Source organism: Quercus lobata, chromosome 2, assembly GCF_001633185.2.
Source record: "Quercus lobata isolate SW786 chromosome 2, ValleyOak3.0 Primary Assembly, whole genome shotgun sequence".
Lineage (NCBI taxonomy): Eukaryota > Viridiplantae > Streptophyta > Magnoliopsida > Fagales > Fagaceae > Quercus > Quercus lobata.
Window position 1 is genome coordinate 86576492 of NC_044905.1, and position 72089 is coordinate 86648580.

General features: G+C 33.4%; 4 protein-coding genes across 12 annotated transcripts; 3 read left to right on the plus strand and 1 right to left on the minus strand.

Annotated features, from left to right (window-relative positions):
* Positions 1–16023: 16023 nt before the first annotated feature.
* Positions 16024–18969, plus strand: LOC115976997 (myb family transcription factor EFM). Its single transcript, XM_031098612.1, has 4 exons — positions 16024–16501; positions 17032–17661; positions 17957–18033; positions 18228–18969. The coding sequence occupies exons 1-4, from the start codon at positions 16312–16314 to the stop codon at positions 18723–18725; spliced, it is 1395 nt and encodes a 464-aa protein (XP_030954472.1). The 5' UTR covers positions 16024–16311; the 3' UTR covers positions 18726–18969.
* An 867-nt stretch (positions 18970–19836) lies between these two features.
* Positions 19837–24729, minus strand: LOC115976998 (uncharacterized protein DDB_G0284459). 4 transcript variants are annotated; one of them, XM_031098615.1, is made up of 9 exons: positions 24485–24729; positions 23443–23541; positions 22862–23316; positions 21791–21857; positions 21626–21679; positions 21223–21291; positions 21026–21091; positions 20870–20938; positions 19837–20142 (listed from the first exon to the last, which is right to left on the minus strand). In XM_031098615.1, the coding sequence occupies exons 1-9, from the start codon at positions 24593–24595 to the stop codon at positions 20089–20091; spliced, it is 1044 nt and encodes a 347-aa protein (XP_030954475.1). In that variant the 5' UTR covers positions 24596–24729; the 3' UTR covers positions 19837–20088. The 4 variants fall into 4 exon arrangements, with proteins under 4 accessions (XP_030954475.1, XP_030954476.1, XP_030954474.1 ...); XM_031098616.1 differs by having other exon boundaries at positions 21626–21672; positions 21787–21857; XM_031098614.1 differs by having other exon boundaries at positions 21626–21672; positions 21787–21860.
* Positions 24730–55001: 30272 nt separating this feature from the next.
* LOC115977000 (protein argonaute PNH1-like) lies at positions 55002–69548 on the plus strand. Of its 6 annotated transcripts, none has more exons than XM_031098618.1 (25): positions 55002–55346; positions 55626–55739; positions 56297–56419; positions 62314–62642; positions 62733–62941; positions 63086–63232; positions 63344–63477; positions 63591–63700; positions 64573–64679; positions 64781–64919; positions 64999–65115; positions 65441–65548; positions 65637–65708; positions 65817–65939; positions 66098–66257; positions 66564–66685; positions 66825–66962; positions 67045–67187; positions 67872–67934; positions 68031–68094; positions 68170–68305; positions 68535–68608; positions 68791–68885; positions 68971–69002; positions 69236–69548. In XM_031098618.1, the coding sequence occupies exons 4-25, from the start codon at positions 62325–62327 to the stop codon at positions 69403–69405; spliced, it is 2781 nt and encodes a 926-aa protein (XP_030954478.1). In that variant the 5' UTR covers positions 55002–55346; positions 55626–55739; positions 56297–56419; positions 62314–62324; the 3' UTR covers positions 69406–69548. The 6 variants fall into 6 exon arrangements, with proteins under 6 accessions (XP_030954478.1, XP_030954479.1, XP_030954482.1 ...); XM_031098619.1 differs by having other exon boundaries at positions 56302–56419; XM_031098622.1 differs by lacking the exon at positions 55626–55739 and having other exon boundaries at positions 62299–62642.
* Positions 69549–70637: 1089 nt separating this feature from the next.
* On the plus strand, positions 70638–71884 carry LOC115973233. Its single transcript, XM_031093493.1, has 3 exons — positions 70638–70823; positions 71113–71337; positions 71489–71884. Exons 1-3 carry the CDS (start codon positions 70638–70640, stop codon positions 71882–71884), a joined length of 807 nt encoding a protein of 268 aa, XP_030949353.1.
* The last annotated feature ends 205 nt before the right edge of the window (positions 71885–72089 follow it).

The window sequence follows — 72089 nt, forward strand, 5'->3', positions numbered from 1 at the left end:
TGAATCAATTGGAATTTTGAGCGGAAAATTAGAGCCAAAATACGAAGCAGGTGCAGCATCATTTCAAAATTTGAATGGAGATCAACACCAAATCCGTCCCCAGCTCATTTAAACAGATTATCTCCTCCCTTAGCTTCAGAAGAAAGCTAATAATTTAGCTTTAAAGCTAAGCCATCTCTTCCCCTATAAATAGAGAAGACATCTTCCATTCTCTGGACCCCGAATTCCCTCTAGAGAGCTAGTGAGAAAGCAGAAAAAAAAGCTATTGAGCAACCATTGTTCTTACTTTGGTTGTAGCTGAGTACTTCCTTGCTTTCTCCCTAGCCCTTTAGGTGATCATTTCCCCTTTTAATTTATGCTGGTAAGTAGTTAACTTTTTTTTAATTCTTTATACTTGCTAGAATAAATGCTTACAAATCATTATTCACTTTTTTTTATACTATGCTTGGATGAACATGCCTATGTCTTATTGGTTTTCTCTTACATGCTTAGATGAACACTTCTAGGCCAATACACAATTTTCTTTTGAATGCTTAGATGAGCACTTCTAGGCTAAAACACAACTTTCTCTTTAATACTTAGATGAACATGTCTAGGTAATTGTTTTACATTTTTAAATGCTTGAACAAACATGTCAAAGTATTCTGATTTTGCCTAGATAAACATGTCTAGGGTTTTTCTTTTACTTCTCTTCATAATTGCTTGGATGATCAAATATGCTTAAAGGTTTTATTTTTATTTGCTTCTCTTTGCAATTATGTTGATGTCAAATCACATGACAATTTTGTTTTCCCTCACATGCTTAGATGAACATGTCTAGGCTAGGAATTCTTTATTTATATTGATCTCTTGGATGAACATGCCATTACCTTCATTTTTTTTTGTTATCTAACAAGTTTTATTTTATTTTATTTTCTCTTCATGTCAAATTCCTCTAACATATATTTATTTACACTTCTTGCAAATCACATGTTTATATGACATATTCTTTGTATTTGTTTGACATGACATGACATTGGCCACCTTAACCTAGGAGACCGGTTTTACCGGGCGAGATGGGTGCTTAATCCCTTCCCATCTCGTAAATTAGCCTCCAAACCAAGATCAAGGGTTCTAGACAATTTTTTGTATATACAATTTTACATTTTTTAGAATGTAACTAGGAAATAAAGCAATGTAATTTATTTTTCTTAGATTGTACCTAGGACAAAAAGCATTGTAAATTTTTGTTACAAAATTCGATGTAAATTGTCATATACATTAATACAACAGAAGTATTTTTCATTAAAAGTTTTCTTGTTTTTCCTTTTTAAATTAAATAAGTGGCGACTCCATGTAAAACCCTCGATCCAGGGGAGAGCACATTTTACACCACCTACCCCCAATATCTATCTTCACTCTTTGTTTGACCTTTTGTCTTTCTAGTTATCTCCAGAACATTTCTCCCTTCTCCCTCTCTGTTTTGTTCTCTTTCTCTTACACACACACACACAAATTTCTCTCCCTCAATCTCACACAAACAAACTCTCTTTCAAACACACATAAATCACCGGCAGAGAACAAAGATTAGAGTCCTCCCCACTTCTAAGAACATGCAGCTTAATCACCATATTGGTTAGATCGGCGTTCTACATGGTTTTCTTTTTTTTTTTTCTTTTTTTTTTTGGTTCTGGTTTGATTAGTTTTATTTTATTGTTCAGATTTCATTAGGCTTATCAGAAAGATTGCTTTTGTGTTTCAAATCTTTCGATTGGGTTTTTGTTTTGATTGTGGTATGTTTTAGATTGTAGCCGTTGAGATAGAGAAGCACGAGAGAGTGAAGATTAAAGAACGAAAGAGAAAAGGGATGAGAGAGAAATAATTATTTTTTTATTCAACCGGGTATTATTTTAAGTGTGAATATTCTTTAGATATGCTACAGTGATTGCTACAGTGCTTTCCATTCCTGGAGAGCTACTGTAGCAAATCTAAAAAAAAAAATGGAGATGCCGAGTCTGTTGGAGGAGTGATTTTGCGTGAACAGTGGCTTTTGCTCTCCAAAATTTAGAGAAGGCTAGCCTGTTGGAGATGCTCTTACAACCCAAATGTTCTAGCCCAAAACTTTATTTTTTTTTATTAAAAAAAATACCCTTAAATTGTTCAAATTTTTAAACCCAACTGCAAATATAAACCCAATGAAATTGTTCAAAATTATAGGTCTTTAGTCTTAAACCGTATTCCTAAACAACCCGAAACTCAAATGCCAACCACTTCTACAAAAACTTTACCCAAATCAATTCACCATATATGTTTGGAGTTGCTTGTTATTCCGGGTTGTGCAAAAATTGTTGCCGGAAGTTTATTTTGGAAGTTTGGTGATAGGAAACAGTAATAGTTAACCAAAAAAGTTTTTATCAACCACGCTTATGGGTTGGTCAAGAGAATCGTTTCAAAAATTTTTTTTGGAGAGGAATCGTTTCAAAATTTAAAATATTTAGTTAAGATTATTAACGAAATGACAAATATGTTGATTTCTTTCCAATCTAAATGAGGGAACGTCATTTTTGTTAAGTTTTGGGGGTAGAGTGGAGATTCCTGTAATTTACTCAACAAATTATAACTCATCGCAATCCAAACTAATTTATTTCAATCAACACATCTCTATCATTATTAATATTTTCCCAATATTAACAAAAATATACTAGACTCACAATTAGATAAGATAAAAATTAAAAAAATTAAAAAATTCACAACACTCACATGTTGACTCGATAACAATATTAATTATGTGGGTTTTTGTCAGCTCAACTAATATACCGTTTGCAAATAAAAAATCTAGGTTTGAATTCTCCCTACATAGAATAGAAATTAACCTAATGATAATAAGCAATGATCATAAAGCAGCTGGTTTAAAATCATATCAAGGTCTATAACAAAATCGAGACCCACATGTTTCGACTACATTGTTCACAAGTCCAGGCCAGACCGAAAGTCACCCCAGACCCAGGAATTTGGCTGTGACTCAAGGGACTTTGATAATTGACAGGCACAGGGAGGTTTAAAGGTTTAGGCTTTATGGTTATTTAGAAGAATGACAATACCCTGATGTTTGGGGTTTGGGCTTTCTTCGTTGCCATGATTTTTAATTTTGGATTTATATTGAGCCTGCTCAAGTTGAAGTGGTTGTCTCACTTTTTAGTCTTTTGAGTAGCAATATGCCATTTCTATGGTAGGTCCAACCAAGTGACTTCCTATATATGTAGTACGCATTTTCCGTGGCTTCTTCTGAGCATGGTGTGTCGGTGTGAATGCCTTTACATAATAAGGTTATTTTTTTTATATATATAAAAAAATAAAAAAAAAACCATAAAATTAATGGATTGGCAAAGCCTAAGAAATGAAGCTTCATTTGTGACTTGGTTGATAAATTGCAGATTTCATCAATCTCGATTTATAAACTATCATTGCAAAATGCCATGATAGGTTGGGGGTATAATATATTTTGGCAAAACAGTTTAACATTTCAAACAACTTTTATTTCAATATCAATGTACAAAAGATGGATTGTTACAGCATCTCTTGTTTGATTGATAAAGAGATTCCACACGATATTCCTCCTTCACAACCAAGCATTTTTTTAAGCTAAAAACCAAAGGGGGAGGGGGGAGCGTAGCCGTGTAAGTGCTTTAAGTTCAAACAACTAGTTTATTGAAAAATGAATAAATAAATAAAATAATTAGATATATAATTTTTTTTTATTGGTTAGAAATGATCCTACTACTACTCGAATTTTCTCTCCAATTTTCAACTCTTAAGGAGCTACCTCTTGGACCATGATGTCCAAACTTCCAAGAGATACATGATTAATCATTTTGCCATAATCTCCCATAAAGGAAAAGTGTAGGTAGTAAGACAATTCACTAGGGTTAATTGAGTTAATTCGGAAAAAAAAAAAAAAAATGAAATGTGGTAAAAGAAAGGAAGCTCTAGCTAAAGCTCGATATTACTCGATTCCTACACATATATGGTATGGTATCGCATTGGACAGCTATGTGCACTCTGTAACTCAAATTAGTATAAACAATGAGAGTAATTGAAGAAATGAATTTCATAGGTCTAAATGTGGACCTCTAAGTGAATGGGGAAGGGTTATTTATATCCTCACTGGCACGTGTTGGATCAGGAGTGATCATGACTCTCTATTGCTAACTTTTGGTCAAATGGAACAGTGCTATACCTGGTTTGTTGGCTTGGCTACTCTTTTCAACTGATTAAGAACCTCATTGGGGGATAGGTCACATTGCATTCAATGCTAAGGTGAAAGCCCTAATGAGGATTAGTAGAGCAATTAATGTGATCTTGACTGATGTGGCTTGTGATGTAGCTTTTGGACAACAGTAAGCTAGATGCATTGTTGTTGTGGCTAGGGGTGTGCAGAAAGCCCATCGACCCACCAGACCCGACCTGACCCAACTCGACCCGCTGGGTTGGGTCGGTTTTTAAGACTTGGTGGGTTGGGTTGGGTTACAAAACAATTTTTTATAGCGGATCGGGTTGGGTTTGGGTCATAAAATTACAAGCCCGTCGAACTTGACCCAACCCACTCATATTTAATATATATTTAAAATATATTATATATTTAATAATTAAAAAAAAAACCAGCTGTAGAGCAATATTTCCTCGGTTCCTTCTACTAATATTAATTTAATATATATATATATATATAATATTATATAATTATTAATTTTTTTTAAATAACCAGTTCTTCCTATCCTATATAAAAGCCAATTAGTTCATACAAATCCTAATAAATTATTATTGTTGTTTAGTCATTAGTGTTGTTTGTCTTTAAGGAGTTACATTGATACTAATCTTTAGGTTTTTTTAATATATTAATATTTATATTTTTTTTCTACTCAATTTAATAATAATAATAACAAAAATTTGTCAAACCCATGGATTCAACCTGCCATGTGGGTTGGGTTGAATTTTTTTTGACCCACCATGGTGGGTTGGGTCAAAAAATTCCCTCAACTCGACCCAACCCAACCCATGCACACCCTTAATTGTGGTCGATAATCCTCATAGTACGGAGAAAAATGGAAATTAACCTTAAATTTCAAACATTATAATTAGTAGTTTAAGTTTTCAAACTATATTTTTTACTAGCATCTCGAGTTTAAGAGACTTGATTTAGGGTCTATAAATCGAGTTTTTAGGACTCGATTTTCATAGGTTGTTCAAGTTTGATGTGACACTTTTTCCACATGGCATTTACCTGGAAATCGAGTCTCTAAGAGACTCGACTTACATCTAAAAAGAAAACAAAGAAATCCACAACGACAACAGTAAAAGAAAACCACAACGACAATAACAATATCTGAAAATATATGTTCATCAAAGAAGAATATGTGTTCATCAAAAAAAAAATAAAAAATAAAGGTTGCAGTGAGAGAGGCCTGGGTCGCGCGGCGACCTGGATGAAGTTTGAAATTTAAGATTAATTTCCATTTTTTTCCTCATAGTACCAATCCTGCTGGATGAAGTTACTATAACACCCTTTCCTCTTTACCAACAGCCCCCACTAAGCACATATGAAACAAAGCATTGCACAATAACACTAAGGCACATGGATCTGAACAAATTATGCACATGCAGAGCATGGCTAAGTATATAACCATAAAGATAAACATTTTTCCATACTCAGACTCTGATGACACGCCATTTAGACGTAGCAAAACGACAACTACATTATGTGGCTTTCCACCAGAATAGGCATGTCGTTTTTAATGATAATGAGTTAATGACCATGTTAGTGAACAACCAACATAACATGCCAAAATAAAAGAAAAAAACAATAAGTGATGCTGTTGCTACCTACGTAAATTTGAATTGGCAGGTTTTTATTGGTTAATTTTATCATATATATATATATATATATATAGACAACATTTTCACAATATTATTCGTAATATTTAAGTTGGTGGTTTTTTATTAGTTCTCATTTGAGCCCACTATTTAGGTGGTTTCATAATCTCCCATCAACAACAACTTGCATAGCCGGCTCACCAAATTTTAAGGCCTAAGGTGAATATTTTAAATGGAAATTTTTATTTTATAAATAATATTTATTTAATTAAGACTATTTGCATTATTATCAATGGGTTTTTTGTTCATTTGTTATATTTTCACCTAAATTTTTTGTTTTGTCTTGTTTAATATTAATAACAAATTTATCTATAAATGCCTTTTGAAATTCAATTTGTTTTTCTAGTTTTCTCTTCTTCTTCATTTTAAGTTTTTCATATCTAGATGGATATTTTTTAGTAGACATTTATAATAAAAAAAATATTTATAAATAAATGAAAAACACAATTTATAATATAAAATTATAATTTAACCAAAATAAAATTTAAAGTATAGAACAATAGACCTAACTTCACAAAAGTAAGATTGAAACCTTTCTAAATGATGCAGTCACTTTATACCCGAAACTTGCACAATTAAAAATTTATTTATCATACTACTGAATAAATTAGTACTAATATACAAAAAGTAGATTATTTTTAAAAGATAACTAATGAAAATATACTTCAACAATACAAATTAAATAAATTACTTCAAATATTTTTTAAAAATCGCTACCAATAGAAATGGGAAAAATCAAACTAATTAAAATATAAAAAATATTAAATAAAGTAACAAATGGGTTGATGGGTAGTTTTTTTAGTTGAATGTGTGTTGATGTGTAGTTGATGTAACACATCAATCCACGTGATAATGGCTAGAATCTGTAAACTCTTTATCTATTGTTTTAAAAAAGTACATACAATGCATTCAATTAGCTAATAAAAGGCGCCTTAATTATATATATATATATATATATATATATATTAATCAGGGTAAAAGGGTAAATAAAACTTAATTGAAATATAATATAAATACATTATATCATATATTAATTAAAAGAGATGGCCTTTTATTTTTGGGTTGCCTGTATGCTAGAGCTGGTCCTGACAACTTGTCATGCACCTCAATAATTGTGAAATCTTTTACAATTTTTTTTTTTATGTATGTCACTAGAGTTACTAAAAAAGAATATGATAACTCTTAAAATAAACTATCTAATATCTTATATGTTACAAGTCATCTTTTGTTCGTAACGTCGTTTCACATAAACATCACGACAAACAACATGTCGTACGTGGGTCGTGACGCAAAACATTAGCAAACATGCATGCTTTTATTTGGATTTTTTTTTTTCACATTTAACATAACTTTTGGAACCATTAGTTATTAATTGTTAAGTCTCTAAGTTAACTTTTAATTGTTAACTTTTTGAACCATTAGGAATTCAAGTCTCTAAGTCTCGAGTTCCAAACGATGGCATTCTAACATGAAAGAAAAAATCCACGTAATCCATGTGGTTCTTCTTTTTCTTTAGATCGTGGGTCTTCTTCTTCTTTTTCTTTCTTCTGATCGTGCTAGTCTTCTTCTTCTTCTTCTTCTTCAGATCATTTCTTCTTCTTCATATCGTGCTGGGTTGTGGGTTCTTCTTCTTCTTCTTCTTTTACTTAAGATGCTAGTTTGTTAAAATGTTTCAAATTCATGCAACTAACGAAATAGTTGCTAAAATCATGTCAAATGGCCAAATTCCCCGCTTTTATTTTTCCCTTAAACAACATAGTAAAATTGGAAAAAAGATTGAAAATGAAAAGGAGGATAAGTGGAGCACTGGAGCTTAATCCTTGTTGCAACCTTCAGGACAATCACAATGAAAAAAAATACTGAACATTAATACTGTAGTAATTTAATTCCATTGTTAGATTAGAGTAGCACATGTAACGATATATGTATAAATTCCACACAGTCAAAGTTGTAACACATTTATGTGGGGAATTCCTTGATAGCTCATAGTGCACTTTCTGTTGACACTTATGACATCGATTGGTCAATAAAATATAAATTTGACATTTCTTCAATTCTTGTCTTCATTAACACTACTCTAGATGTACCTTTTATTTAGAAGTTCATCTTTTGCTAAGAGGCCGGCCAAAGTGATTCGATTCCATTCTCCACTCTCTCATGCTTCAGATGCTATATCAACTATTCTTCTCTTATCTATGGTCAACCTAATTGATTGACAGAAATTAGGTTCTGGCTAATTATGTTGCTTATACATTTCTTTTAGTTTCACATTTTATTGCCTTTATATCCATAGTCCAACTCCTCTAGTTAATGGAGTGGTTAGGCCAGTTTTGGAGCATATTCATGTTAAATCCTATCAATTAAATATTCAAGTTCAAAAGCAAAACCCATCCCAGAATGATTTTAAAGTGCAAATAGAGAATTCTTCTTCCTAGTGTTAAATTTGAAAACTTCAACATGTAAGCAACCCTAGATTTAGAAGTAGAAAATTAGAAATATCGTATCATTCATGTGCATAGGTCAATGGATGACTTTCTTCTATTGTTTTCACTTCCTCCTTTTGGAGTAATAATACTCCACTCATTATTTGAAGTTAGGACATTAGAAAAACTTGTGCAAAGCACAAACTTTTTATTAAGACAAGCATGAAGCATCCAAAGAATTTTAAAAGAAATAAATAAAAAGCCCTACAGCTAGCAATCATCCACGAAGTTCTGATGCCAAAGTGACGAATCTATATCTTTAATTAATTGATATAGGGAATGTAGTAGAACAATCCATTTCTCATCAAGAATTCCAGTTTAATGATTCTTATGGACAAACTATGTAGCCCGTAAATGCAGCTATCGTAGACTTTTTTTTTTTTTTTTTCTGCAAAGCTTAAGAATATTTCATATAATGCAAACATAAAGGTCATTCTAATTTTTTATTCTTTGAACTAAGTTGAACAGAGCTTTGAAATTCGAATTTTTGATCTTTTTGATAATCAATTCATGAAGAAGTTATTAGTAAATAATTGGATCCAGAAGAATCGAACCCAACATTTCTTATCCTTATTTGAAACTTTATTGGTTCATTTAATTTCTAAGTATCTAAACCTTCCTTGAAGCACACTGTTACATTATCTGTTCATTTTTCTAATGTTAAATTATATTATGTATGTTCTGTTAGTCTTGTATAATAATTTAATAAAACCATAAATTCCTACATGTCACCACCTTCCAGGTGATGCATGGCTACCTAGTTTATGCTCTTTGGTTAAGGAAAACGATTTTTAAATTTTTTTAAATGGCTGTAGTTTTTTTTTTTTTTTTGTTGGGAGATCCAATGGGTGTAGTTGATACATGGCCATTGAAGAAAAAAGGAATGATTTATATATATATTATAAATAAAATAAGATAAATTTAATAAAGAAAAGAGGGTGTAAATGAAGGCCACTAAGGGAGGGTTTAGAATAATGAATTGTAGAAGAGAAATATTGAATGATAGAAATAAATTGAAAACTGTGATTTGATGGAGACAATGGCATTCACAAATAGTAATGGCAGAATAAAAATCCTGTGGCTATTACAAAAATCGTACCTAAGAAGTATTTGAACTTAGCATCTTCTGCCAAAAGCCTTATAGCTGAATTGACACATCTCCATGTACAAAGTGCTTGGAGGTTTAGGAAGGAAATGTTCAAACTGCAGGGTTAGCAGCATGTTGTAATTATCTCTAAAAAATTTAGCATATTCTAAATAAGGTTTTATGCAATTCAGACATATATAGCTCATACTCTCTTATCCTAAATATTATGCCATGTGATTGTGTACAATATATATAAACTTTTATTACTATATATCAATACTATGAATTATTTGACATTTTCTTTAAAATTGACATATTGTTATAGCCTTTGAATCCAGCCTTTTCACATATGCATCATGCATAGACATAGGATGGGATCAATTTAGCTCAGTCTTCGAAGGAAATATCCGTAAAAAAATTGTGGTCCTTACTGGGCTTTTTATAATAAAGTAGGTTCAGGCTTGTAAAAGTAACTATTATATAGACTTCTTTCATATAACACTTTTGGCCAATCTAAACTGCGTGAAGACTAATGGTCCATTTGGATTGAAGGAGAGGGAGGAGAAGTAAAGTAGAGTAGAGTAGATTTAGTACAAAATTAGTTTATTTTTAGTCAATTCTATTTTACACCCCTCCACTCCTTCTCCTTCCCCCCTCCATCTAAACAGGCCATAAGTGTGAGTTTGGATAGCGCGTTTTGCGCTATTCAGTGTGGCTGAGTTTTTTTTAGTGGGTCCATAGGCACTGTTCATGGGACTCATAACTTGGGAAAAATGTAAATTTAACTTTAAAACTGGGTCCTACGGCATTATTTATACGTTTAAAAATTATTTTACTACAGTATTTTCAGTTTTCAGTAATAAGCGCTATCTAAACAGACCCTAACAAAAACTCCTAACCGAATATGAATTCAACAGAAAGAGACCCACATATATATATATAAAGATTTCTGTAAAATTATATTAATGCACCACCCTTTGTTTTATGATGTGAACTTCTCCAGAAAACAATTTTGACCTTTTTTTTTTTTAATAATATTTATGGTGAATTTAAGAACTCTTTCTTATGGATTTAAGGGTTTGCATTTAGCTCAAAGGTGGATCCGGGGTAGTTGCCCCTTGGTCCACCCAAATTTACTTAGATATTTACTTATTTGTCATATTACTTAACGAGTTTGCTACTTAGCTCCAATCATATGCCTACACTAAATAACAAGAATATGAGGAAATAGAGCTCAAGGGTAATTATTATTTTGTGATTTTCAAGTTTTTTGTCCTTTTTTCAATTTGTTCCCTTCCCTCCATATTGCTGGCACATCTTAATTTTTGTATTTCATTTATTTTCTTGTTCTGTTTCATGCATGGATTTGCTTCATGTATTTCTTTTTCATTTATAAAATAATCATTGGACTATTATTATTTTTATATGCAAACTTCATTAAATATAAAAGAAAAATATAATTGTTCATAGTCTATCAATGTGTTTTAAATCTCAAAATATATAAAAAGGAAAAACAAAGATCAAAAAACGAATAAGTAAAGAAGCACAAGTTTTAATTGAAAAGATTGAAAAGAATATTATTATCGCCTTTGAAGTGATAAAAATGATAAAAGAATCACAAATTTCTAATTTTCAAGTGTATATAAGCCCAAAAATTTTTTTTAAAAAAAATTACAATACCATATTCATTTGAATTGTACTCGAGTTGTCCAACTACTAAAATCTTTTATGACAATCGTAAATGGAATTTTTAATGAAAATTTTTTTTATTCATTTGTAAATAAATTCCTAATAGAAAAATACAGTATAACAAATATACTAATGTTATTTTTGTGTCTGTGTTAGTGTGTGTAGGGGCAAAGGCCCCAAATCATGTAATGGGTCTTGGGCCCCATCCGGGACGATTAACAATGTCCGAGGAGAGGAAATGGATGCCAAAAGGATTTCCAACCCAGCTCTCATAGACAGGGGGACATTTGAAGGACGGTCCGAGGAGGAATGCCTCCTCGAACGTGATGAGTATGGCTCAAACATGCACTCTGTCTACTAGAAGGACCCACTCCTACAGACATTAGTAGTAGGGATGCGTCCCACAGACCCGCAGGAAAGAAGGAAACGTAAAATATCCAAGGAGAGGCTGCTGCTACCGCATTAAATGCGTTGCAGCTACTTTTCTGACCGCATTAATGTGGAGAGGACCTGTGAACAGTGCTGCCTTGGCCACCACAACTCACAGAAAGCTGAAAGGAGGTGTCCGATGGGACAAGCACTCAAGTAAGGATCCAGATGTTCAACAAGTGTAAGACTACGATAGTTTCAAGAAGACTATATAAGAAGGGGATCCCCATGAGGAAGGGGACGGAGAAAAAAGAAGAGAGAATACTGTAGCAGTACAAACGACCATAATTTTCAAACAGTGACCGACATATATTCATCTTATCTCTTCAGACTGAGGATCTATGGATACTAAAGTGTTTTACTTGTATTCAACTGTTGTATAGCCCAATACTAACCGATGTCCAATTCGCTAAAACCTAGTTCTACAGCCCACTCTCTACAAATTTATTATTTTTGAGCTTTTTGGACCAAGACCCCATATCTTTTGGGCTTGGGCCCCGAACTGTGACCCTACAGTGTGCATTGCTTATAAATTTTGTTCCCTGAACTTAAATCTTAGCTCTACCATTAGTCTAACTAGAACAAAATCTAAAATATTCACACTTTTCATTGTGTATCAAAAACACATTATTATATTTGAATTTAATTTAGTTAATAATTGAACTCAAACTTTTTTTTTTTTGGAGAAGGTAATTGAACTCAAACTTAAACTTGAAATTTGATGCATTTATAAAATAAAACAAACTAATATAAATAAGATTTTTTTTTCTCCGTTTATAATCAATTAATCCTCACAATATGTGGGATCCACGTGCTGTGTCTGTATGGGAGCAGCTTCTCTGCAATTGACCATAGTAACGTGAGGTCCCCCACCCAATATTGTTAGCGTAGATTAATAAGGAGCACAACGATATATGGTTCATGTTAGCAAAGTGAAGTACATATAGCTATCTTATACTTGCAAGGTTTTCAGCAACACGCGCACTTACCTCGTTTTCGGTTCTTCGCAATTTTGGTCTTAACCAAAAACAATAACTCTTCAATGTAAGAGAATAGAAGATAAATTTAAAAAAAAAAAAAAAAAAAAAAAAAAAAAAAAGAGAGAGAGAGATGGGTGGAGAATATTCTTATGATTTTTAGACCAGACAAAAGGGATATTCAGAAGGACAGATATGGGAGAATATCATGGCACGTGTCACGAGGAGAATCTCTTTCATTTTTTCCTTTACTGCTTTTATTTTTTTCTTTTCATTCACAACAAAAACATACAAAGAGAGAATCTACACAAAAGGTGTGGGTTGGAGGCTTGTACGAGAAGACTGGTTTTAGAAAGTGACCAACCATCATTATTGCATTATCTTTCTTTCTCTCTCTCTCTCTCTGCTCAGGGAATTCGATGCAGTTTCTCGGACTTGCACCTTTAACTTTCATGAAAAAGGTGTTTCTTACTGCTAAGATATACTCCATCAACTGGCTGCAAATGGGTCGGACCAAGCTGCCCTGTTCATGCACCAAATTTCTTGTTACCTCAAGGAAAGCATGGTACAGAGGAAAAGTGATTCTCTCTACTTCAAATTTTGATCTCCATCTCTAGTTTATTTTATAGTTAAAAGATTAAATTTATAAATCTAAAAATATAGAGTTATGATCAAATAACGTGCATATTTTATGGGTTCAATTAATGTGAGTCTTGAGAGCATTCATTAATTATTTATTTGAAAAAATTTTATGAAAAAAAACTGAAAAAGCTATAATAAAAAAATCAATTTTTTTTTTTCATTTTTTCATAAAAAATTTTCTAAAAATTTATTAAAATTCATATTTTTATTATAGTTAATGTTTGTTGGAAATTATGTGTTCATGAAAACAAGATTTCAGTTATAATTTTGAAAAAGTGAAATCATATCTTGAAAAAATGATTTTACAATTTAACTAAAATCGTGTTTTAAACACACAATTTCAGTTGATGTAGTGTACACACATCGTACACATAAGTGTATAATTAACGGCGCTTTTTTATTATAGAATATTTGTGCCGTGGACTTTATTTTTATTAACGTATTGATAAATATGATTGAATTTCAATATATAATGTCTGTTTTATGGTAATTGATTATTCTTTATCATCTGACAAATGTACCAATTGATTTTTAATTTAGTCGGAGTCCAAACTTCAAATCTCTAATTCGATGACAAGATACTCTACTTATTAAACTAACTTGATTTAAAAAAATAAGTTAAGTTAGATACCGTTGTAACTAAACTAAATAGACTTGAATAAACAATTTAGTTTCATCCCATCGCTCTTCCAGGAAAACATAAAAGTACTAATTTACCAAATTTTCAAGCAAAAAACAAAAGCTATATAGCTCCAAATTAGATGCTTGTGCTGTTCTAGCATATTATATGCTCAATTATGTGCATATGCATGTTTACTATATTCTAAGTTCGATGCTTTATTTGACATTGTGTTTGCATGGTGCATGCTAAAAATATGACTGATTGGCTAGCAGAAAGAAACCAAAAAGAAAAATTAAAACATTGACTGATGAAATCCATGCCCGTTTCCAAAGATGAACACAATAATCAAGAATTCAATCTAGCTAGCTACCCAACTTTCCCCTTCCCTCCCTCTAATTAAGAAGATATGTTAAGGAATTAGGAGTCCAAATTTTTAGGGCCAGTTCTTGGTTATGTTATGTTTTCACAAATTAATTAACTTGATTCTCAAAAAACAAAAATGTTTTCACCAACTTGTAGAATAAAATCATATTACAGATAGAAACCACTAGTTCTTGGTTATGTCTTCCTCTGATTTCAAAGTGAAAATTGCTTAAGTTCCCATCAATTTAATTTAAAATAAATAAATTAGCTGGAAAAAGAACAGAGATGTCTCAGCTTTTCTATATACTATAAAATAAAACGAAGATAAACATGCTCGCATTACAGTGACCCGAATCCGAATTGTCACGGAGGTTCAAAACTCCATAAAAGTTGCTCTAAGTTAAGAGAGAATCTTCTTACCTTCCTACCCACTTCATTAAAGTTAGTAGCAGAAGGAGATTCCTCTCTTAGGCTCCTTTATCATTCTTTTGGAGGGTGGTTTTTCCGCTTTAAGCTTTGCTGGTTGCGTTCTCTTAATTTAGAGTCGCAGAATTGGAACTTAGATATTCCTTCCTTATAGAAAAATATTATATTCTTTATAGTGAATGTCTCATTTTAGATTAGATATTCCTTCTTCTCTCTCAATGCACTCAATTTTAGAGCAATTATGTAACTTTTGAAGCCAAAAAGAAAGTTGCATGGTGGATATATTGATACTAAGCCCCATTTGAATATGTCCTCCCTCTCTCTCTTCAATATACGGTGTGGTAGCTAGCTAGTAAAATTTTATATATATTGATGGTATATGCTCGTGCCAAAGTCTTTTCTATATAACTTAATCATATTAGAATCATTAAGTCTTATATTATAAGGAGGAGATATATACCTTGGTAAGGAAACCTACAAAGTAGTACTTCGCCGTACACGTGTCCAATATCTAATAGCTGTTGGGTGTGGTGGAGGTTTTTCTTGCTTAAACTTTTACATAGTAAATAATAAGTAGATCATGACCATTGAATTGGAATCCAATCACATCTTTTGATCGTTTTATGGGCTGCCATGGTTTATTTTTACACTTCAATACCGGATAGGTACAATAATGCTGTACATACAATAAGCTTCAAAAAACCTTCTTTTTTTTAAAAAAAAAAAAAAAAATCTTATTGAGATGGTAAATTGTCCTTAGTGTAATATCTACAGTATCATTTTTTTCTTGCTAACTTAACGGTTGTAAAAAAATGTTGTATTATTAGACTTATTATATTACATGTTAAAAGAATAGTTGTACCATGCAATTCATTTGATGTGGGTTCCAGGTTCCATTGAAGGTAATTGATATCCATACCGAGCCAAATATAGCTTTGTAATAATAGAATAGAATAAAATAGATGTTGGACACCCGTTGAACAAGATGAAGCTTTATATATAATAAACCCTCCAAGATTATACTGTTAGAGAAGTTTGATTTACAAGTAAAAGAGGAAGTATAGGGTCACACAGCGCTAGGGATAAAGGGAATAAAACTAAAAACAAACGAAAAGAAAAAGAAAACAAAAATAAAGGAGAATAGTAAGAAGGAGAATCATCTTTTGTATTGGTGATTTTGAATTCGTACAAAGGTTCTTAAACCAGGGCCTAAGCACATGACCCTCTAGTGTCAGACTCTCTGATTCCTTCTCTCACAGCACCTCTCTCATTTTTAGCTTTTTTTAGCCTTTGTTCTTTGCAAGAAGTTACTAAATATCCCCTCTGCTTTATCCCTTCCTGCTTTTTCTTTTCGTCTCTCTCTCTCTCTCTCTCTCACACACACACACACACACACACACACACACACACACAAAACCCTGCTTTATTCCCTTTGAACTCAACCCTAAAAAGAGGACGATCCCACTCGATCCTCTTGTGTTCACAAACAACATCCCCTCTCTGTCTCTCTCTGTCTCTCTTCCGCTCTCTCTTTCTCTCTCCCACTTGAACTCAAATCTAAAGAAAGAAAGAAGCCAAACACCCTCTTTTGCCATTGTTTGTTCCCACATATATTATCCTCTGTTCCTATTTGTGCATGAACATTACTAAACAGTTGTTTATTCTTGCTGCTTTTACGTAACGAAAATGGCATCACCTTCTGAACTAAGCCTGGACTGCAAGCCCCATAGCTACTCTACGCTACTCAAATCTTTTGGAGACCAGAATGACCAGACCCAGAAGCTCGAAGACTTCCTTTCTCGTCTTGAGGAAGAACGCCTCAAGATCGATGCTTTCAAGCGAGAGCTCCCCCTTTGCATGCAACTCCTTACCAATGGTACCATATATATATATATATATATACCTGATCATGCACATAATATAATAGCAAGCTTATAAAAGCTTATTCAAGATCTTATGCAATGATAAATTTTTTTCTCGATGGTTATATATATGTAGATATGCATAGAATCATGCATATATAGATATGAAGATATTATATATTTTACTATCTACTAATGGTGGATATTCATTGATGTCTCAGCTTCCATCCTTTTTTCTTTATCTTTTTTCATTTATAGAAGTGAGGGATATAGCTTTCTTTGTGAATAACTTTGATTTTCGAGCTCATCTCTCTTTAACTCCAAAGCAGCCAATCAATCAACACATTTTCTAAAGAAGTAAAGCCAGCATAACATTAATTCTAAACTCAGTAAAAGAAGAAGAAGAATGGAAAGTGACCCTCTTAGTTTTCCAAACATTTTTAAAAAATTAAAAGGATCCATAGCATCAATATGAAACTCTAGCGAGATTTTAAACGATAATTTTTTTCATTGTCTAATGACATAATTACAATTTTTTTTTCAGCTGTGGAGGCTTATAGGCAGCAGCTACAGGCATATAGAGCGAACCTAGGTCCAAGGCCAGTGCTTGAAGAATTCATACCCCTCAAACACTCAACATCTGAAATCTCAGAGAAATCACCAAACAATTCTGATAAGGCAAGTTGGATGGAAACTGCTCAATTATGGAGCCAAGCAAGTGATGGAACCAAACCACAATCCACAATTATATCCCCTAAAGAACCTGATATTGGATTCAATGTTAGTCCAAAACTAGCTTTAGATACCAAGCAGAGAAATGGAGGAGCCTTCCATCCATTCTCAAAAGAAAGGAACCCTTGCCCGAGTCCAACTTTACGGGCTCTTCCTGATCTAGCTCTTGCCTCCTCTGAAAAAGAGATGGAGGATAAGAAGTGCTTGGACACTGAGAATGGAATTTCTTGTCCTAGAAGAGAGAATATTAATGGTAAGGTTAGCAATGGAGGGGTGGTGGTTGAGCAAGGAAAAGGAGCTGGTAATTCATCAGAGGGGCAAACAAATGGTGCAAACAATTCCTCTAACACCAATCAGACTCACAGGAAAGCAAGGAGGTGTTGGTCACCTGACTTGCATAGGAGATTTGTGAATGCTCTTCAGATGCTTGGTGGTTCTCAAGGTACGTAATATAGGGTTTAAATCTTTGATGAATAAGATAATACCATGATCATTTTGATATAGTAAAGCAAAAATAATAACAAATGGATTTTGATTAGTCTTAATCATGATGATGATCAAACTATCATTGTCACCATCAATATCTGCACCCATTATCATTGCTAGTATAATAAGTCTAATTTAACAACAGTTAATATGATAGACTCGTGAAAGTGACGTTGTAATTATTGTGAAAATTGTTATTTATCCCTATCATTACTCATTTATTGTACTGATTTTTTGGGCCATGGAAACAGTGGCCACTCCAAAACAGATCAGGGAGTTGATGAAGGTTGATGGTTTGACCAATGATGAAGTTAAAAGTCACCTGCAGGTATCGATCTCTCTCTCTCTCTCTCTGTGTGTGAGACATGCAGGCAGGGATTAAAGAGCCTTTGTACTATTTTAACCCCCCCTGACAAACGTACCACAGCACAATGCATTTTCTCTGAATAAATGTTGCAGTACAGAGTCACTACAGACTATAATATAACGATTTGTCTTTCCTTTTTCTCTTTTTGTACACAGAAATATAGGCTTCACACCAGACGACCAAGCCCAAGCCCACAAGCAGCTGGAGCACCAACACCCCAGCTTGTAGTCCTAGGTGGCATATGGGTCCCACCAGAGTATGCCACGGCAGCAGCAGCTCATTCAGGAGCCTCAGCACTGTATGGTGCACATCCAGGGTCTCATGCACCACCACACTATTGTGCATCACCAGTACCACAAGACTACTATGGTGCACCACCACCACCTCCTCCAACCCACCACCAATTGCATCACCACAACCTCCACCACCAGCTACACGTCTACAAGACCACGTCCCAGGCCCACAGCTCCCCGGAATCCGACATCCGAGGCACGGGGGACCGGTCAGAGAGTATAGAAGATGGCAAGTCAGACAGCAGCAGCTGGAAGGGTGAGAGTGGTGAGAATAATGGAATGAGGGAGAGAAAAGGGTTGGTTGCACTTAGAGAAGATGGTGAGGAAAGCAATGGAAGTGGGATTACTCTCAAGTTCTAAGGCTAAAAGAGTTTTAGGATTAGAGGATTTAGAAGAGTCTATTGCATGTTTGTAACTTTGTATTGTATCCATGTGTTTATTCTATTTTGTTGTTAACAAAAAAATACATGTTGGTAGCTAGAGGGGGGTAAAAAGGGCATAAGGAAAAAGTGAGTGTTTGTTTTCTTTTCCTTTTATGCTTTGATGTCCTACTAATTGGAAAAGATTGAAGATTGGATTATATGGTTTTTGACGTTTTCAGGTATATTTGCTTTTTGTATTTTGTGCACATGGATAATGACTGCCGGGACTACCTGTGTCCACCGGTGGACATGAAATTTCATGCTCTTTTTTTATGAGCAAAATAAATAAATAAATAATTACATGTTTTCTTAGTTTTTACTCGTCGGCAAAATATTATGGACATAGTTCATGATGCTTTTACAGGGAGTAGGGGACTACCATTCAAACGGGTGGCTATCCTTCTGTCTTTCAAATCCATAACTTTAAAAGTTGGTATCTAGTTCCTTCCTAAAGAAAAAGATAAACATATAAAATGTCCATAGTAGTGAATTTTTTGTGAAGCAAATAATCTGATAGAAACTGCAAAGATTTTACCACACTAGGAGGTAGATTTTAGTCGGTATAGGATTTTAAGTTGAACAATAATTGAGTAAAGACAGTGGTACATACATTGCATAATCAAACTAGCTTTGTCTCAATTATTTGGGGACTTAAAAAATTGGTTTACCAAGAAAGAGGCACCGAAAGTGTTTGCCAGATTTTCTTTCCACCCTGTGTCTCTCTCAGCTTTCTTAAAACATATAAACAGCGTTTTCTTAATTGCCTTTTCATTTTCTTGTTTAAATTAAGCAGCATTTTAATTTTGACATTGCATGGTTAAAGTGTATGTCCCATATTGGCATTCACACTAGTTACAGATCTCAAGATCTTTTTTAAAGACCTAAAGTGTATATACCCGATATTCAAAAGAACATCATAAAAAAGCAATCTTCAGAGAGTTAACGATTGTCTGGCAGTGTTGGCATAACTGCCATGTCACAATCAACTTGTGCCTTGGTGAAAAGAAAAAAAGAATGAAACTAAGCTTTTTCATTAAACAAAGACAATGTAGAAAAAACACAGAAAACTAGAAACCTTGATAATAAGGGAAATTGATAGTCTGAACATCATATGTTAGTACAAGATATCTTCTCCAGTTGATTTGAAATTAACATGTACATAGGCCTAGATAGATCCACACAAATCTATACCAAGTGGCAAAAGCTACATGCTAACCCTAAAAGATAAAAGGTGTCACGGATCTGTGCTGAAACTTAAACAGGACATCATGCATTTCCAATTGCTAGGACCCCATATCCCTTCAGCCAACATCATCACCAACATCATTTTCTAACATTGCCGTATCAACAAGAGTCTGCAAGCAAAATTTTGAGTTAACATTTTTTTCTTTTTTTGGATAAACCAATAGTTGGGGGAGGGATTTGAATACTAATCATCTCTGTTGAAAACACCATGAAGCGTCAGTTGAACTACAAGCTCTTGACAAAAGTTTAACACTAGGTGCCAAAATATATCATCCATCATAAATTCATGATCTAAAATACACTTTTTCATATGGTAGATAACAGGGGAGGGGAATAGAAGGTAAAAAAGGTGGTGCTCAAGCTCATTGGGAGACTTGATCCTATGCATAGACAAATACCACTACAATTCCCCCACCTTACCATGTCCAAAACAAGTATAAAAGGGAAAACCTTTTCACTATTTATTAAGCATATCTTAAACTGAGCAGTTGCATCATGTATCATCTATTGAATGCTGCTACAACTACTGAAATTTGCAATTTAAACTACATTTTGCCCTGCCCATAAATGGTAGGGGTATAGGCTAGAAATGCATCTTATCAACTCCTTATAATTAAAATTTAAATGCTTATCCCATGCTAGTTCCATATGTAACTGCACTTAAATATATATTATACCCTGAAGGCCGAAATGTCCACAGCCTAGAGATGAGATGAATGCTGCTTATAAGAAATGAATTTATACACTGTGTTTAACAAGATTGTGGGCATCATGCAAAAGCACAACATTTTATTGTAATGTTATTTACATAGCCTCCAAGTAGCCAGAGAGACAAACCTGGAGTTCTTCTTCACAGCTTTTAAGTCTGTCAGAGCAATCTTTCACTTGCAGAAAACATTTATAAAGCTGAGAAAATTCACAATAAGCAACCATTAATCCCAAGCAATGTCCAGAGGAGTTTCTTAATAACCGATTGATAACCAAAATGATTACCTTGGTCAACTGCACCTGACGGTATGAAGTGTGCTTCTTTGAAGCAATCAATGCATCCTCCAGTTTCTGCATTTATTTAACATATTTCCAGTGAGAACATGAAGGGGCATTAATGGACTTGGAGAAGTGATAAGAAAATAAAAATGGAAGGGCATATCAGCTAAAAAATAAGTGCAATATATTGGAACAAAAATTACCTTTGATTTTTTCTGTAAATCCAACACAAGATTCTGTTTCTCTACTAACCTCTCTTCGATCTGAGGAATCTGACAAAGAAAATAATTTTAGTTTCTTTTGCCACCAACACCACTGGTGGTAATGATAAAAAATAGAGAGTTTCAGGACAACTTTGGCAGGTCTGTTAAAGACCCTTAGATGGTGTTTCCCAGGCTGAAGTGTATAGCGTGGCAGGGCATGTATGTGTCTGTGTGTGCAAAGCATGCTTTTATGTCCAATACTTTTGGTACATATTTCATAAATCAAATGCATAAGGTTCTGCGAAATAGGCAGCCGATTGGATGCACAACTTTGGTAACATGATCAATTGGTCAAAATATTAGCATGATTCTCTTAATTCAATTCTTAAAAGATATAACTAACCTCCTTTGTAAGTTCATCAAACCTCTGAGTTGATCTCTCCAGTTCTTCTTTTACCTAATAGTGCAAATAGGACAAGCAAGTAAAAGGGCCCCAAAATTAACATAGCAAAAGCCAATGCATGTAGTATACAAGCTTATCAAGAAAATATAAAAAAGCTCAGCTTACCTGATTGTTGTAATCATCACTTGCTTCAGATGAAAGTTGCCTTCCACGTCTGTCATTAATACCAAAACTGCTGGAGAGAGTTTAGGGGGGGAGGATGAAGAAAAGTGTAAGTGAATTGTCATCAATATCATCTAAGAGACTTAAAAACCTCTCAACAGAATCACAGATGAAATTTTAAAACAACGTGCCATGCAAAATTTGTACAGCACACAATACTTAACTTCCAGAAGCATTCAGAGTTACAATAAATACCAAGATGAATAAACTCTAGATGTGAAAATCCCATAGCACCTTGATTATCAGTGCTTTTTAAGGATTGTTTTATTAAAGGGGCTAATTAATGTACTCACATATCAGGGGATAACAACATATTGATTCTCAAAAAGTGTTGGTAATACTTATTCATGATTATTTGCTAACCAAGTGCATGGCAACTTTAAATTCACACAAATTCAAATCTCAATGCCCATCAAAGCCATATAGCACTGCCAGATTTAGAATTCCCATTTTATGCTTTCAAAAAATCTAAACCATACTATTGACTGGGAAAAGAAGTTTTGAAACAATACAAAAAGGGCTAATCTTAAATAAAACCTCAGCTTAAAGATTTCCTGCAAATCATTTTCTGTCACTAACTAACAGCAAAGTTCCACCTTACTAGTACCACTCTCAGAGTTGAGCAAGCACTTGGGGCTACTACTAAGTTTTCATTTATACATATTCTCTAAGGTGTCTTTCAGAGTATCGCATCAATTACTTCATGTCAAAACCAAACACAAGCCCAGACCTTCTATTAATGGAGAGGAAAACATTAGAAGATACATACAAGCAATTGCCTTTTCTTTTCTTTTTTCTTTTTTCTTTTTTTCTCTTTTTCCTGAATAAGTAATATGTGCACAAGTTAATTGACCATAAAATGGATGAAAGCTTCTGTTGCTCATTCATAAAGCATAAAATATGTTCTGATATCAAAACACCAAAAAATGCCAAGACTTGACCAATGAAAATCATGTACATATAAAAAATGTAAATTATAAACTAGAATCATTCACACACTAAAAAAGATTTTACCCGTTCTGTCTCTTTGGCTGTTGATCTCTATCATTGTCAACACTTTTATCATGACCATTTGTCCTGTCCCACTCCCTCCCTTGTCCCAAATCCAAATCATGGTCTCTTTCCCACCCCAGGTCGTGGTTCCTGCTGTGTTCGTTATCTACCATATCTCTATCTTGATCTCGATCCCTTGAAAGGAACAGGTCTCTAGCTCGATCATGACCATGTGAATGGTCATGTCCTCTTTCTCTCTCCAGCTCACGGTCACGAGATCTATCACGCTCTCTAGACCAATCACCATTTCGATCCTGATACCGATCCCTATCATGATCATGACCCCTTTCTCGATCTCTACCTCTATCCAAGTCAGTGCCCCTCTCAACATTATGTCGAAAGTTTTCTCTACCAAAGTTGGATCTTCCACCTCTAGTCCTTACTCCATTCACTCTAACAACTCGCCCATCAATAGTCTAATATAAAGCTTTATAATGTCAAAGGTCTAAAAATCTCAAACCAACAATAAAAAGAAAATTTTTAATGTTTTATTTATGGAAAATAATTCATCAAAGCAAATAAGAAATGGAAAATTCACATACCCTGCCATTCATGTCATTGATGGCATCATTTGCTGCTCGAGGATTTACGAAAGTAACAAAACCATAGCATTTTCCTTTAGTACTATGATCATTAATAATCTGCAGGCAAAATGGGTCAATAAACTTGTTCATTATCCATCCTTAGCAATCAACCAATGTGTTAAGCAACAGGTAAAAAAACCTACATACAACCGAAATTTGCTTGCTAGCAAGTAGCAACGAGAGTTAACCAAATGGGCCACGCCATGAATTTGAAGAAAGATCATTCTACATCCATCATTCCACACAAGATTTGATGTTAAAAGCAATTAGTTACGGACTCAGCTGTCTCCGACCCCAAAACATACTAACCCACTAATTAATGGCCTGTTTGGATAAAGGGGGGAAGGAGGAGGAGTGGAGGGGAGTAGAGTAGAGTTAGCTAAAAATAAGCTAACTTTGTGCTAAATGACTAAATCTACTCTACTTTACTCCCCCTCCATCTCCCTCAATCCAAACAGACCATAAATTCAATCCAATTAATTCACATAGTCAACATTCAAAGATGCAAAATTTGATCAAGAATTCCCCACCTATTACGCCCACGTGCCCCAACGCAGATCACTTAAAATTTCTTCAAAAACACTTGCCATTCAGTTAGGTTCGGTACACAAAAATTAGTTCACATGGGCAATCTTGTTTTCCCATAAAATGTTTTCCCAGGAAATTATTACAGCTAAAACACCTCCAAAAATATATAAATTGAAAATGGAAAAAAATTCGTACCCCAAATGCCAAACAATACATGGGTCAGTGAATCTTTGCTATAAACTATCTACCACTAAGAAATAAAACACAGCCCACTGTAATAACGAATAAAACAAAGCAAGAGAGGCATCAACTAAAGGAGCAGATAAACCGTGACATAAACCCTAAATACGAGAAAGAATGAAAACGACAATCAGAAGCAAAATCAAACTCACAATAGAGTGTGTGTGTGTGTGTGTTACAGAGAGAGAGAGAGAGAGAGAGAGAGAGAGATATGTATATATCTATGTTTGACCTTAACGTCAAGGATGGCACCGTAAAGCTCGAAGACTCTGTGGATGCTGTCCTTGGTGGCATCGTAGGGGAGTCCTCCCACGTATATTGAGCTCTCATCGTCAATCGTCATTTCTATGGCGTTGTTGTTACTTGTTAGCAAATTAAAAAGGTTAAATTTCTCAGGTTTGATGAGTCACAAGCAAAATTTTAGAAAATTTTGGAATTTGGACTAAACATTTTGTTTTGCTTTGTTTGTTTTTTTTTTTTTTTTTTTAAATGGATAACATTGGATTACTGGACTAATGTCATGTTCTTTCTTTTCTTTTTTTAATTTAACTTTTTTTTTTCCTATGATTTTTTTTTTTTTTGGCATAGAACTTATACTTAGATTAATAATCATAAAGATTACATACCATTTGTTTTGTTCTTATGTAAGGGTTTCTTTGGATTGAGAGAGGAGGGAGGAAGAGTGAAGGAGAGTAAAATAGGGTTGGTTGGAAAAAATTAATTTTAGGTCAATTCTACTTTACTCTACTTTTTCTCAATCTAAATGGACCATAAATATTAGACATGCTCCAAATGAGAAAGTATATAGACAAATAATTTGACAAAAAAAAAATGACACTTGCTAATGTGGCAAATTATGAGTGGTAAGTAAAAAACGATGTCAGTGGTGTACCTAAATGAGAATAAGTGAAAATTTGTCAACTTAATAAGTGTGAAAAAAATTGGCAAATATTTTGTGTACGTATTACTCTATACTTAAAGCACTACAAAGTACAAACACACTTTATAGTTTATACATACATACACAAAGTCATAAAATACAAGCACTTTATCTTCTTCGGGGTAAAACCCATCCTATCCCAAAAAAAAAGTAGTAATAAAAGAGGTGTGGCAAATATTGTATAGCACTTCTCACTCGGATTGAGAAGGTAAGAGGATTATTTTTAATATCAGTCATTGGATCAAAGATTGAAAAAGGTAAAAAATTTAAAAGTGAGAAGATGAAAAAAGTATTTATGAGTAAATGAAGGCTATTGCACGATTCAAATTCATTCTCACTACACTTGTTTACACCCATTTTTCTACTAATTTGTCTACCATCCTATTCACCTCTAGGTAGACATCATTAAGCAAGGGGGACAGTGTTTCCATCTACATTAGATATCTGTAATCCAAGGTTAAATTAGTTAGTATAGGTAAGTAATCCATATGAGATGTGGTGAGCCATTAGTGACATCGAAATTATTAGAACAATTTTTCACCTTGAGAAATTATTGTGAGATTAGAGCATTAGCATTGGAAAATTCCAATTCTACTCTATTTTACTATTCCAAAAAGTCACTTTATCATTATACCATCCCATTTTACAATACCTCCAGCATCCCAAAACTCTATTTTTATTAAAATATTATTTTTTAATCTTTCTTTAAGATTTCTTTTCAACCGTCACTTTTTTTTCAGACTTAGTTTTCCTGGGCTTTCCAATAGTTATTTTTTTCCTCTCTTTCTTCCTCAACCTCTAGCATCGGTTCAACACATAGAGCCACACACACAAACCGTGTGAAGCACCGATCAACCTATCCAAACCCATCACCACACACATAGAGCCACACACACACACAAACCAATTGGAGCCAACAACGGCCACCACACCCACCACCCAAGCCACCGATCAGCAAACCCGAGCCACCGATTAGAAACCCACGCCACCGATTTGAAACCCACCGGAGCAAACCCATTAAAAAAAAATCATCACCGGAGCCACCATCGGAGCTACCGATGATCAACCTAACCGATCTACCCACCGATCAACAGATCCACCGTTTCAATCCCACCATCAATCGATCCAAACCCAGCTCGCCGATCCACGATAAGAGATGAGAGAGAGGCCGTGTGAAGCTTCGCCGATCCACAACCAACAACTCACTTCAGCCACAACCCAACCACGACCCAAACACCAGACCCAACCACGACCAACGACCCAAACACCGGACCCAACCACGACCCACAACCCCTTTAAGCACCGGTCACAGCCAAAAAAAAAAAAAAACCACAACCACCACAGTGACCCACGCCAAAAACCACAACCACCACTAACCCACGCCAAAAAAGAAAAGCAACCATAGAACCCGCCGGATCGTAACCCACCAGAAAAAATGAGCCATTGTGATGTGTGATGTTGATGTTGGGAGGAGAATGGTGTTTGGGTTTGAAGAGAGGAGAGAGTAGATCGAGAAACAGAGAAGGAAGAGAGAGAAGAGAACTGAAATAATGAGATAGAGGAGAGAGAAATTTCGGGGGAAAAAGTGAATAAAATATTATTATTTTTTTAGAATACTGTTACAGTACAATTCTAACTTTATAATTATATTGTAGCAATATTGCAAAAAAATTTGCAATTGTTGGGTTTACCATTCTCTGATGCAAAGGATTTTAAGGCTTAAAATGCCAAATTGTCCTTAGATTTGGCATTAGCATTCTCTAATGCTGATGCTCTTAGACGTTATTGTTGGTTGGAACAATGTTCAAATTTGATCTGGTGTTGGATGGATTGTTGTGAGATTAGATGTTGATGTTGTGTATTTTTGTGTTCATTATGTTAGATTTTGTGAGAAAATTATATTGTGTAATGGAATTCTTGAGTAATTGTATAACATCCGTGACTTTATGTACCAACCAAATATCAATAAAACTATTTTTGAAGTATTTTCATAAATGAAATTGAACACCCAAAAACAAGTAGTTTTTCTCAAAAAGCTTCCCGTAAAAAAATAGTTTATGTCAGAAAAAAAAAATAGCCTTAGAGCATCAGTATTCGGCATGCTAAAACTCTAAATATGCTAAAATTTAGTATCAAACCCCAAAAATGTTGCATTACCCGCACTTCCAATTTTTTTAAAAAAAAAATTACCATTGAGCTACAATAACATCCTACTTTATGATGGTACTGTAGCAAGATGGTTGTTTTTTTTAAAATAATATTTTTTGGATGTTAGGTTATATTATTTTATTTTGTAAATATATTATTTTAATGTATTGTATGGTAAAATAAAAGTTTGGGATGTTAGATATATTGTAAAATAGTATGGTACAATAGATAAAGTAGCTTTTGAAATGGTAAAATAAGATATTTTTAAGAAACCAAATGCTAATGCTCTAATGGAACAAATGATTTTATTATAAAATTAAATTATTTTAAATTTATTATTTATTGCAAAATCTCATATCTCAATTATACAAGATTAAATATGTCTAAATAAGTAGTAAACAGATCTTTTTCACGTTCATTTTACAAAAAATATTTTTCTATATTCAACGCATACTTCCTTTTTGGTCACAAAAAAAGAAAAAAAGACACAAAAAAGGTTCATACTTCCTTGAGTTCCCTTTAAAAAAATATATCTATGCATGGGATAATTCAATTTCCCTTTTCCTTAATATCCAGCCCACTTGCATGGTTCAGTCCACACCTAAGACCGACACGCAATTACCTACTTGAGCCCACTTGCATGGTTCAGTCCACACCTAAGACCGACACGCAATTACCTACTTGAATGCAAGTACAAAATTAATGGAAATGTTTGCCGTTAAGTAAAAAGAGATAGATCAAATAACCAAAAAAAAAAAAAAAAGAACTATAATCAACTGACCCACTTAAAGTCAATCATAGAAAGAGAAAATAAAAAGACATAATAATGAAATTGATAGACAACCTACCTAATCATTTAAAAGATAAAAAAGACTATTTACTAAAATTATATCTATTGTTTGTATTAAGTGTAGGAAATATGGACTCTATGTTACAGAATGTGGAAAAGAACAAGATGGAGTAAATATAAAACCAGTAACTCTACAAGATTTAATGACAAAGGTAAAAATGTTAAAACAAGAAATTAAAGGGGATAATACTTATACTATTTAATCACTTCCCCTTCGGTAAGAATTGACCACATTCCCTTAATTTTTGTTCGTTACTATTGTGCATTTGTGCTTTTAGAAGGATCGAGTTAGGTGGTGAGTCATGACTGGGGAGGACTGGAGGAGCCTCTACGGCTTTTGTTATATTGGGGGCCCAATATTATACCACTCTTTGTTCTCAATCTTTTCCTTCAATTGGCTTATTATTTCTCATTTAGCCTTTATAGCAAAGATTTTTTCCTTCATTTTGGAGGCTTACTGTTTGAAGAGATTAAGAATGCAACTGTAAGAAGATTTTGAAAGGTGTACCTAGCTAGATGTTGTCTTTGACGTGGTGGATGGAAGAGAGGTTAAGATTAAAGAACTTAAAAAAAAAAAAAATAAAATCCAAAACGAAGGAACAGATATTATGGATCTTCTTCTTGTATTATTTCTATAGAACTACTTGATGTGCATGAAATATAAACAATAAAGTACTTCCATATCTACATATTTAGCCTTACTTTTATGCTATTTTGTGATTGATTATATATTTTCTTTGTGTTGTAGGTAATAAGGACTTTACATGCAAAATGGGGCTAGCTAGGCGTGAATTCAAGAGAAGACCAAAAATTAAAGAATAAGAAGAAACCTGGAGACGTGAAGTGCAAAGAAAGAGAATCAAAGAAAATAAACGAATAAGAAGAGATCTAGGCGTGAAGTCACTTAAGTATAGAAAGCAAAAGAATAAAAAATAAAAGCATAGGAGTGCTTTTGTGGATAAGACATGTACAATGGGCTTGATTGCATGTTTGACGTGGGCCTAATTAATTCTTCACCGAAACACATACCTGGGACTGGGAGTTCTAACAATGGGCCACGTTGGGATCTTAATAATAAGGCTTTAGGTCAGCCGCATGTGATAGATGATAAATGAGCAAAACAAAGCAATACAAATCTGACGGGGATTAGGAGTGGTTTCCTTTATATAAACCTCTAGGTCAGTTTGTAAGAGAGGAAGCCACTGCTAGGGCTGTGGGCTGAATGTATGAAATATTGCGGCTATCTCTTTTATGACAGTTAATTTTAATTATTTTTTTAGCTTAATGTTTAGTATTTTATTTTTGTGTTTTTTTTCAATTACTATGAGTAGTTAAATTTATAATTAAGGTTGAGGATGAATCCTTGTTAAAGATTATCAGTAATATTTATGTAATTTGATTTTTCCCACAATAGTTTTTCTTTAATGATTTAAATTGTTTTTACTTCATATCAATTGACTAAGATGAGATTCTAGATATGAGTTCAATCATTTTTTTCTCATGATTTAGGATTTATCTTAATTAATTGAATACTTGGTTTATTATTTCTTGATCATAAAATTGAATATCTCTTGTGATTTGTTTGTCAATGGTACAATTGATAATTTGATTTTATACTTAAGAAGTGAAGAGGAACATGCTTTTGATTTTTAAAATAAGGATTTTAATGATAATATTTTCCATAATAGCAATATTGATTTCTAGATTATCATGTAGTGAGTTGGGAAAAATTAATGATCATAAATATATGCTTATATAAATTAATAAGGCGGATTCCAAAACCTTAATTCATTTCTTTAGATTGTTTACATCTCTTTACTACTTTATATTATATCTTTGCGTAGTTTAATTATTTGTTTAGTTTATATAATTGCAAACAACCAATTTTTATTAAACTAGATTAGGATTAATTTGGTTAAAGTTTAATTAATTTTCCTACATTCATTCTAGTCCCTATGGGTTTAACCTCGTTCTTGTCAAACTATACATCAGTACGGTTCGTACACTTGCGAGTACTTTAAAATTTCACAACACTACTTTTTTTCTCTACTTCTATCGTTCCTGACTTCTTTTGCACTGTGTGACTATCTTCTTTACTATCTGTTAGAGTTGTTTTTAGTGTCTTTACGTTATTTCTTTCATCAATTGTCTCTATTAGGCTATCTTTTTTACTATTTTTTATATCTGTCATGTTTATAGATATGTCAATACTTACTAAGTTATTCTTTTGTCTATTAGGTTTTTGATAAAGGTGATCTATGATGAGGTTCAAATTCTCTTTCCTTTTCTAACTCTGAATTTAAAGTTTTCATTCTTTCTAGTAAGTCCAAAAAACTATCATTTTTCCTTTCTACTTTAGTGTTTGTTATAGATCTTTTCACAGTTTCTAAGGATTCTAATTTTTTATTAATCTTGTCTAACAAGTTATTATTGTGTCTATTAGTCTGTAGATTGATTTTATCTCTTGTTAATGTACTCCAATTATTTGTGCTATTATTATAGTTATAATCATTTATATCACTATTAGAATCAGAATCTGTATCATCATAATCCATATTACTATTTAACCAATTATTGATTAAATATGTCTATACATGTATAAGCAAAAAAATTAGATCTTTTTCACGTTCATTTTACAAAAAATCTTTTTCTATATTCAACGCATACTTCCTTTTGATCACAAAAAAAGAAAAAAGAAACAGAAAAGAAAAAAACAAGAAGAAAAAAAAAAAAAAGAAACAAAAAAGGTTCATACTTCCTTGTGTTCCTTATTAAAAAATATATCTATGTATGGGATAATTCAATTTCCCTTTTCCCTAATATCCAGCCCACTTGCATGGTTCTGGTCCACACCTACGACGGACACGCAATTACCTATTTGAATGCGAGAACAAACAATGGACCCAAATTTCGTCAAGAGAGGCCCGAGTAAATAGCCCTATAGTAAAACAAGAGTCTTCTAACTAGTGCGGTAGTGCCCTCCTCAGCCTGTTGAATGTTAATGCTTATAATGTTTTTATTTTTTATTTTTTTTTTAATTTTTTTTTTATAATTTTTATTTTATTTTTATTTTTTTAATATTATGAAAGATACTTGTAATGTTTAAATATTATTTTGGTGACCGTTTTATATTTATTTATTTATGGACAAAGTTTAGTTACAAAATTGGTTGTAACTTTAAACTACAACTTTACTCAATAACTTTTTATTGGAGGTGAATTTTGACAAATCTATAATTAGATTACATCTTTTTCTTATATTCTCCATACTTGTAAAAATTTTAAAAAATTAAAGATCAATAACTATGTAATCAATAAATTGTATCAATTGTAAGTTTTTGTAATTTAAAATTATACATAAAATATAAGCTTATAGATCATATAGTAAATAATATTTGATTGATACAAAATTTGACATGTGTATTAAAAGTGTAGGGGTAAAATTCCCAAAGTCAACAGTGGGCCTTGGGCCCCGCACGGAGCCCAACCATGACCAAAAGGGAAAGGGGGGACCAAGAGACTTCTGGCCCAATCCTGTTGAGTCCAGTTTGTTTTAAAAAAGACGTCCGAGGAGGAATGTCTCCTCGGACACACAAATATGGGCCTAATGTGCGCCCCCTCCACAATGAAGAACCATCTCAGACAAACTTGGGTAGTAGGATGAGCCTCACACAACAGGAAAGAGGAAAATGTAAGACGTCCAGGGAGAAGCCACAACTGCCGCATTAAATGCAAGGAAGCTACTTTTTCAGCCGCATTAATGTGGAGAAGACAGGCGAACAGTGTTATCTTGGCCAGTGCAACTCATAGAAAGATAAGGTGGATGTCCGATGGGACAGGCACTCAAGTGAAGGTCCAGATGGTTAACAAGTGTAAGGGCCTTATCAATTTAAGGAGGCTATATAAGAGAAGGAAATCCCCATGAAGAGGGGATCGGGAAATTTACAGAAAAAGAGAGAGAGAGAGAGAGAGATTAAAGAATTCTGTAATCAGAGCAAGAGAGGCACTCATATGTCTCCTCGGACCAATATCCTGTGAACATAAATGAAACATTCTCACGTTCAGACTATTGCATGGCATACAACTAATTAACGTTCACTTCGTCCAGTCCTAGTTCTGTAACCCACTCTCTACAAATTCATTGTCTAGGGTCTTTTGGGCCAGAACTGCTTACTTACTGGGCCTGGGCCCCAAAAACCGTCCCTACAAAAAGCATAAAGAACATGTAATTCAACGATTAGATTTTCAAAATATGTAGTAATATCTATTTTATTATGTAAGGTTATAGTTTAAGGCTACAATCAATTTTGTAACTAAACTTTGTCATTTATTTATTGAAATAAAAAATGTCAATAATAATGTTTTGATATATCATTTCAAGATAATATCTATTTTACAAACACAATTTTGAAAACAAATAAAAAATTTAATTACTAATTATGAAATTATAGCATAGGTTTTATCAAAAGAAAAAGGTTTGCCAAATAAAATTTCATACACTATTTCTTGGGGGGGGGGGGGTGTAAATAATGATAATAATAATAATAAAAAATTATGATGATAAACATTACATTTGTTTCTTAAAGTTTGAGGAATTTTCTAATTTCGCTCTTAGAATAACAAATATTTTGATTCTCAAAAAAAAGAATAACAAATATTCAAAATTAGAGATTTGTTCTCTAAATAGTGTAAAATCATTTTATTTAGTCCTTAGTCCTTACATAAATTTGGACATTTATTGTGCCGTTTGAAATTTTGAATAAGGCCATTAAAAAAAAAAAAATGTAAACTACATATTTGGTTTATAACCTTTAAATTGTATGTCAATTGGTTCATAATGTTTCAAATGTATTAGTTTAGTTCCTAACCTTTTGATATTGTGTCAAAATGTTCCATGTGGTTAAGTACTAGATGAAAAATACTAATATGGCTAACGGTAATATTAAAATATTATATTTTATGCCATGTAAACTGCCACATGTCCTTAAACTAAAAAAAAAAAAAAAAAAATTAATTTAGCTTATATGATCACATGGGCTAAATACTCATGAATTCAAAACTCAACTCAACTCACAATAAACCACATTTAGCAAATAGCTCAAATTTCTTGCTAATCACAATTGGGATATGGGACAACATCCCAAATTAGGAGTAGATCTCTTAGTTCTCGTATCTTTCCACAATTGACCTGTGTTTAGTAACATAGTTTGCAATCTAATTTCCTGTTTTGTAGGTATAATGAATACGAACTTCCATAACTGCATTTTCTAAGGCCGAAATCTTACCCTAAATATAGGCCTTATGCTCTTTGGGAACTTTAAGTGACCTAGTCAATTATCGCATGAATCAATCACTATCTTGGATGAAAATGTTTTGTTGGTTTCACATGGATAAATTAGCCTATATGTAAAGTTTGGAGCTTTGGACTTAAATACCAAAATATATTTCTCTTTCGAAAATGATTGGGCTATATTTTGGTGTTTCGGCTTTCTTCTTTCTTGGTGTCTTTTAATTTATTTATTTTTTAAAGAAATTTATTTTAATTTAGTCAAATGTTTTAAAAGCTTTTAATTGTATTTGCTGACAAGGAGGATGACAAAATGGTGACTTTTGCCAACCATCCTTCGGCTATTCAAGTCAGTACAAGCTCATTTCTTCAACTGACACATTGCAAATCTAGAAAGTGAAAATTCTTCCCTCTTTTTAAACATGTAAACATGGTTTTTATTTATATATATATATATATATATATATATTAAGTTGAGTTTTGAATTCTCCCATATTTGGTTCCAAGAAAGCAAAGTAAAAGAAAATTTCCAATCTTTAGTTTTTGGTAATAAAGATCACTATAAACTTTTCATAAAACAAAGAAAATATTTCTATTTTTGTAATGGCTAATGACCTAATCTTTACAATTGCTCTCTATGATCTATATGCAGCTTAATAAGAGAGAAAGATAAAAGGGCAGGAAAACTAAGTTCGTTATAACTTAACAATCCCTTATAATGTGGGATTTACTGAAAGTGAACACGTGTTTAAAAATTGAACCCGTGTTTAAGGGAAAGATCAAAACAATTTTATACAAATGGCAACGTTTCAATATTTGTTTATTGAATCTCTTCATTTTGATCTTTACCGTTGGATTGAATCAACTTCTTCTATAGAATCTGATGAGTGTATATTTACAATAGTTGTCCATAAGGCCAAGGTCGTCCGTAGTATTAAATGTCAGGTCGTCCATAATATTTGATGAAGGTGAATTTATTATCATCATCCATATTGATGGAAGATCAGAGCAATAAATGACATTTATGAGGTCAATCAGCCAAAGCGTAACGAACGAACCAACAGATAGAAGGTTGTTGGAAGTGTTTATATTCCTCCATTCACTACAGACGTTTTGTACAGAATAAAGGCAAATATTAATATGGAGAATAAAGGAGGAGGCTATAAAACCCATTAGGAACAAAGGTAAAGAGGGGTAATTATTGAGTACTCTCGAAGTATCATAAATGCGTACTCTCCCCTCTCACATAATTGTGAGTCCTACTAATTAAATTCATAGTGAGACCCACAATTCATGTGAGAGGTGGAAGTATGCATTTATGATATTTTCAGATTATTCAATAATTTTCCAGTAAAGAGGTACACAATTTCATACTCACAACTATTAGCCATTTTACTCTCTAATTTGAGCAAGTGAATCTTTTTACCTTTCTAACTTGATCATCGGAGGCCCTTTGGCCAACATCATACTGTTTTTCTCTTCCTTTGTCCATTCTCCAACTTTCTTTGCAATTAGATTGTTAGAAGAAGCCCTATCAATGTCCATCAAATAGTTGATTGTCGGAAGAAGTCTTATCATCGTCCATTTGATAAATGAGAGTACAATTGATGATTTTTTGCATCATTAGTTTGGCACCGTTTGTGGGGAACATCCTTAAGCCATCTTTTCTTCCTACTACAAAAAGTCTCTCATACTAAAAGATGGATCCAACACAAGCAGAACAGTAGATTCAAGCTCTCACAGCAAACATAGAAGAGCTAACACGACAAAATCAAGAGTTAAGGCAGCTCACCCAAACACAAAATTGGAATGAACCACCTCGTAGGGAATAAGAGAATAGGCTCCACCATAATCAGAATGATGAAGAGGTAGGCAACCCAATGAACAACAGGAGGCAAGAAATGCTAGAAGGAGAAAAGACTTGACATGAGTTGAAGATGAGCTCCGTGATATGAGAAAGGAGATGGACGAACTTAGAAGTGCAATGAGGAAAAAGACTACCAAAAGCTTGGATAATTTGATAAAAAGGACCAATGGTTTGAATCCTTTGATGGTTTGAAGGATTCTTTAGATCATATTGAATCCTTCAAGACGTTAGTGCATCTCCAAATGACACTAGATGAAGTCATATGTAACGCATTCCCAACCACGCTTAAGGGTGAAATAAGAGTCTGGTTTAGCAAAATACCTCTAGGTACTATAGCTAACTTTGAAAAATTAAGTCATTCTTTTGTTCGTCATTTCATTGGAGGGCAAAGACACAGAAAATCTATGGGTCATCTCTTGAGCATCAAACAAGAAGGAGAGTCGTTGAGGCTTTATGTGACATGTATCAACAAATAAGTGTTACAGGTAGACAAGGCAGAAGACCAAGTTATAATCGTAGCTTTCCAAGCTGGATTGGCATTTAAGGATTTCTTCTTTGCTATTGCAAATGTCCTCCAAAGACAGTAGCAAAATTATTTCACAAAGTTCAAAAATATATGAATGTAGAAGACATGTTATCTTCAAAAGGGATTACCAGTAAAGGAAGAAGGAAGATGATACTTCAGATCATCATCTAGAGAAGAAGAGAGAACATCTAAGTTTGAATTCGGACAAAGGACGAGGTCCCCCAGGCCAATGGTAATTGAAACTATTTTTCTTCTAGAATAAAATGAAGCAACCTTCTTTTGAATTGAGTTGTATTTTTTTTTAAATTACTAATTGATGAAGCCTGATTTCGCCTCGTCAGTATGATGGACAACCTGAGATCCTGTGTAAGAGAAAGCACTGAATGGATAATGGCACTAGTTTGGGGCCTACCAAGAACCCTCCGATGCTTAAGTTAGCCTAACACTCTTTAGAAAATTGTAATCTGTAGAGCAATTTATGTGTGTATTCATCTCCTTTTTACCTGTCTTTCCTGGCTTTATATAATCTTCTGTTGAGTTAATGCTTAGTATAACGTTACACTGTAGTTGGAGGATTTAATGCTTAATGATGGCCATTTAATCTTGATGTTTGCTGTCTGTAACAGACCTTTAATAGCACATTATTGGACGGAGATAACAGTTTCGTTCTTATTTATCACTCAATCATTGAATGCTGTTTGGAGTTAATGCACTTACGCTCATTTATACACTTACGCTCATTTATACTCTTACTCGTCGTTATTATGCACGGTTTGCGAGTGACAGACGACCATTTATGCGCTACCCATCACTAATCATGTGATAAGATTGTCATTAAAACAGGACAAAAGAAAGATCACTAATGTCGTGATAAATCATCATTAAAAGTAATTTTACTTTTATTGGCTTCTAGCACTATTAACTTTGATCAACTTGGGATTTCATATTTTGTGTGCCATAAGGTTTAGACCAAATTCTACTGAAATTGTAACAGATACTCCTCCTAAAGAAGAAAATGTGTGGTGGGTTCCAGTTAGTTCAACTGGTAAAGTCTCTGATGGTTGTATAAGAGATTTGAGGTTTGTTGAGGTCCAAAAAAGGGTTACAATAAAATAAGCCCAAAAGAAATGGAAGAGCAAGTCAAGCCCAAAAGAAATGGAAGAGCAAGTCAAAGCCCAAAAGAAAAAAAAACCAGGCTAAGCCCAAAAGTAACAGGAACGGATGACCCATGGGGAGATAAAAGGAAAGCCAGAGGATCCTGAAGCCCATAAAAGGAAACAGCATCCCAAAAGAGACCACGGCAAAAATATAAAGAAGCAAGGATCCCCAAAACCCTTCAAGCACAAATAAAAAGGAAGACTGAGACAGATCGGTAGAAAGAAGACAGGAAAAGAAGAAAAAAACAAGAAGCGCAAAACGACCTCTCATGACACAGACAGCAAAAGGGCCTCGGGGAACCAGGACAGGGAAGAAAGAATAGCAACGAAGGACTTTCAAAAATGGCAGAACAAGATTCCACCCAAAAACGGAAAAGAGGAATACGCCAGAAATGAGGATACCGAGAAGGGCATACCTCAGCACGTCCCAAAGAGGATGGCCGACCAGAAGCTTTCGAAGGAATCAGAACCAAGAGAAGGAAAGAATGAGAGAAAACGGCAAAGGGACTTACCAAGGCAACAGGGACAGAACATGCTCTGTTTGCAAAAGAGCAAAACAGAGGAACCCGGGATACCCAGAAAAACTCCATTATAAAAGGAGGGGACGGGTTATGAAGAAGGCAGCGAGAAAAATAGAAAAGAAGCACAAAAAAAAGAAGAAATTCTCTAGGAAGAACCATTAGAAAAATCCACCCAGAAAGAAAATACTAAGGGAAGAACAAAAATACTGTTTTCCCGATATCCTGTAAAAGCCACTACTGCACATACTCGGATTCAACAGGAATCAAACTTTGCAAGTTTTGAAGGCTGAAATAGCCATTCAAGACTGCAACTTTTGAGCTTGATTGGACCTTGTATCACGTCCTAGTGAGCTTTCTGTAATCAAACAGATACTTTGTTAATGAAATACTGCTACATAATTCCCAGGATCCCCATAGCACTATTTCTCTGTTTTATCATTTTGCTAATCCTGCTTTGTTTCCTTCTGAACTTACGTTGTTAATTTTGGTACTCCTCGATATCCTTGTTTGTTGTCTTTCTGTATATTGTCAGGAGTATTCTCTGCATTCACTTGATTCTTAAACAGCTCGTTAGCTGCGGTGAATCAAGGCCCGGTCAACCAAATCCTTCCTTTTCATTCAGGCCCAGGATCCTTGGGCTTGAGTATCCTGAAAAAGGCACTCTCACAAGGTTCAATCCCCGCTTACACCAAAACTGATTGGTGTCTTGGTCTGATAATAAAGAGCTATTATCAGGAGCGGACGCCATAGGTTGAAACTCTCTCTCAAAAAAAAAAGAAAAAAAAGAAAAAGAAAATGTGTAACAGCAGAATCTTCGTTGCATGCATGGTGGTAAAATTGCTGCACATGTTTTTCATTTGGGTGCTATTAACTTGTTGCAATGTGTATGATCATATGAATTATGAATTTCCTAATTTATCATGCATTGTAGATGAACAACAGGAGTTCATATTTTGGTTTCTTTTTTTAGCACAATTTTGGTGCCCACCATTGTGTCCAGTAAAATTACTTATTATTGTGACCAAAATTGTGCCAAAAAAGAAATTAGGGAATTCATAATTCATATGATCATACACAATCCAACAAGTTAAGAGCACCCAAATGAAAAACATGAGCATATAAATTTGATGCTCTGTGTACAACAAGCTAAATTCATAATTCATATGATCATACACAATCCAACGATTTGCGCTGCAAACAGCCAACCACCTGTTTTGGTCCTGTCAACAGGATTTCCTTTGTGATCAAATGCATCTAAGTCGATGGAATTCATGCTTTTAAGAATTAAAATTGAAGATTTATCAACTAAAGTGTGTTTCAGGTTTTTGACAATTTATCACTAGATTGTGCTTCACATTTTTTGAAGATTTATTACTAGAGTGTGTTTCAGGTTATATATAAAAGACCAGCTATAAAACACACACTATACATATTTTTTTGATGATCCATAGGATTTTAATGTTAGTTGGGTCACGAAAAGGGAGCTTAAGTAATGGAAGAGGAAACTGTACCTGTAAAACTATAAATGCTACCTGATTTGTATTTTCAGCCTTACCATAATATGGTTTAAGGCTCTGTTTTTATAATGAACTAGTTCTAGTTAAAGGACTGTACATTGCACAGTTTTATCATAAACTTATAGAGTATATATTTTCATATACAGGAATTGTGTTTCTTTTGTTTTTAGCTAAATGATAATTTCTCGAGATTTGGAGGAAGGGATAGCACATATCTTTAGGGTAGGGTGCACTCGGTGGAACTTCAATCATAAAACAAGGGGTCCTTGTAATATAAGTATGCAATCCGTAACAATTCTCAAAGCTAAAAAAAAAAAAGTACTACTATTAAATATAATGATATACAAAATAATAGAAAATTTAATGATTGATAAAGAAAAAACATCAATTTTTTACAAATAATTTATCATCAAATTTATATCAAGACATGCTTAATAATAAGCTAAAAAGAAGATTGTTCTCTAAATCAAAATTGAGAGGATGAAAGCAACGTTTCACTGTAGAACCCATGTTATAACACACACACACACACACACACACACAAAAAAAAAAAAAAAAAAATCATGTCTAAGCATATTTAATGATTGATTCTCAAACCATAGCCATATAAATTGGATAAAACTTATGGAAATTAGGTTAAACAAAAGACAAAAATACATAAAATCTATTCAATTTGATGGAAAAAAAAAATTAGAGTAAACAAATACATACCTGCAAAGTTGTAGGTAAAATAAGAGAAGAACAGAGAAAAAGAACCGTGTATGTACGTATGTATTTATATATGTATGTATATATGTATGTATGTATGTATACACACTCCACATTAAAGAAGTTGATATGAACAAAAAGTCTAGAAAAAAAATGAAAATTAAAACTTCATGTATTTGTGTGTGTGTGTGTGTGTGTGTGTGTGTGTGTGTTTTGGTATATGTTAATATATTCAAATTCTCTTTTTATTAAATTTTGTATAATTCAAGTTTTTTAATGGTCATCCTAAAAAAAATTTCTAAAACTACCATTGAAAGGTGGAACATAAAATAAAATACAAAATGTGCAACAGATAATTTGTTTTCCAAAGAATACCTGGTTGGTCAAATAAAAAAGATAGAAAAAAAAATCGTATTAAATATTCTTTAAATTAGATAATAAATGGATAAATCTTAATAAAAAAATTGTTGGGTGCAAGCTGGCACCAAAGTCCAGCCCACGTGAAGCTCCTTAATCAGCTAAGCCCAATTGATGAGGACTTCTACTTCAACTTGAAATAAGAGACACGTGGAAAGTCAACACTACATATATTCCTAGGAGTGTGAGGTGGCAGAATTGAATATATAAAAGGCATGCGTGTGGTGTGCTAAAGAGCAAAACACAAACAAGAAGAAAAAGGTGGGTGCCGCACAATGAAAAGAAAAAGGTGGGTGATGCATAGCAAAAAAAAAAAAAAAAAAAATAAGAGATAATTTTTTTTCTTTAGCCGTTAAGCATAGACAAAAATTATTGTAATTGATTTGATAGTAGTGAAATTATTTGGAGGTTGTCCTGTGATTTTTCCCTTTACAGAGAAAGTGTTTTCCACGTAAATTTTGTGTTCTTGTGTGTGATTGTTGTTTTGGATTGTTAATATTTGTGATAATATTATTTGGTATCCAATAAATGGTATCAAAGCCAGGTTAGAGGGGAAGTGATGGCCAGAGAAGAAGGCAAGGGTCCAGGAATTGAGAAATTTGATGGAACAGACTTCACATATTGGAGGATGCAAATTGAAGATTATCTCTATGGAAAGAAATTGTATCTGCCTCTTTTGGGAACGAAACCTGAAACTATGAAGGATGAAGACTGGAACCTTTTTGATAGACAAGTATTGGGAGTTATTCGATTAACTCTGTCAAGATCAGTTGCGCACAATGTTGTGAAAAAAAAGATCACAGTGGATTTGATTAAGGCTTTGTCTAGCATGTATAAAAAGCCATCAGCTAACAACAAGGTGTATTTGATGAAGAAGTTATTTAATCTGAAGAAGGCAGAAGGCACCCCTGTAGCGTAGCATCTGAATGAGTTCAATACAATCACAAATCAATTATCCACGGTGAGAATTGAATTTGATGATGAGGTTCGTGCATTGATACTTTGACCTTCTTTACCAAACAGTTGGGAAGCCATGATAATGGCAGCGAGCAATTCTGCAGGGGAAAACAAACTTAAATATGATGATATTCGAGATTTGATTTTAAGTGAAGAGGTTTGCAAGAGAGATGCAAATATAGATAATGCACAAGATCAAACTTTTGTCACAAAGAACAAGAGTAGAAGTAGAAGCAGAGGACCTAATGATCAGAAATTCAATGATAGGTCACAATCAAGAGATAGATTTCAGTTCAAGGAAACTAAAGGATGCTTCCATTGTGCGAAAAATGGTCACTTAAGAAGAGATTGTTGACATTGAAATAAGGAACAAAATAAAGGAAAATATACAAATTAAAAATAATAGTGAGAAAAATACTACAGCTGTTATGAATGATGAGGATGTTGTGGTGCTCTCTATTGAAGAGCAAAAGTGTGAGCATGTTGCTAATAATGATGATGAGTGGGTTGCTGATTTTGTAGCGCCCCACCATATTATCCCTACAAAGGGGTTGTATACCACGTACAAAGCAGAAGACTTTGGTACAGTGAAAATGGGTAATACTAGTTACTTAAGAATTGTGGGAATTGGTGATGTGTGCATTAAAACCAATGTTGGTAGCACTATGATGTTGAAGGATGTGCAACATGTTCCAAATTTAAGAATGAATGTGTTTTTTACATTGACTATGGATCGAGTTGGTTATTGTAACTACCTTGGTAATGGAAGATGGAAACTTACCAAGGGGCCATTGGTTGTTGTAAGAGGACATGCATGTTACGGTATGTACATGACTCATGTGAAGATCTGTAAGAAGAAGTTCAATGAGATTAAAGATTTTGAGAAGACTCCAAAGATGAGTGTTGCAATTAATGGTGTTGAAACTAAGAGGGTGAAATTTTCATTGCCTAATAGTGCTTCAAAAGAGGAAGTGGTAGGTGATGGAGAATATGAAGATGCTAAGGCTACATGGAATGATGATGGAGTGAAAGATCCTAGAGGTCTTGAGCAGGGGGAGCAATATCCTCCACTAGAGATTGTTGAACCTCATGAGAAGAGGACTATTGGAAAACATCATACTGTTAGCTTCAAGAATAATTGGGCTTCTGATGAGGGGGAGCCAAGAGATTGGATTAAGGATATCCAAGATGAGATTAATTATTTGAGAATGAAAGGGATTGACGTTGATGAAGTGTTCTTAGTGTTAATGAAGATAACGAAGAAGGTCAAGCTTGGAGTCGGCTTGATCGACATGGAATTGAATTCAAGAGATAGATTGAAAATCTCCTCCTATTGGTGGGCTGGAGTGGGAGATTGTTGGGTGCAAGCTGGCACCAAAGTCCATCCCACGTGAAGCTCTTTAATAAGCTAAGCCCAACTGATGAGGACTTCTATTTCAACTTGAAATAGGAGACATGTGGAAAGTCAACACTCCATATGTTCCTAGGAGTGTGAGGCGGCAGAATTGAATATATAAAAGGCATGCGTGTGATGTGCTAAAGAGCAGAACACAAACAAGAAGAAAAAGGAGGTGCTGCACAGTGAAAAGAAAAAGGTGGGTGCCACATAGTGAAAAAAGAAAAGAAAAAAAGGATTGTTACTTTTGAGAAAAATAATTGGTGTGTGTAAGAGTAAAGAAAAATAAGAGAGATTTTTTTTTTTAACCATGAGGCATACACAAGAATTATTGTAATTGATTTAATAATAGTGAAATTATTTGGATTTTTTCCCGTGGTTTTTTCCTTCAAAGAGAAAGTGTTTTCCACGTAAATTTTGTGTTTTTGTGTGTGATTGTTGTTTTGGATTACTAATATTTGTGATAATATTATTTGGGACCCAACAAAAATAGAACCACTTGTTTACATGTTGCCAAGTTTTATTTTTTTGGGCAATATCTGCTAGGTGTTTGATAAATCTTAAACTAATCTTCATCTTGCTGTTCATGTGTCATTAAGTTGTCTATTTCCATTATGTAACTTATTCTTTTTTATTTTTTTAAATTTTTTTTACAAGATAAAAATTCTACTCTAACCTAATCTAAGTGTATATGCATGTGAAGCTCTTTCCTAGATACTTGAACCCTAGCTCTTGCCCTCCCACACCCTACAAACATTTATACTTGTGGAGTAACCATCACACCAAGGGTGTGTGGTGGTCGTTATGCAACTTCTATTATAGGACTAGAATGGTTAATATCTTAGGCATTTTTACTTGCTGTATGGATTTTTACTAAATTCAAAATGAAGTACATTGACTTGACTTTTTTGAATACTAAGGTTGCGTTTGACATTGGCTTAAAATGTTAGTTTTTTATTTTTTATTATTGAGCTTATTTTTGCTTATATTCATAGGTCCTATTGCACTTTTTGGTATTATTTATGAGTTCTACTGTACTATTTCATTTACTTTTTAGTTTTATCTACAATATTTTCCAAGGGAGTCAATCTCGTACCGGAGACTGTACCAGTTTGACTAGTGGAACGATATATTTCGGTAGTGGTCAATACCGATATACTGTTTCGGGTTTACCGCCATTTATATATATATATATATATATATATATTATAATAAATATAAAAATTTACCATAAAACATTACCTCAATTCAGAATAAATTATTTATGGTTTTAGACTTTAGCATAAAAAAAAAAAAAAACAGAAAGCTTAATTGTTCATTGCATACTAAGAAAACAAATAATACTAATAAGTTAATGCAAGTAAATTACTATTCTGCCCTTACAAATATTCAAAAATTACAAAACTAAAAAAAAAAAAAAAAAGCTTTTTTCTGTATCGGCTAACACTCGAAATTGGCCGGTATGCCTGGTACATGGCCGGTATACTCAGTATTTAAACCAGTATGAAACGTTGGTGTTTTGATACCGGTACCAGTACAGTGTCGACGACCTTGGTACTTTAAGCAAAAAATTTTCAGTCTCAGCTAAATAAACTGTTCTTAAACAGACTCTTAAATATGATTGTTTGGATCTGGATTTTTGTTACTTGACTGTTATGGTCCTTCACTGGTAGATAGGTGTGTTTTGAAGACTAGAAATATGCAGGATTGGTTTAGTTGGAAATACTGAAATACAAAACCATGCATGTGGTTTCAGGTCCAACCTTTACAAATTATCCAGTTTGGTGAACTACATTAATTTTAATTGTGCAGAAATGTTTCCAAAAAAAAAAAAAAGTTTTTTTCAATCTTTACAAAATAGGTATTTCATTTTACAATGACCTATATTTTCATGCTACCCTTACAAAAAAAAAATGTTTTATATTATAAGTCTTATGAATTAGTTAAATCATTGAAATTCATAATTTGGTACATGGCCATATGTCTATGCATCTCCTAGACGCATGAAATAATAATGATAAGGGTGAGTTTTTATTATTATTATAAATATAACGTAGTTTGGCTAAAACTCATTGATTTAAACTTTTAGATTATATTAATTACTCAATTGTAATCTCTCCAAGGCTTTCTCTCTCCAATGACATAAAATAAAAATACCCTCCCGCATAGTTAAATTCACCATGTCATTATTTTGTCGGCTTTATAGTCTTTAGGATCAGTTTTATATAATTTATTCCATTTATTCAATTTTTTTTATTAAATAGAATCCACATTATTTTAACCATAACACGCACCGCACGGAGCTAGTTAATATTTGCACATCAAAAATATCAACAATTTCAAAATTTGAGATTTTTATTTTTTATTTTTATAGAAAGAGTGGGTTTTATTTATTATAAAATAAGACTAGTACAACATGGTTTGTTCACAGGCCATCTACGATAGATGGCTAGTTTCAAAAGGGGCCATATGGCACTCCTTAGGAGTACCTATTTGCAAAATGTGTCAAACATATTCACATTCTACAAATTTGAAAAATGGTCATGTTCTTCAAGTCGGTTTCCTTTCTCCCATCCCCTCTTGGCAAGTCCGTTCGCAACTTCATTTACCATATCACATACATAACATAAATAGAGCACGAAATTGAGGATCAAATCACTCATAAAAGTATAATTTGACCTCACACATAGTTAGATACTTTATGATGATTAAGCCCCTAGTTCTCCTACACTTCATTATAAGTTGAAAAATACCATTATTTGACATTGCAGGTCTCCTAGGATAACTCTGTACTCTATTATTTACCTGAGAGAGAGAGAGAGAGAGAGAGAGATTACTTCCACACCCACACACACACATGAACTCAAAGTTAACCCATAAATAAATTCTCAATGCTATATCATAAATTTAGCTTGGATAATCATCAATCATTGCAATGCAAGAATACTTCCAAAGGATCGTAGTGTAGTACTCAAATGATTGACAAAAAGAGCAAATGAGAATCAAAGTAATAGAAAGACAAAAATGCTTGTGGCAATGATCCCACTATGAGCACCAAAGACTGGGATGTTCCCTAAAAGCAGTATACAACATCATGAGGGGGACGACCAACAATTTTAAGAATAATAAGGAACTTTTACAGATGCATATTCATCAGCAAGTTGGACCTAGTGTTTGAAATCTAATTTGTCTTCCTAGTTGAAAGAGACTTCTAGTGCAAACTTTTTAAAGGTAAAACAATTAATTTACATATCATTAACCACTTTTAAACTCGTCTTTTCCCTTTATTGACATTCTTTTTGCTATCAAAGATAAGTGGCTCCGTGCTGACTGATTAGGGTTTTCATCTTCGTAATCATTATCCAGTGGAGACAAGCAAACCCACTAACCCAATCGAATAGTTACAAGAAGTAGACCCATCTACCTCAAAAATTTACATGAGTGCTAGAAAAGTCCTTAATCTATAAGATAAAGTTAACAGAACAAATTCCCTTTATTGACATTCTTTTTGCTATCAAAGATAAATGGCTCCGTGTTGACTGATTAAGGTTTTCTTCTTCGTAATCATTATCCAGTGGAGACAAGCAAACCCACTAACCCAATCGAATAGTTACAAGAAGTAGACCCATCTACCTCAAAAAATTTACATGAGTGCTAGAAAAAGTCCTTAATCTATAAGACAAAGTAAACAGAACAAATTCACTGAATTTTTTATTAATGAAATAACTTGATGTCCAGTGGACTATAGCCTCCAATTTATATAGAAAAACCTTAGAGATGTTAAGAAAACCATAATTCGATTTAGGCATGAAATTCGACTAAAAAATGGAAATTTTGCCGGAAAGAGAAAAATTGAGAAAATTACAAATAGTAATATAACGGACTTTATAGGAAAATGCTACAAAACTTATGGAACCTTATTCTAACTTATAAAAATAAAAAATAATAATAGATACAAAAATTTTCATAAATAGCAAATAAAGGCCTATATTAAGAATTGGTAAAAAACAACGTATATAGTTCACGGCCAAAAGCTGTGACCATTGCTCACTCTCGATTATTGTTTTAGATCACCAAATTTCATACAATTATACCTTTGACATCAAAGATTTTTACTACTACTTTTATTCTTGGAACCTTTTTCTTTGCTATATATGACAATACAAAAGGTTTGGTTGCCAAAAGTGTGTCTTGGTTCCGCGTAGGTGATTTGCTCGTGTCCTCTGAACTAATTTTAAACTTGGTTGATGCTCCTCGGAAGGAACTCACCGAGTCTTGATTTGAACTCAGTTAAACAAAGAAGAAGAGGTAGAATGAGATTTTTTTTTTTGGTGAAAAAAGATAGAGTAAGCAATTGGGAATGGGTAGATAAGAGGCAAACTAACATTTTAGATACTGATGTTAATTTCTTTCCCCATTTTTCTCTCTAGGTTTACGCTTTCCATCCACCCCTTTTTACACGAACCAAACAGACCATTCAAACCTCATTGCATAGCATTTGTATAACTTGACATAAAATATGCATAATTCCTTTGAAATATAAGCATAAGCATATTTATCTAAAGCATTGTTATAAAAACACATCTTTTGAAAACATGGGCTGCTAGACCCTCCTGGCACATTCCCTTACAGACCATTGAGGATGTCATTTACACATAATACTTTCTTCTTTCAAGGATGTTTAGATTTCACTATAAAAATGATGTAAGGGGCTGAACATAATGAACACAAAACCTTGACATATATATGATACATCTGCAAACATAACGAAAGAAATATAAACATATGAAGATAGTTGAAAAAATAACACTTCGCTGAGATTATATGTGTATATATATATATATATATATATATATGTAGGGGCACAATTTGAATCCTAGACCTAAAAGTTAAAAGGATTTAGGCCTAAAGAGCCAAATACAATGAATTTGTAAAGAGTGAATTGGAAAACTGAGCTTTAATGAGTTGGATAGCAATTATAGTAAATCTAAATGACAACAAAGTAAAAATAAATTGATTTTATTTAAAAAAAATCGTCCTTGGCACAGTCCAAGGAGATCAGTTATTGTATATAATTCTTGAAGTTGATTATAAGTACAGTTCTTATTACTACAATTTTTCTCTCTCAATTCTCTGCCCTCTTTTCTCAGGGTCTTCTTCCTATTTTATACTATTCTCCTCCTTTCATTTCTATCCTCCACGTGTAGAGTAGATTGTTGGTGTTGATCTTTGTCTGATCAGCACCTTCTTGAAATCTTTGGGAAGTAGCTGTAAGGCTGAAAAATACTGTTCAGGTATCACTTCTTCATTAATGCGGTCCGAGAGTTAATTACAGAATATTCGATGTGGTAGTAGCAGCTTTCTTTTAGATATTATATGGCTTCTCTCTGTCCTGTGTTTCTAGGGGTGTTCGTCCTTATCAACAAAACCTCCTTGAACGTTGCCCCGGACGGAAAACCACACCATCGATCCTCGGCTTTGCTTAGCTGAGGAGACATTCATCTTCGGACCACTCTCCCTGATCATCATGGCCAGATCCCCTTCTTTATTTATGAACACCGACTTTCATAATAACGCTTACTTGTCCTCGGACTAGGCCCTCGGCCCAATATACACTATTGGGTCCGTCAACCCTACAATAAATAAATAAATAAATAAATTTATATATATTTATATGTATGTATGTATATATCACTCAACCTAAAAAACGTAAAATCTATAGTTTTAGGCTTAATTATGTTATATTGATTTTTTCAACTTCTTTAACTGTTTTTTTTTTTTTTTTTTCATTAATGACTTTCACTCACACATGTATACCCAATAATGTCCTCTTCACATAAGAGTCTTGTCTATCTTGTCACAAAAGCATAATAGGAGCTATATCTTGTTCACTTGTTCTAGCTAGATGTAAACCCTTAAAACCAAAAGGGGCTTATTGAATCTACAAGGAAGAACTTTGAAATCCATAAAAAATAATAAAAACCTAAAATTTATTGAAAGAGAATTGATGTGAAATGAGAAGTGTGAAAAAGTTAGATGTTGCTCTAGCTAAATGCAAAGCCTTCAATCCATAGGGGGCTCTCGTGAATTTACAAAATATAAAGTCTTGAATTCACCTGAAAATAAATTGAGAAAACCTCTTTGTAAATATTATTGATCAAATTATGAATTGAATTTTCATTTACATTCTAGGAGACAAATTTAAAGGCCTCATAAAACTTATTTTCAATTAAAAGTATCACTAAACATATTCCACTTGATACCGTACCAGAATAGGACTTTATTTTGACTAACAAACCCTTAAAATCATCAAAATCAAGGAAATAAAATAATTTATTCTAAAATTCCGAAATTGACATAAAATTCAAAAATTAACAAATGATAAAATTTATACCCGATATTGTGTCCTGCATCATTTCTTATAGTGGATTACGTTACTTGTTCACTATTTTACTAAAAGACTCAAGCTTGTTTAAAATTGATGAGTATCAGTTTAACAAGGAAGCCATTTTCTATTTAATTTTTTTTTTTTTTATCATAAACTAACTTAGCAATTTTAAATAGATTGAAGTCTTTTAATGGAATGGTGAATAAATGATGTGGTCCACCATGAAAACTGTATAATTTCTCCTCTTTTTGGGTCATGAATACGTCTTAACCTTTTTCCTATGAGACTATTGGCAATACTAATTGGACAAAGTTTAGCTATAAAATTGGTTGTAACTTTAGGTTACAATCTTATTCAATATATTTTTATTAGAGATGAATTTTGACAAATCCACTATTAGATTACATCTTCTTCTTATTTTTTCTATACTTGCAATAAATTGTTTAAATTGCAAGCTTTTATAGTTTAAAATTATGCATAAAATATAAACTTATAGATCATATAGTAAATAATATCCGATTGACACAAAATTTACTTGTATATTAAGAGCGTAAAGAATATGCAATTCAATTATTAGATTTTTAAAATATACAATAATGTTTATTTTAATGAGTAAGATTATAACTTAATTCTACAACCAATTTTTTAGCTAAATTTTTTTCATACTAATTTCTCCTCCTTTTTTTTTTATTTTTTATAATTACGTTCAACTTTCTCCCGTGTGAATACTTAACAAATAAGACTGTTTATACGAATTTAGTGGCAAACTATGATTTTTATCACAAGGGATCTGGCCATAGTATATCAATAAATTATATTACAAAACCCAAAAACATGATTATACTGTAGTGGCAGCTGAGCTCGGAATAAAAATTCTTATGATTAAGTATACATTTTCTTTGTATTTACTACATTCACACTATGTATAATAGTATAAAATAGAACTCTAATAATCAATTTAAACACAATTTAATTTTCTAATAAGTATTTTGTAACCTAATACGTGCTATATAAAATATACCTATTAAGCTTCAACAAAATTCGCTTAAGATTGAAAAAATATTTGATATTATGAGGTGTGAGGAATATTTTTTTTTCTTTTTAGTTTTCTCTTTATTTTTTGAAATAATTATTAAGATAATTTTATGTTCATTATAATTTTATTAATGATCAAATTGTTTAAGTATGTACAGTACAACTTATCACTAATGAGAATATGTCTATTTAAATAAGTGTAATGCTACACTTACAAACTAATTTACAACATTCTTACAAATCATTGATGTGGTAAATTCTTACTAATTCTAATTTTAGTCCACCACTAACATCATATTTTTACTTACTAATAACTATTTGAAAAGTGCTAAAGTTACATCAACAATTTGTAAAAATATTATAAAATAATTTGTGTCTGTAACATTACTCTTTAAATAAATAAGGGGAAAAAAAATACATTCCCCCCTCTATATTTGGAGTAGTTCATGATTCTCCAATTTATTTTTGAAACCAACCAATTTTCCCCATTATATTTGGAAAATAAGCAAATACCTCTAATCTGTTATTTTTTCTATTAAATCCAATGAAATTTCAATGATTACAAATGCAATTCAAGAAAATAAAAATGCAATCATCAAATTTTTCTCTTCTTTGTGGTGTACTAACTAATAATTTCTTTGAAAATTTTGAAAGTAACAAATTAAGGGTATTTTCTCATTCCCAAACATAGAGAGAGAAATTAGTTCATTTCAAAGATATATGGAACCTTATAATTTCTTATAAAAATTATATATTTTAAAATATTCTATTTATAGTTATGTTACAATTAAATTTGGATTTGGAAGTCAGAAGCCAAAGCACTTACCTCTTTTCTTTTCATTTTCTTTTTTCTAAAAAAAATTATGGGGTCTTGGCCTCCTTGGTTACACCCAATATAGGTCAAAAGCATGCTTGACATATTTTTATTTTTCCAAAATCTTAATTATACCTTTTAAGTTTTTTTTTTTTTTTTGATACAAGATAGAATTTCTACTTTAGCCTAATTTAAGTGTATATATATGTGAACCTTTCTCCTGGAGACTTGAACCCCGACCCTTACCCCCCCCCCCAAACACCCCACAAACACTTATACTTGACAAGTGATTATCGCACTTAGGGTGTGTGGCCCTTGTCAATTTCATTAATTTCTAAAATTTATTTTTATCATCTTGGTCCTTAAAATTTAACATTTCTATCAAATTAATCTTTTTCGTCTATTGTCGTATGGCGGTTAAATATAATAAACTAGTCATATCTGATATCACATATGTAAATAGCGTCGAATTTTATCAACACAATGGATAAATTGATCAATTTGATAGGGATGTTAAATTTTCAGGACTAAAATGATAGAAACTAAAACTTCACAGAAAAAAATAGTAACTCATCCAAATTCAAAGAGTGTAATTTGAATTTCAACCTCTTCTCCTTTTATTTTTATTTTTTAAGTCCTCAAGGAGAATATAAGTAATGAAAAAAAAAAGTATTACCAAATGAATTAAATCACAATAAGATATACTTCACTAACATTGTCTAGTTCTCCATTAAAATAGAACTTAGGTTTAGATTCTCTTTACCGTTAAAAATAATAAATAAATAAAATTGTTAGAGCATTCGCAGTATGGCCTCGCTAAAGGCAAAAAACAGAGAAAATTTTGGCTAAACAGTCCAAAAATCTCCACATCAGTCTCGCCAGAATAGCATCAAAATCTAGCGTTTGAAGGTATTTCGCCTCAATTAACGAGGATTGTTCATTGCCAAACCAAATAGGATTTTTTTTATTATTTATTTTATATTTGTTCTCTCTCATGCATGGATCGGTGGACTAGGTTCGAGACGACTTGTTCATTGACGGTGGTGGATGGTTTTCTATGGTGGCCGCTGATTGGTGGGTTTGGTGGTGCTGCTGAAGTGTGGCTGTAATTGATTGACAAAGCCTTAGATGGGCAGCCTGCAATTTTCGATGGGGTGCATGGTGGCTATTAGCTGCACTTAGGAGCAACAATGACCAGGGCAGATTTGAGTTTGCCTTTTATTTTTTATTTTTTTTAATGATCGAGAAATCTGGGTTTGTTCTGGAATATAATTATGCATGTTTAATTTTGTTCTGGATTTCACTTTCACTTCTATTGGTTTTTTTTTTTTTTTTTTTTTTTTTTTTTAATTTTTAAGTTGGGTTTTCCTGTGTATTTTAAGATCTCCATTGGTCTGCGATGTCTGTTTGCTTTATTATTTGATGAGAAAGAATGCTGTGGGTTTGCTCTATGAAGGAGAAGCAGAGAAGGTGGTGTTGGGTGGATGAGAAATTAATAAAAAAAAAATATTATTGGTTGTTGTCGGAGAGAGAAAACATAGTACTTAAATAAAATAGAGAAATAAATATTGAAGTTGATGTATATGGCTGTTTGTTAAAATAGCAAAAATGAAGTTTTTTTTAAGATTAATTTAGCTAAAATTATGCTGAGACCAGTATATATGGAAAAATTATTAACTAGGTATTTTCGGAGTATCATAAATGTGCATTTTTCTCTTTTCCATGAATAGTAGATTCCACCATGAATTTAATTAGTGAGACCCATCATTCATGTGAGAAGAAGGAGTATATATTTATGGTAATCCGAGAATACACAATAATTTCCCGGAAAATATGAATGCTTTTTTTTATCCTATTATACAATAAAATGGTGGCTTAAAGCCTTAAAATGATCCCCGTTTCATAAAAGAATAAGCTCAAAGTACTCCCATTGCATTATTACCATTTTCCAATTTTTTTTGATATATATATATATATATATATATATGTCAAATTCATGCCTGTCATAAAATCAAGACGTGTACTCCATATAAGACCACTAAAAAGTCGTGGTCTAGTAGGCGAGGAACCTACTCACATGTGGTTTAGAGGTAGGGGTCCTAAGATCAAACCTTGAAATGATAAGCATTTGTATAGCCATGGTTCTATCCATTCCCCAGCTTGCAAACCCCATGTGGTTTAGAGGTAGAGATCCCAATGTTGAATCCTAAAATGAGATGTTTCTGAGAAAAAACCCCCCACATCCCCAACTTCTTGCCCACTGGTGCCCTGCCTTGTGGGGGTATGGTTGTGGTAGGGTACAACCATGGTTCTATAAATCCCCAACTTACAAACCTAGTTATAAGTTATAATTGGTAAAGAATGATAGAATGATACACTAATTAAGGGTGTGTTTGGATACTATTTATTTTGTTGAAAACTGAAAATACTGTAGTAAAATAATTTTTAAATGTGTGAATAGTACCATAAAACCCATTTTTAATGAAAGTTTTGTTGAAAAAAGAAATTTGTAGGTCTCGTAAACAGTACACGGGACTCACTGAAAAAACTAAAATGCACTTCTTAAAAAAAAAAAAAAAAAAATGAAACGCGGGACGCAGACGCTATCCAAATCTTCACTAAGTTTAAGTAGAGAAGTCACTCTATTTTTCGTTGTTACCTTTTTAATTTTCAAAAAAATAAAAAAGTAGTTTATGTATGAATAAGTGCCCGTTTGGTTCAGCATTTGAAGTCCAAAAAGCGCTTTTTCAAAAAAGCTCAACTCAGTTTTGCGTTTGGTAAGCTCAAAACGTAACTTTTATAAAAAAGTTGCGTTTTGAACTTTTAGAAAAAACTGAGAGAAAACGCGGAATGGCTTATGGACCCTCAGGGGTCCATAAATGAAAACGCGCTCTGCGCGTTTTGTATTATTACCGTTGCAATATTGAAAATACCGAAATACCCATCACCAATAAACTTTGCCCTTTTCTCTTCTTCGCTCCTCTGTTACAGACCAACACCGGTCAAGAAAGTATCAACCAAATACAAACAGAGCACCACCCAACAATCACCGGTCTATCACCACAACCCATTTCAACATTTGATAATCCAAACACAAAATCAACAAAATCAAACCAATTTTACACAATTTTACAAAGGAACCCAATAATGAAATCATAACCAAAAAAAAAAAAACCGAGCTGACCCATTTTCGCCGCATGTCGTTGGCAGTGAGGAAGAGATCAAGCAACGGTGGAGAGGAAGACAGGCAGCGGTGAAGGCAGAGATCAAGCACCGATCTGACCCATTCCTCCCTTTTGGATTTCCCCTCTATCTTCGTTTGATGAGAATCATGCAGACGAAGAGCTAAGGAAAAAGAAAAAAGAGGAAGAATCATGCAGACGAAGAGCTAAAAAAAAAAAAAAGAGGAAGAATCATGCAGATGAAGAGCTAAGAAAAAAAAAAAAAAAAAAAGAGGAAGAAGGAGAGCTCTCTGGGACGTTCTGGAACTTGGAGAAGTGATATGGAAAAAGAAAGGAAAGAAGGAAATAAAGGAAAAGAGTGGGTACGTGTGTGGACTAGAAAAAAAGAGGGAAAAAAAAAGAAAAAAAAGAAGAAAATGCGGTAAGTGAGTGGAGGAGAAAAAAAATGAAAAAGAAGGAAATATTATCACAATATTTTCACAATAAATATTAAGTAGTAGGTTATTATTAGCTAACACTTGTGAGAAAAAATAATTTTTTTAGAAAGAGAAAAAAATAATTTTAATAGTACAATGAAGCAATTGATTTAAGTATGAAACAAACTCACATAAAAAAAAAAAAAAAAAAAAAAAAAAAAAAAAGGTATGAAATAAATTCCCTTATATATACATTGTCCTTTTTGGTCATTTACCCCTCAAAAAGCCACTTTTATAAGTGCTAGCCAAACACTCAGCTTTTTCATTATGCACTTTTTAACAGTTTTTACCAAACACTCAGCTTTTTGAAACTCCACTTTTTCATTATGCACTTTTTCAAAAAGCTGAACCAAACTTACCCTAAGAAACTCTAGGACTATAACTTTTTGTATTACAACTTTATTTTAACTCTAATTTGGCATAATAGTAGAAAAAAGTAATAGACCTTAAGTAACAAATAACAAATCACAATGAGTCATATAAGATAATCTTTAAAAGAAGTGTGACAAAAACCGTGGTCTAAGACTACAGTCTCGGAGGCAGCGCTCGTCTCCCCCTTTCTATTTTTTTCTATAAAAGCTAGAGTGCACAGCTTCACATTTGCTTTACACCTATCACCTGGCCTCACTTGCCGGAATTCTTCCTCAGAATCCCAATTCACGGCCAAATTTTCGTCAAGAGCCTGACACATACTCTCTTCCTCCACTCAATTATTCAACTATATCTTTCTTATCATATATATGTGATAGATCTTGGTCTACAAAAAAGAAAGAAAAAGAAGGAAAAAGGAAACCAGCTAGCTAGAAATGCACTGAATGCTTTGCACAGAGACACAGATACGTGCCACAACATCGCGACCACCCACCACCACCACCACTACTCAATCTCTCTCTCTCTCTCTCTCTCAGAGTATGGAATCTCACACCTTTATTGATTTCTTAATTCAATATATTCCAACTTCTCTCTCTTTTTTACAATTCATTCTTTGCAAAAACAAAAGCTACGTTGTTTTTTCAAATGCACGCCTTTCATCTTAAAGCTATCTCTCACACTCTTTCGTTTAAAGTACCTTTCTCAAAGGCTGAGTTTGTTTCTGGATAAACAGAAAGTGGGTTTTGATTATTTTAGCCTTAGAAGGTAACATTTCCCAAAAATTCCCGACTACCAACATTCTTTATTCCTTCACAGGTTGCTTCCTTGTGTATACATTTGTTCAATGATGCTTCAAATTAAGATTTTCAAGGTTCACTCCTTCAGACACTTTATTCAGGAAATTTCCATGCACAAGTTGAAAACTTTAAGGTCCGTTTTGGAGCTTTGAAGGCATTTTTTACTGGAGCTTTACCTTTATTAGTATCTCTTAAAACATATATGTTTTCTGTTTTCCAAAATCAAATCTTGTTCCACAGTACCACTGTTTTGTTTCCATTCTGAATTACATTTGTAATTTTTTTTTTTTTTGGGGGAATGAAAATGTTGTGCTTTAAAATTCAACGTCTACCAGTTTTGTCGTTTTTTTTTACTGAAAAGGTAGAAACAGTTTTGTCTTAATTACCAATAGATCTTTCAGATCTTCTGCATAAATCTCGTACATTATCTTTTTGGTATTTTCTAAATCTTTGTCAGCTAAATATACCAAAAAAAACACCCTACTCATACTAGCAGATCAGATCTCTAAGACTTGTCAACATTAATATGTCATACCGTTTTAAGTTCATATATAATTCATATCCTCTAGTTTTCTGACTCTTTTAGCTGTGACACAGTCTAAGATTTGGCCTATGAAATGTTCAGTAGCCGAAGTTCGTGCGCATATATCTTTGCCTTTTTGTTTAATATATTCCCGCTGTTGTGTGCAGAGTAGGCAAGTTAGAGTGAGGCGGAGATTTAAGTCTTGGGGAAGCAGATAGAGGGCATTAATGGCCGAACACAGCTAGAGCAGATAGAGTTTTGCAGCAACAATACATAGCGTAAAGAAAAAGGTATGTGACTTTATGCACATAACTGTAGTCGGCGTTTCTCAGACATCTTTCTTTTTGTGCATTTAATTTCCTCTCTCTCTCTCACATACACAAAACACGTTCAGTCGTTCACAAACAAACTACACACAATTTTTTCTCTTCCTAGGTCTTTGTCTCATGATTGCCATGGTTCTCGGTTTGTTGGGGTTTGGTTTGAACCATAAATCTTCTTTGTCTTTCTTTGAGAATTGTGAGTATGGACTATATTGATACTATTATTCTCTGTTACATACATGACCATCACACGTGATGGCTGTTAGAGAGAGACGAGAGGAAATGGACATTGTTAGAGGTTGAGGTCATACTTCTTGATAGTGGTGTCTCATCCCGTGCAAATACTTGGAAGTGACAGAGTACTTTTCAATAACTCTATTTCTTAAAAAAATTTCCTAAAATTTGAATCTCTCTCTTATTTTAAATCAAAAGATTTTCCCTTACAATTTTTCTACCACTTTAAACATAAATTAACTGCACTTCTAAAAGATTTTCTCTCTCTCATTTTTTAACTATTGTTGTTGGACATAGATGCATGTTACCAGACAGAGCTATTGTTGTTTTTCTTCAAGTAATGAGTTGGAGGAAATTTCTTTAGACATATTTAGAGAAAAATGGTTTTTCTCTCTAAATTTAAATAGGTATAGGGTTTCAATTAAGTTTTTTATTTTTCGAAATCGTTTCCACTTAAGTTGAAGTTTAAGGAAACCAATTGTCATATTTGATTTTTTTTTTTTTTTTTTTTTAAAAAACCTCCCATATATCATATTTAAATAAAATTATTATCGTTTTTTTCTTATTTAAAAAGCAAAAAAGAAAACCAATCATCATATTTCAGGGCTACATATTAAAAAAAAAACCTGGTAATTTTTATAGCATTTCATATGTAACTCACTAATTTCAAATAGAATTTTAGAAAATTTTATTTTAAAAAAAATAGTAGCCGGCATTTATAATTATATATAGATTGAAAAAAAATTTCGATGACACTTTTTTTTGTCCTTTTTCTTAAAATTAAATACAATCATATATTTTCCTAAAAAAAAAAAATTACACATTAATGCTCCCCAAACTTATACTAGAATACAAATCCTTCGTGACTATATTCCACTTTTTGTTTTTACTTTATATTCTACCAATCACAACTTATTAATATTCTTTTTATTTTTCTTATAATATAACCAAAAATTAAAAAAAAATAGCACACATAATATATCATTATTGGCAAAGTATAGAATAGAATACAAGAAAGGAAAATTTGAATATATAAAAAAAAAAAATGCTATAAACATATATTTAGGAAGAATAAGATTAACTACGGAAGTTGTTACATGACACAAATAGCACTATATTATCACTTGATAGTAATGAAATGGATTTTTTCTTTTTTTTGGTTGAGAAAGTGATGAAATGGATGTGGTTTATAGGGGGAAAAAAAAAAAAAAAACTTTTTTTGATGCAATCAATTTTATCTCTTCTACAGTTACAATTTTTATTTATTTATTTATTTTTCACAACATGATGAAATGGTCAACTATCGATGATGATGGATAATAATAACTTTTACATGACCAATTACTTTTATCTACTAGCTACTATTTAAGGGTTATGACAAAAATTGTTTCCTTAATTAACCTGTAGAGGATGATAATATGAGCCCTGCAGTGCTTTGAAATTCTTACCCTGTTACCCTTTATTTTAGTCAATGCATTAAGTCTTAAGTGTTAAATCAGAAAGGGTGCCTTCAGGACAGAATTGTACTGGGTATACAGTATGCAGACGAATCTGTTATCTGACTACATTGCCATTTTGACCTGGCTAATTTATTTGCATTTTAAAACCTACGTGTCGTATCTGGCGACGCATTCCATCACATATAATGTAGGTTAACCATGGTTAAAGAGTTTATCACAAAAATTTAAAAAAAAAAAAAAACCTACACTTCTGACCAAACACTTCAAAGGTGTAGAACAACAAAAGAAAGAAGATACTGACGAGTATATTCTTTATGTAGAATAGTTGGATTTTAGTGTTTTTTTTTTTTTTAAAATTATTATCAAACCCGACTTTGTTGGATTACCCAAACTTCAGTAGTAAGCACTCACCTCTAGTCTGTAAAAAAATATCTACTTTACCATAAAGCAGTTACTTTATTTATTCCAACAATCTATTTTATAATTCACACAATATTTAAGTTTTTATTTTTACATACATCTCATTAAAATAATATAAACTATCCTATCAACTAATTCTCTCTCTTCTCTTCCATCTTACTCTTCCATTTTTTTTTTGTACTTTTATATTTAGCAACCATGAATAGTAGTTTGTATATATACAAACTTACTATTCATGGTTGGTAAGTATTGCTGTTTACACCTTGAGTACTCCAATCTGAGCCAATTATACATTGGAAAAAGTCTAGCACTAATTCAATTTGAAACTATCTTCTTCTAGCTCATTGTATGATAACTCATATATAGTTTTAGACATATAACTTTTATATTGCATCATGTGACTTGTTTAAAAGAGATTCTTCTAAACTGGGTTAGAACTAAACTTTATTCTTAAGGCTTTAAATTTTAAACTACTAAAATACGTACCTTTATTAATAATTTTGTGCATCTCAAATCCCCCTCTCTTGGAATTTATGTAAAAATTAAGGTTTTTAAACAAGTCTCGTGACAAGATAAACGGAAAGGTTTAGGTTTTTATTTTTATTTTTGTTTTTTAAGGGATTGAGATCAAATAGAGTATTGCATCTGATACAATAGCATTGGATGGTTGAGATTGAGAGTTGAAAAAATCAACTTTCAATCTCAACCATTGAATAAATAAAGTAAAAAATAGTTAGAAAGTTAAAGTTAAAAGTGGGTGTGGTAAAAATTTTTGTGAGAGAAGAGAGGGATAATTGCAACGGATCTCAGTCCTTTTTTAAGATATAAACAGAAAGTGTTTTGGAATTAATTCCTAAAATTTGAGACGGGATGTTATTTTATTTTATTGAGGAAAGAGACGAGATGTAATTGATTTAATGGGTATTGCGCTTGTCTAATTATGCCTTAAGGTCTTCTAGAAGAGTTTTAGGGGGGCTTAGCCTATGACCAAAACTTGTCATCGGTGAGTTAATTTTTTAAATTATTAGGGATATACAAGTATATAACATTTTTTAATAATTTATTTCTCATCTTTTTTAAATGCCAATATTGGGGAGATAGTTAATATAATATAGAGAAAACAAAATAGGTCTAAATCAAATTATATTATACTAGTAAGTTATCCATGCGATGCATGGATAATGTTGTAAAGTTTTATGTAAAATGGTTTTAGAGAATGCTGTATATATATATGTATATATTATAGTATAATTGTTATAGAGCTTTATTGGTAATGAGTTCATCATAAAAGTAACAATTATAAATTGCACACACATATCTATTATAATTATTCAATTGAAGTGATGAGAAATAAAATAAAAAAATAAAAAAAACTTTGGAGGAATATTATAGAATAAAAATTTATCTAGAATGTGTCTTTCTCTTTCTTCATAACTCTAAAACAAAATACACATCCCAAACATTCACAATCAATGACATAATTTACAAAAACCACAAATCCACAACATCTAACTTTAACATCAAAATCGTAATTGCTGTTATCACTCAATATAAAATACAAGCTCTCATTCCTTGGTTGTAGCTAACTCATACGAGTTAAAATTAGATAAAACAACAATGTTAGAGCTAGGTGGGTGTCGTCAAAAAATTAAGGATAAATGACATTGTTTTTGGACTATGTGTATTTGACATGAGATGGCATGAAGGGCAATGTGTAGGTATATATAAAGGGATAGAAGTGTAAGAGGTGAAAATGGTGAATTAAAATGCAAAATAAATTTGTGTGTATGTGTGAGGAATGAAAAATATTGAAACATTAAGATACAAAGAATATTTATTTTTTAATTAGAAAAGTCTTGAAATATTGAACCAAATGAAACAAAAAGTCAATATTTTTTTACACAAAATGTGTCACTTGGTAAAATCACTTGCTTTCCCACATGAAGTCTTTAATTTTATATATATTGATTAATGAACTAGTTAGTACTCACTCTTGTATTGTCAAGAAAAGAATCTATTGTCAAGAAAAGAATCTCTTGTCATTATTATTTAATATAGGTTTTCACTACTTAACTAACCACACACTCGTATATAAATATGAGAGATGCTACGTCTACAACATTTTTACAACAAATCACAGGTGGTTAATTGTTATCAGTTCAAATTTCAAACTAACGCTAAGATTACTTTTTTGCCCCAACAATAACAACTAGTAACAACTTGTCATTTAGGATTTGTTGTAAAAATGTTATAGAAATATTATAGGTATATCATTTCTCTATAAATATTCCAAAGTTATGTATAGTGTATTAAGAAAAAAACATAAATCGATAATTGAGTGACGAAGAATTTAAATAATGAACGTCCACGTGGTGGTGCGAACTCTTGGCCATACCATTACTTCATTTTTGTTCACTTCTTTCTTTTTTTTTGGATTTATTTGAACATCTTTTACTCTTAATGTCTTATTCATTTTTTATTTTATTTTTTCCAATTAATACTTTTTTCGATAAATTTGCGGAGCAGTAGAGTTGAACTTTCAAAAACGGAAGTAGGGCCACTGAATGGGACAAGACACATGATTATTCTTCATGTCTTCTAATAATCTTACGGATGATAGTTAATACCGTCATACAACTCTTGTAAAAGCCATGTGTTTTTCCCTGATAAAGGTCACCAGTATGCACAATTTGGTACAAACTGACATCTGAAGCCACTAGACAAAGTTCATGCACCGTGCCAGTTCAATAGAGAACAAGGAAAACAACTAAACAGACTGAAACGCTGCTTGATCATCTACGCATTGTGGTGTTACTCGTGTCCTTTGGGGCCCTGCTTTCCCTATTTGTTCTAGTACTTCTCTGTTTTGTCACTGTAGCTCAGCTTTGGGATGAGTTAAAGCTCCTTTATGTTCGCTGAAAAGGAATTTATTTGGTATCTTACAACTTGTCCTCTACAAACACTCGGAAAAATCCAGCTCTTCCCACGGGACCACAACCCAAATGGGTCTGTCATGCATGTTAGAAAAAAAAAGTCTACAGATACAATATAAAAAAAAAAATTCACACCCAGCGGATAGTGATGAGTCGAGATAAAAATCAGTAACAGTTTGTCAACGCTACTGTTTGACACTGTTTCGGAATCTTTTATGCATGTAGCATTACTCATCCTGTTAACCTTCAACACATACACAGTAAACTGTGAAGCATGGAGTTGTGGCCAGCTACTTGAGACAAAATCAGAAAACCTCTCTTATTTTTTTCTTAGGTTGGAGATGACCATAGGATTTTTTTTTTTTTTTTTTCCCTTCTATATATTATTGTGATTGGACAATTTGAATCTTTGGGGCGTGGACTTTTACTTTTGCATGTATGCACGTCTCTTTGTCCATCTTTATCAGAGAATATGCAGAACTTGGACAAGAAAAACACTGTCAAGATTTTATGCTAATCTTGTTCTTTTTAGTTTTTATTTTAAAAAATTGGCTGCTTTTCAGTTTGTTGCAGCCGTTACTTTAAATACTCCTTGTCTATCCTGTAGCATTTTCTTTAGTCTTTACTCTTCACTTTTAAAACAATCCTAACGCTCAAAGTTTCTAGTGAAAACGTGCAAATTGTTACTCCATTACATTTCAGAGTTTATCTAGTTCTTGACGCTTTCAATTTGTCACATCTCTCGGTTTTTTGGTACTCTTTAAGAATCCAGTTTGTGTGTATGTTTTGTTAATTGAAGGTTGTCTTTGTACAGAAGTGGCTCACATGCTAATGAAAGACCCTAAGGAGAACCCTGTGATATCCAGGGAACCTCTACTGAACTCAATGAAAGAGAAGAATGAAGACTTCATGAAAGATACAAAGAAGATTATAGCAAGGAGAACGGGAGGGAGAAGAGGTAAGGGACCAAAAGTGGAGAAATTCCAAGTAGAGAAGCTGGATACTGATGTGGGGTCCCCTGCTTCATGCAAAAGCCTTATGTTCCATCGTAGACCTGGCTATGGCCAACTGGGGACAAAGTGTTTAGTTAAAGCCAATCACTTCATTGCAAACATACCAGACTCGGATATATGTCACTATAGTGTAAGTGTTTCTTAGATTCAAGAGTAAGCTGAACTATGGAAAGTTATTGAAACTCACATTCAAATTTTGGGGCTATGTTTCTGTGTGCAGGTTAAGATTGACCCTGAGGTTACTTCTCATAAATTGAACAAAGTTATCATGACCCAGTTGGTGAAACTTCATAGAGAGTCAGACCTGGGGATGAGGCTCCCTGTCTATGATGGAGCAAGAAACTTATACACAGCTGGATTTCTGCCTTTTACTACAAAAAACTTCATCATAATATTGAGTGATGATGAGGAGGGGGCATGCAATAGAAGGTTATTTGTCAATCATATTTGTTTGTATTAAGATTGTGCTCTTCATTGAATGATATCTTGCTTGAATTTATGGTCTATTCTTAGATTTTATTTATTTATTTAAGTTTGTGGGAGATTTGATCAAGCTTTGGTTAATCATATCAGGGAACGAGAATTTAAAGTGACGATAAGTTTTATAACTTTAGCTAGTATGCAACAATTACGTGAGCTTCTTGCTGGGAAGCCAGTTGATACCCCTCACAAAGCACTTACCATTATTGATATTGTCTTAAGGCAACTAGCAGCCCAAAGGTGCATTGCAGATTTGCAGTTGTTCTATTTCTTTAGCTTTATGTTCTTGTTTTATTTTCAATTAAGGTTACTGATATTGGATTTCCAATTACTTGTTTGTGGGTGTCGTAGGTATGTATCAGTTGGAAGGTTTCTCTATTCTCCTGATATTAAGAAACCACAGCAATTGGGTGGTGGCTTAGAATCATGGCGAGGATTCTACCAGAGTATTAGGCCTATTCAGATGGGACTGTCCCTGAATATTGGTGGGTATTCTTCTAATCCTTTAGGTTGTTTTGTTTTTATTGAAATTTTACACAGTAACTTGTCCCCAAAAGTTAACGTTCTGCATTTTTTTCCCTTGTTGCTTATGATTCAGACATGTCATCGACTGCGTTCATTGAACCACTCCCTGTCATTGATTTTGTTGCTCAGATTTTAGATAAAGATGTGTATTCAAGGCCATTATCAGATGCTGATCGTGTTAAGGTATTGTACCCTTTGGTGTGGAAACGAAGTGGTCATGCTCTTCACATGTGCAATTCTGTCCAGAATTTTTATATACACATTTTGTCTATAGCCAACTAAAAACTCCTGTATTGGTTTTATGATATGCTTTGAAATCATACTAGACACTGGTAGGTTGAGAATCTGATAATTTGTGTAGCAATTGAAAGTTCTAACCCAATCATAGGCTTAAAACTTTCAAATGTTACGTTCAAAGCAGGAGTAAGTGCTGCATGTAACATTCTGGTTCCTGATCCGTCTGGCTGCTTAACTCTGTTCTATGATAGCTGTCAATCTTTTACCTCATCAAAACACTGCTAATGGGTTTAGATAGAACATTTTGGTGAAAGCATTACCTAATTAGCGAATGGACATAGTAATGCTAGATTCTAACTCAAAATGGGATAGCTACTATTCTAACATCTTGTATAATTTATCATTTAGAGTAATTTTTGCATTATTATGAACTTTTCAAGTTTAGCTCTCCGTCCTAGTCCTAGAGCTGTGTTAAGCTTAGATTGAATAATTTGTGAAATCATTTTGCTTGTTGAACAGTTATTGCTATGGCAATGCAGCAGCTGTCTTTGCATGGTTTACATTTGATGTATCTTATTTCAATTTAGCCTTACTACTTGTAGGCATTTGCTTTCTCCAACAAAATCAACCAAGATTGACTTTGAAGTTGTTTAATTCACCATTAGAACGTTCAAGTGTCTACATATCTTTTCCGCTCTTAGGATCAATAATTTCTGCACATCTAGTCCAGTTTATCAATCCATTATTTTTGCAGATAAAGTTGAGAGGCAATCTTTAAATAATGTCTAACCAAGTTACTTTTGTATCAATGATTTCAGGTTAAGAAAGCCCTTAGAGGTGTCAAAGTAGAAGTTACGCATAGAGGAAATGTTCGAAGGAAATACCGCATTTCAGGGTTGACATCACAGCCTACAAGGGAGCTAATGTATTTAGATTCACCATCATTGTTCTTTCCTCTTGCTAGTTGTTTTGTGTTTTCTTATTGTACTCTTTTGGAATGATTATCTTCTTTTTCCCCTTAAACAGTTTCCCAGTAGATGAGCAAAAGAACATGAAATCAGTTGTTGAGTACTTTCAAGAGGTGTATGGATATACCATTCAATATTCTCATCTACCTTGTCTTCAAGTGGGAAATCAAAAGAAGGTGAACTATTTGCCATTGGAGGTAGGCTCTGCTCAATATTTGCAACCTTTGTATGTAGCAGTCTATTCTCTTTAGCCAGTTCATATGAATCTTTCTACAGGCTTGCAAGATAGTTGGCGGACAGAGATACACTAAAGGGCTGAATGAGAAGCAGATAACTTCTCTGCTAAAAGTTTCATGCCAAAGACCCCATGAACAAGAAATGGACATTTTACAGGTCTACATCATTAATTCCTTGAGCTTCTAGCGACTTTGTTGATAAACTAAGGAACATATATCTAAATAAATTGTAAATGCTGAGATTGCTTGAGTGCTACTAAAGGAAAATCCATAGTTTTTTGCTTGTACAATGTTCCAATTTTCTACCATACTGCAACACTTGCCTTTTTTTTCATATAATCAAATGCAACACTTGCTTGTTCCAAAGAGTTACCCTCAATATCTGTCAGCAAAAGACAAATTATTGGTCAATGCAAATAATAATGACAACATGAAGATGAACGGTACACCAAAGATCTGACATTTCTCCAATGTCTTTGCAGACAGTTCATCAAAATGACTATGAGAAAGATCCCTATGCAAAGGAATTCGGCATCAGTATAGACAACAAGCTTGCATCTGTTGAGGCTCGGGTTCTTCCAGCTCCATGGGTAAGTTCAAAGCCACTTTACTACTTCAGACGTTAAGCCTCATAATACCAACAAGTTGTTTATTGTATCCCTTTTCTTTTCTTAATAGCTTAAGTATCATGATTCTGGAAAGGAAAAAGAATACTTGCCTCAAGTTGGTCAGTGGAATATGATGAACAAGGTTAGTCAATGTATAACTTGAGAAACTTAAAAATTTAACAGCAAACTGATTTGTAAGTGTTAAAGTCAGAGACTAACTATATCTGACAGAAGGTTCGTTTTAATGCAGAAAGTAATAAATGGAAGCACCGTCAGACATTGGGCTTGCATCAACTTCTCAAAAACCGTCCAACAGAGCACTGCTTGTAGTTTCTGTCAACAGTTGGTTCAGATGTGCCAAATTTCTGGCATGGTAAACTTTCCTGTTTCAGTTCTGGGTAGCGGCAAATTTTAAGTAGAAATCAGTGACTTTGTGAAACCATCATTCTAACCAAATAACTATAACACTGTTTCCAACATTCCTAGTTATTTCTTGCGTTTATAATATGTTTTTGTTGACCTTACTCTCAGGAATTTAACCGGGACCCTGTAATTCCAATATATTCAGCCAGATCAGATCAGGTAAAGAAGGCCTTAAAATATGTGTATTATGCTGCTGCAAGCAAGCTAGAAGGAAAAGAGTTGGAGTTGCTTATTGCCATTCTTCCAGACAACAATGGCTCTTTATATGGTATGTAGTTAACTTTTGCTACTAGCTGGCTATTTGGGGCTCACTTTACAATATCAACTTAGACTAAGACAATCCATATATATGGTCTCTATAAGCTTTACCGATCAAGTAATGTAGAATGAAAAATATGTATATTGTTTCTCATACTTAGGAATTTAAATGCCTCCAACATGATTTTTGCACAAAGTCTTCCAACTTTTAAGTTTTCATGTAAAGATGCTCAGAAATTTCTAAGTCTATTATCCATAACTTTGTGAGATTTATGTGGAATTCGTACTCACTAAGGGCTGCATGCTCCACTTTCAGGTGATCTAAAACGAATTTGCGAAACAGAGCTGGGGTTGATTTCTCAGTGCTGCCTTACAAAATATGTCTTCAACTCTAGCAGACAGTATCTGGCAAATGTGTCACTTAAAATCAATGTCAAGGTGTGTCATAATTGAATGATCTTTCAGGGTTCTACTACCCAAAAACAGAGCTTACTATGGTTAATATTGTATTCATTTGACTTGCTGAAGTCAGATTAGTGATTTCTTTATCTAAAAAAAGTCTTTCTCAATTTTTTAGATGGGAGGAAGAAATACCGTGCTTTTAGATGCATTAAGTTGGAGGATTCCTTTGGTCAGTGACATTCCAACGATAATTTTTGGAGCTGATGTTACTCATCCAGAAACCGGAGATGATTCTTGTCCATCTATAGCTGCTGTAAGCATTTGAAAACCTTAATACCTCTACTAGAAAGTTTTGGATGGCCCCAAGTTTGAGCATGCTGATTATTGTAATACAGGTTGTAGCCTCCCAAGATTGGCCAGAAGTTACAAAGTATGCCGGTTTGGTATGTGCACAGCCTCATCGAGAAGAACTTATCCAAGATTTGTTCAAAACCTGGAAAGATCCTCAACGGGGTATGGTTACTGGAGGCATGATCAGGTACGTATTTAAGGACTCCTTCAAAACTGTGCATGACTTGGGTGTTCTTATGTTCACATCTTGGTTTAGTGCTTTATAGTTATTAAAAAAAAAATTACAGCATAAAAGACTATCCCAACACTCAAACCCATCCCCAATCTCAAGGAAATTACTAAATTTTCTAGAAGATGGACTAGGCAAGCAACTCCATCTACAAGACAGCATTTGTAAAGGGATGGAACAACAAGACCAGTTTTGGGGTGGGAAGACCTTGATGCCATTTATGCTAGAGCTATTTAAATTGGCCTTAAAAAATTCATTTTGCAGTTATAATGACTATCAAATTGAGAAATATGATTTGCCTAGCTGTTAAGAAACCAGCAGTTGACCAAGTTGTTACTTTTTTCTAATCTAGGATATTCATGTGTGATATAGAGAATTATATCTTTTATATTTTATTTGATTCCTTTAATTATTGACCTGGTTTAATTTTTAAGACAACTGGATTTTTTTGGCTGACCTCGATTTCAAAAACTTCATAGATAAGGTTTTATTGTAGTAGAAAGTGCATTCATTGGGTGTTTGAGGCTTACTTGGTGATGCATACATGGAGTCATACCTTCTAATTGCTTCCGTAGTTTTTATTAGAAGATAAAATGAAGGTTTCTTTTTTTAATTGAAGTTGACTAATTTGAGTTACTGCAGAGAGCTTTTACTTTCATTTAAGAAGGCTACTGGACAAAAACCATTGAGAATAATATTTTACAGGTACTCTAATTTAATAACTATTTAGATAAAGAAATTGTTTCAATCTGCAGTTAGGTCCAAGAAATAGCTAAAGTATGCTTTTTATAATATCTGTAGGGATGGTGTTAGTGAAGGACAATTCTACCAGGTCTTACTATATGAACTTGATGCCATTCGTAAGGTTGGTGAAGATCTAGCATCCTTGTTTTTTATTAACTTGATGCTCTTCCTATTCTTACATTCCTATCATGTCTAGGCTTGTGCATCATTGGAACCTAGTTACCAACCCCCAGTAACATTTATTGTGGTTCAAAAGAGGCACCACACCAGGCTCCTCGCAAACAATCACAATGACAGAAGTAGCACTGACAAGAGTGGAAATATCTTACCTGGTAATACTCTTTGTTTCAAATCACCTGGAAGAGCTAGCCTACTCTCCCACTTATGATTTTATGCTTGGCCTATGAAAGTTACACATGAGGTAATTGAGTGATCACATGCTTTGAGCCAAGGGGTCTGACCAGATTCTGCAAAAGAGTTAGCTAGCTCTCTCCACAAGTCATGCAGCTACCATTCTGAACTCATAAACTGATATGTTATTGATTTGAATTTCAAATGTAGGTACTGTGGTGGATTCAAAGATTTGTCATCCTACTGAGTTCGACTTTTATTTATGTAGTCATGCAGGAATCCAGGTATGGTGTTGAAACATACTAAATACTTCATAATTTGAGAATTGGACCTTAAGTTAGTTAAAGAGTTGCAATAAACCTCAGACAGAGTTGAGCATGCAAGATCAACTCCATGTAAAAGCCTATTATATAAGAAGCTGAAACATATTCGAACTTTAAGTTATATTGCACATGGCATTTGACAGGGAACCAGTCGACCAGCTCATTATCATGTTCTCTGGGATGAGAACAATTTTACTGCAGATGAAATTCAATCACTGACCAACAACCTGTGTTATACGTAAGTTATTTTTTTCCCTTGTTGCTTCTTCTACATAAGCTTTTTTACTTATAGTGAATTAACCTCGTTAATGATTTGGTTGCAGGTATGCTCGATGCACTCGATCTGTTTCTGTAGGTAAATTTCTACTCATTGTTTAGAATACACTGACATGCACATATTGCCACCTACCTGCCTGTGAAAGTAATACATCAAATTTTCAAAGAAACTTACACCAACAATTCTTTGTTTAGATTGTCCTATGTCCTTGTTTGCATGATTTTATCACCATTCAACTGGCAAGATACAAATTTATCACACCGTACGGCATGTAATGGCAACTTAATAAACATCATTTCTTCTAAATGCAGTGCCTCCTGCATATTATGCTCACCTGGCAGCTTACAGAGCTCGATTCTACATGGAACCTGATGTGCATGAGAATGCCAAAACGCGTTGCACACGGGCCACTAATGGTTCATGTGTCCGTCCTCTTCCAGCTTTGAAAGAGAAGGTGAAGAATGTGATGTTTTACTGCTAGAGGGAGGAAGTAGCAGGGGCAAGAACCTAATTGAAGCATAGGAAGGAGTTGTACATGCTGTACCTTGTGTTTATAATGTAGAGAGATTGTGCCTTGAATTAAAATTTGAAAATTTTGACAACACGTTTAACAAGGTTTTGATAGCGTTAGCGTTTTATATATGGATGATGATGTAAAGGTAACAGGACGTGTGTGTGCACGCACGCATGTGTGTGTTTATCTGTTAGGATTTAAGGGTCTGATTGCCTAGGTGATTTAGGAGCCTAAAAGCGCATTTTTAAAACCAGAATGTTGTTTCACAACAACAATTCTTGATAACTTTTTTACAGTTGCTCATTTTAACCCCAAAACGTCGTTTCACAACAACTTATACAAACCCATCTTAAATTGGTAAAAATAGTGACAACGTAATCTAAAATGGGACTGCATTCCTTGATCATTTTGTGAAATGAAAAACTCAGGAATTTGGAAACTAGAGACTCTCGTTTGAGAACAAGACTGCCCAGAGAGTTGGTTTAAGGTTTTTGTAGGCTGAGAGTAGGCCTTGAGTTTTGGTCGGTGAGCAAGGAGAAAAGGAACAGAGAGAGCTAAACATTTTGAGAAATGGGCAGAGCCACTTTCGTTCAAGCAAAAGAGAGAAGCCGTTTTGGTTCCTAAGCTCCTAAGTTGTGGGAACAGAAAGATCATCTGAAAATACCTATGCCTAGTGCTTGATCGAATACCACTTTGAGTCGACTATCAGAGTTTAGATGAAGCTACCAAGATCAGTAGCAAGAGCAGAGGAGAAGCCAACAACACAAAGGATCAAAGCACTGATCATAGAGATGTTGATTCTATAACAGAGCATAAATGGCAGATCAATATAAGAGAAGAACAATGACATACGACTTGTAGTTTAATGTGTTTAGGTATTTACTTAAGTGTTAGTACGTGAGAGAGTTAGTCTTGTGGCTTGCACGTGTGATAGGTTGTTAGTTCTGGTAGTTTGTTAATTTTGTGTTCACACCTGTACAAATCAATATATATATAGTTTGTGTAATCATTTCTATTCAATTAATGAAAATACAGATTTTCAATTCTTGATTTTGTGATATGGTATCAAAGCAAATTCCCAAATTCCTGTAGGGTTTTGCTTTTTTTTTTTCTTTTCTTTCTCAAATTTTCCGGAGAAAATCTTTCTCTGTTCTTGAGAAAATTTAGTTCTTGGGAAGCTTATTCTTCATTCGCCATCTATGGCTTCTGCTACGAATGCAAATGGTTCTACAGATGCTTCCACACCTGTGAATCCATCTTCTTCTTCTTCACAAGAATCTCCAATGGATGACCCTCTGTTCTTGCATCACGCAGAGAATCCAAGTTTAGTGCTTGTCACACAGCCATTGATAGGTGGTGAAAATTATTCAGCTTGGGCTCGTGCAGTAAGAAAAGCTTTACTCACCAAGAATAAACTAGGGTTCATTGATGGGACTCAGGGACGGAACTAGGATTCGAAGTTGAGGGGGCAAATATAATTTTTTTTAGAAGGGAAAATATAATTTTTATGGACTTATTTTCTAAAATATTAATTATATACCTATTATTTAATATTTTAAAAAAATTTGGGGGGGGGGGTGGGGGCACAACCCCCCTCTTCTTGAACATAGTTCCGTCACTGATGGGACTTTGACTCTCTCATCACCATTGGTATCAACTCCTTCGAATGTGCAGGCCTGGATAAGATGTGACAACATGGTTGGGACATGGCTAACCAATTCAGTCTCACCAAAGCTCCAAGCAAGCATCATTTATGAAGATACTGCCTTAGAAATTTGGAATGACTTGAAGAATCGCTTTGCCCAAACAAATGGACCTAGAGTTTTCAATCTTCAAAAGGACATAGCAGAGCTTCATCAAGGAGAGATGTCTATCACTGACTTCTTCACCCAGTTGAAGGTGTTTTGGGATCAATTATAGAACCTTAGTCCGTTTCCTTCTTGCACCTGTGGTAAATGTATTTGCAATATTAACAAGAGGCTTACTAATCTGCAAGTAAGAGAGTCTGTCATGAAATTTTTAATGGGATTGAATGATTCTTTCTCCCAAGTTCGATCTCAAGTCCTTGCTTATGGACCCTATTCCGTCTCTTAGCAAAGTTTACTCTTTGCTAATTCAAGAAGAGACACAAAGATCAGTGCCTAACACATCTTTTGCTAAGGTTGATTCCATTGCTTTGGCTGCTAAGTTGTCCAATGAACATCTTGGTTCATTTCTTGGTAGTGCTGCTGGCAAAGGGAAGGAGAGACCAACTTGCACACATTGTGGCAAGACTGGTCACATAGTGGATAAATACTATAAAAAGCATAGTTTTCCACCAGGTTTTAAGTTCAAGAATAAGCCATTTATGGCTCATCAAGTATCTTCAGATGCTTCACCCATTGTTGCTCCAATTGCTTCACTAATGCATCATCAGACTGCTTTTACTCCTGAACAGTATCAATAGCTTTTTGCTCTATTTGGAGCTTCCACTTCATCCATTATACCCTCTGCTCCAGTCAAAGAAGCTTCAATGGCCAATATAGCATCATCTTCTACACCTGCCAGTGCTCCAATGTCAGGTATTGACCTCTCTCACAGTGTTTTCTCTGCACAAGTAGTAAATAGAAGAGTTTATGATAAGTGGACATGGGTTTTGGATACTGGAGCTA

Coding starts and splice junctions, on each gene's coding strand:
- LOC115976998 (XM_031098613.1), bottom strand. CDS start 24,595: ATGACGATTGACGATGAGAGCTCAATATACGTGGGAGGACTCCCCTAC. Junction 23,542..24,484: donor GTGCCATCCTTGACGTTAAG/GTCAAACATAGA, acceptor TTTTGCCTGCAG/ATTATTAATGATCATAGTAC. Junction 20,939..21,025: donor GTCAGGTGCAGTTGACCAAG/GTAATCATTTTG, acceptor GAATTTTCTCAG/CTTTATAAATGTTTTCTGCA.
- LOC115973233 (XM_031093493.1), top strand. CDS start 70,638: ATGGCTTCTGCTACGAATGCAAATGGTTCTACAGATGCTTCCACACCT. Junction 70,824..71,112: donor ATTCAGCTTGGGCTCGTGCA/GTAAGAAAAGCT, acceptor TCGAATGTGCAG/GCCTGGATAAGATGTGACAA. Junction 71,338..71,488: donor ACTTCTTCACCCAGTTGAAG/GTGTTTTGGGAT, acceptor CTTTCTCCCAAG/TTCGATCTCAAGTCCTTGCT.
- LOC115977000 (XM_031098618.1), top strand. CDS start 62,325: ATGCTAATGAAAGACCCTAAGGAGAACCCTGTGATATCCAGGGAACCT. Junction 63,701..64,572: donor CAGATGCTGATCGTGTTAAG/GTATTGTACCCT, acceptor CAATGATTTCAG/GTTAAGAAAGCCCTTAGAGG. Junction 65,116..65,440: donor AAGAAATGGACATTTTACAG/GTCTACATCATT, acceptor ATGTCTTTGCAG/ACAGTTCATCAAAATGACTA.
- LOC115976997 (XM_031098612.1), top strand. CDS start 16,312: ATGGCATCACCTTCTGAACTAAGCCTGGACTGCAAGCCCCATAGCTAC. Junction 16,502..17,031: donor CATGCAACTCCTTACCAATG/GTACCATATATA, acceptor TTTTTTTTTCAG/CTGTGGAGGCTTATAGGCAG. Junction 18,034..18,227: donor AAGTTAAAAGTCACCTGCAG/GTATCGATCTCT, acceptor TTTTGTACACAG/AAATATAGGCTTCACACCAG.